At 48.7% G+C, this 72,089-nt stretch overlaps 2 pseudogenes; both read right to left on the bottom strand.

Moving 5' to 3' along the window:
• Positions 1 to 21,816: 21,816 nt before the first annotated feature.
• Positions 21,817 to 23,482, bottom strand: LOC127489169 (GPI transamidase component PIG-T pseudogene; annotated as a pseudogene).
• LOC103346700 (protein APCDD1 pseudogene) lies at positions 23,360 to 24,979 on the bottom strand (annotated as a pseudogene).
• Positions 24,980 to 72,089: the final 47,110 nt, after the last annotated feature.

A 72,089-nucleotide genomic window follows, 5' to 3' on the forward strand; every position in this document is an offset into this window, starting at 1 on the left:
TGCATCCGCATGGGAGACCAGGAGGAAGTGCTTGGCTCCTGGCTTCAGATCGGCACAGCACGCCGGCCGTGGCGGCCATTTGGGGGGTGAACCAACGGAAGGAAGACCTTTCTCTCTCTCTCTCACTATCTAACTCTCTCTGTCAAAAAAAGAGGCAATATTGGAGCCATTGCTGTGGTGCAGTAGATTAATCCTCTGCCTGCAGGGCCGGTATCCCATATGGACACCAGTTCTAGTCCCAGCTGCTCCTCTTCCAAGCCATCTCTTTTATATGGCCTGGAAAAGCAGTAGAAAATGGCCCAAATTCTTGGGCCCTTGCACCCACGAGGGAAACCTGGAAGAAACTCCTGGCTTTAGATCAGTGCAGCTCCAGCCATTGTGGCCATCTGGGGAGTGAACCAGTAGAAGGAAGACCTTTCTCTCTGTCAGTCCCTCTCACTGCCTGTAACTCAACCTCTTAAATAAGTAAATAAAATTAAAAAAAAAACAATGTTCATTCAAGCTCATACTCTTATTCCCTCAGAACAACAGATTCCAGAGGGTTAAATTATTCCAGAAACAGGTCAGATCAGAGTATATACTTTGGGTTGGCCAAAGAATAAGAATATGTGTTGGTATAAACTTGGGTATTCTCCTCTAGCCATGTCAAAGTATGTGGTGTCTAGGTTCCAGTATGTTGTAATCACTGCTACTCATATAGAAAGAATAGTAGGAGATTGCTATAATTCATACTGGTCATACAAAGAGTGGTGTTTGATATTGGGATAGCACAGGTGGTTACATTTAATAATTGTGATGATGCAGTTAATGGTTTCAGGAATTGATACGACACCTGCCAGCTGAAGTGAAAAGATGGTTCAGTCTATGGGAGCACCCGCATGTTCAGGATTACAGGCCAGGGGTGGGGAGCTGTCCCTCCTGCTCCCAACCCAGCTTCTGCTATAGGGGAATTGAGTAGGGAAAATGTGTTGTGTGTAATAATCAAAACCTCATGTTATTTATTCAATGAAGAATTATACTTTGGACTCTGATTATAATATCTACTAGAAAGAAAAGGTTGGTGACTGCATTCCCCAAGGGCTGAGAAGGAGGCTTTGTGTGCCTTCTCCAGGACAGTTCTTAGAAATAGCACAGAGGCTTTCATTTTCTCACTCAAAGTTTTAGCAAATTTTACAAACACACTCAGCGGGAAGAATATGCAGAGTGTCGGGATCTTGGCAGTCCTGCACTGGAGCAGGCCAGTGCTCTTGGGACCCAGCCGCAGCGTGAGCTACTGTAACCCTGCCTTCTTTCATTGAAGTTGTTCATTTCCCCTACAGTGTTGAGATAGCTACATACATCTTTCAAATAATGTTGTGAGTTTTAAGACACCTGCTTGGAAATTTGCACTACCAGTATGAACAGTGGTTTTTAACTTTTGACGTTACTGGAATTAGAGAAGGTGAGCTTTTTAAAAAGTAGTACAAGTCATTAGGATGACTCTCCTGCGTGCCTCCTTTCCATGAGGGACAATGACTGTGTGTCACTGATCCTCTTGGCTATAAGAATCAGGCTTCTTGTCCTCATAGGAGGGCAACTTTGAGGGTGGAGTGAATTCAGAAACCATGTGGTTTCCAGAGGCTCCTGAACTCACTCACTGCAGCAAAACCTGCAGACTCTTGAATCCTCCCAGTGTCTGCCTCCTTGATATTTCCTATCATACACAGTATGAAGTATCATAGGTCATTGATACTGCACACAGCCTCAGAGCCATCCATAGCTCAAACCCATTTAACAACAATACCTTCAAAATTATGTGATATAATTACTCTAAAAGGACAAAATCCAAAGTGGGGAGACTGGGCAAAATCCTGGTGGTTGCTGTTAGAGGTTTTTGGGCATGTGACACAGGATGAGGAGCACTGTGATTTCTTGGAGTGATTCAGAAAATTAGAGGGAAAAGTTTGCTAAAGATCTCATAACTAGATTGTCTTGATTGGCTTCAAGTTAGCCAGGGTCTGTCCCTTGTACTGTAGACTGATGTGGTCATGAACTTCATAATGAAGGAGTTCATATACTTGTGATTCTAGAGAGAAAGTGTGAAGGTCTGAGCTCATGAGTGTGCTGACTGCAAAATCATTAGAGAACCAGCCACAGAAGTTTTTCATCTGCTTTGGTTCTTTTGGTTACAGGAGGAAAATTCGTCTGGGAAGATTCAAGCTCCTTTAGTTTGTGATTTCCTTTTAGATCTGCAGATGATTATTAAATCTTAATGCCACCACAGGTAGCAGGCTATTCAGAAGACAGTGGGTTGTTGTTGTGCGCATTGGCTTTCTGTGGGTTTATAATTTCCATGACCATTCGAAGGGAAACTTATCTCATGGGTCTGGAGATAACTGTGTTGCAGTTATTCTGTTGGAATATGAGCAAGAGAAAAATAAGCAAACAAGTCAATAAATGCTTTGTGAAATATCAAGACTGAAAGGTTCCAATAAAGACAAGAGAGAAAGGATGGGAGTCTTAGACTGGCAGCATTTTGAGGAAGGGGTCTCTGAGGGATTGACACTGAACCAGACACCAGCATATTATATTTGGGGTGGGAGTAGGTTTGTGGTCATCAGGGTGGAAGTGAATCCCAATGTTAGTTCTCAGTATGGAGAAAACACCCCTTGGTTGTGTTAGTGATGTTCTCAGGGGTTGTGTCACTCATGAATTCCTGGATGTCTGGCGGAGCAGCTATGAAGGACTGGGCGACTGGGGGATGCATTCGTATTTGGGAGAGAAAGTGATGTCTTGGTTTTGTGCTGTAGGAGAATACCTCAAATATTTTGTAAAAGGAATAGATATTGGATGCAGTGGTTAAAATGCCAGTTGGGACTCCCTCACACGTCGCAATGCCTAGATTTGATTCCTGGATCTGCTCCAGATTGCAGCTTCATGTTAATAACACCCTGGGAGGCAGCAGGTAACTGATGGCTCAAGAAGTTGAGTTTCTGCCACTCAGATGAGAGAACTGGATTGAGTTCCTGATCCTGGCTTTAGCCTGGCCCAGCCCCAGCTATTGCAAGTTTTGGGGAATAAACCAGCACATGGGAGGGCTCTCTTTTTATGTCTGTTTCTGTGTCTCTGCCTGTGAAAAAAAACCCACAATAATTGAAAAAATACACATTGAATACATTTAATTGTAGGGCAGTAGCTGTTCTTATGATAGAAGAGTTAAGCCATTTTAAGGGGGAAATTGCTTTTGATCCTTGTAAGTCAAAACTCGAGGGGAATGTAACTTTTCGGTTTCATTATGAAGGGAAAGACATAGATTACAGTACTGGAGCCTTGGAAATTATTTACGTAGGAGATTTTCTTTCTAGCTAAAGGATGCTTAGTGAGTTGAAGTGATGAGAGCTTGCCTGCTGATGTGATGGAGAAGTTGGTTGTTATTGGTATCAGAAATTCTGAAAAATTTAAAGATAAATGGATAAATTACTTCTAAAACTCTAGAAGGGAGTTACCTAGGATAGATGTGACCTTTCAGATACAATAATGAGTGAAAATTGCAAGTTCATGGAAGACTATTTGAAGGCGGAGCCAAGATGGCGGAATAGTGGGGACGTGCACTGATAGTCCGGGAAAAGATAGGTTGATAAAAGAGGAATTACAGTAATCACAGGGAAAGGCTCGGGGGGAAAAATGCAGAGGAAACTCTTCTGGATCTAGTGGATGTGACGCAGACAATCAGCGGGGAGAGCAGGGACGCCCATGGCTCCGAGACCACACATCGGCACTGGAAGGGGAGGTAAGCTCAGTAACTGAGACATTGGCGGGGGAAACGGTGGTGGACAGAGCCCAGAGGGAACTGGGCTTGAGGCCCCACTGGGGAAAGTTCACCAGACTGACTACAGGAGAGAAGAGAAGGAAAAAAGAGGGGGGGGGACTGGTACGGACGAGTTTGTCTCTCTGCCGACCTTGCAGAGGCGAGCAAGAGACAAAGAGCAGGCGCCATTCTGGATATACGTAACAGGTGTGTGACCTCAGTGCTGTGAGTGACCTCAGGACTGTGAGCAACCTCAGAGCTATGCGTGACATCAGAGCTGTGCGCGACCTCAGGGCTGTGTACAAACTCAGAGCTCAATGTGACAGACCTGTGCCTGCCCTCAGTCAAACGGAAAAACCTGAGTCTGAGGGGGTGAAATATCAGGAGGTTAGGATTTAGTGAAAGGGTAGAGCTAATGAACTGAGGCGGGGGGTAGGGAAGGGTGATAGAACTCACGGAGGTCACGTGAGTGCTCTCCAGAGATGCTACAGTTTGGTAACCTAGGCAACCTGGTGGGAGACTGCAGGAGAAATTGAGCCCACACTGAGGGCAAAACAGATTCTTTGGGTGGTCTGTGGGGAAAAAGCAGACGAATGATATACACATAGAAGCCAGAGATCAGAAGCTAAATACCATCAATTCTGCTCAGCTGTGCGGTATTACTTCCCTCCAGAATAATAAACAAATAAATAAATAAAAGAGAATTACCACGCCTAACCTGAGTGTGTCACCTTTGGCACACCCTTAACCCTGAAGAACTAAGCAGAGCTCTCTGACCACACCCATCTCAAGCCTCCAAGGCTCCTCCAACAGCAGGCAGTCCACTTAACACAGACATAGTATAAAAAAAAAAACACCACAGTGAGGGAAGAAGAATTCACAATGCCAAGCAACAAACACAAAAACTGAGGGAAAGCATCAATGAAGACACTATGACACCTCCAAATGAACAAAACACCCCAAACCAAGATTATGAAGATGATGAGATAGAAGAAATGCAAGATACGAATCTCAAAAAATGTATGATAAGAACATTTAGAAGTTTTCAAAAGCAAATTCTTGAACTACAGAAATCCTTATAGGACAGGATAGAAAATCTCGTGAAAATGAAATCTTAAGGAGGAATCAAAATGAAATGCAGAAACTAGTAGAACAGGAAAGTGTGATAGTGAAGAGAAATCAAAATTAAATGAAGAACTCAATAGATCAAATGACAAACACATTAGAGAGTCTAAACAGTCAGTGAAACAGAAGAGAGAATATCGGACTTACAAGATAGAGCACAGGAAAGGATACAGTCAAACCAAAGAAAAGAAGAGGAAATCAGAAATCTAAAAAATATTGTTGGGAATCTATAGGATACTATTAAAAAACCCAACATTCGAGTTCTAGGAGTTCCTGAAGGCATGGAGAGAGAGAAAGGATTAGAAGGCCTTTTTAGTGAGATACTAGCAGAGAACTTCCTGGGTTTGGAGAAGGACAGAGACATCCTAGTACAGGAAGCTCATAGAACCCCTAGTAAACATGACCAAAAGAGATCCTCACCATGACACATTGTGATTAAACTCACCACAGTGAAGCATAAAGAAAAGATCCTAAAATGTGCAAGAGAGAAACGTCAGATTACTCTCAGAGGATCTCCAATCAGACTCACAGCTGACTTCTCATCAGAAACCCTACAAGCTAGGAGTGAATGGCGAGATATAGCTCAGGTACTAAGAGAACAACTGCCAGCCCAGAATATTATATCCTGCTAAGCTCTCATTTAGGAATGAAGGTGAAATAAAGATCTTTCATAGCAAACAGAAAGTGAAAGAGTTTGCCGCCACTCGTCCGGCCCTGCAAAAGAAGCTTAAAGATGTGTTACACTCAGAAACACAGAAACACGGCCATCAGTATGAAAGAAGGTAAAGGATAGGTAAAGGCATAGGATGATCAAAGCATATACTAGAAAATATCTTTGGGAAAATGGCAGGGCAAAGTCACCACTTATCAATAGTCACATTGAACATTAATGGACTTAACTCTCCAGTTAAAAGGTACAGATTGGCTGAATGGATTAGGGAACAAAACCCATCTATTTGCTGCCTACAAGAAGCACATCTTTCATTTTTCTTTTTCTCTTTTTCTTTTTTCTTTTTTTTTCCTGCTTGGGACACCTGCATTCCATATTAGAGTGCCTGGTTTGAGCCTTGACTATTCCATACATCTGATCCAGCCTTCTGCTAATGTGCCTGAGAGGCAGTAGGTGATGGCTTACGTGTTGAGTTTCTGCTACCCATGTGAGGAGACCCAGATGGAGTTCTTGGCTCCTGGCCTTTGGCGTGGTCTAGCCCTGGTTATTTTTTTTAACTTTTATTTAATGAATATAAATTTCCAAAGTACAGAATATGGATTACAATGGCTTCCCCCCATAACGTCCCTCCAACCCGCAACCCTCCCCTTATCCACTCCCTCTCCCCTTCCATTCACATCAAGATTCATTTTCGATTCTCTTTATATACAGAAGATCAGTTTAGCATACATTAAGTAAAGATTTCAACAGTTTGCTCCCACACAGAAACATAAAGTGTAAAATACTGTTTGAGTACTAGTTATAGCATTGAATCTCAATGTACAGCACACTAAGGACAAAGATCCTACATGAGGAGTAAGTGCACAGTGACTCCTGTTGGTGACTTAACAAATTGACACTCTTGTTTATGGCCTCAGTAATCACCCTAGGCTCTTGTCATGAGCTGCCAAGGCTATGGAAGCCCCCTGGGTTCACTGACTCTGATCATTTTTAGACAAGGCCATGTTCAAAGTGGAAGTTCTGTCCTCCCTTCAGAGAAAGGTACCTCCTTCTTTGACCCATTCTTTCCACTGGGATTTCACTCGTGGAGATCTTTCATTTAGGTTTTTTTTCCCCCAGAGTGTCTTGACTTTCCATGCCTGAAATACTTTTCATGGGCATTTCAGCCAGATCTGAATGCCTTAAGGGCTGATTCTGAGGCCAGAGTGCTGTTTAGGACATTTGCCATTCTATGGGTCTGCTGTGTATCTCACTTCCCATGTTGGATCATTCTCTCCCTTTTTGATTCTATCAGCTAGTATTTGCAGACATTATTGTTGTTTATGAAGAAACACATCTTTCTAACATAGATGCATGCAGACTGAAAGTGCCGGCAACACGGCTCACTAGGCTAATCCTCCAACTTGCGGCGCCGACACACCGGGTTCTAGTCCCAGTCGGGGCGCCGGATTCTGTCCCGGTTGCCCCTCTTCCATGCCAGCTCTCTGCTGTGGCCAGGGAGTGCAGAGGATGGCGGCCCAAGTGCTTGGGCCCTGCACCCCATGGGAGAACAGGAGAAGCACCTGGCTCCTGCCATCGGATCAGTGCAGTGGGCCGGCCACAGCATGCCAGCTGTGGTGGCCATTGGAGGGTGAACCAACGGCAAAGGGAGACCTTTCTCGCTGTCTCTCTCTCTCACTGTCCACTCTGCCTGTCAAAAAATAAATAAATAATAAATAAATAAATAAAGATGCATGCAGACTGAAAGTGAAAGGTTGGAAAAAGATATTCCATGCCAACAGAAACCAAAAAAAAGCAGGTATAGCCATATTAATATCAGACAAAATAAACTTTAACACAAAAACTGTTAAGAGAGACAAAGAGGGGCACTATATAATGATTAAGCATTCAATTCAACAGGAAGATGTAACTATTATAAATGTATATGCACCTAATTACAGGGCACCGGTCTATTTAAAAGATATGCTAAGGGACTTAAAGGGAGATTTAGATTACAATACAATAGTACTGGGGGACTTCAATACTCCACTCTCAGAAATAGACAGATCATCCGGACAGAAGATCAACAAGGAAACAGCAGATTTAATTGACACTATTGCCCAAATGGATCTAACAGATATCTACAGAACTTTCAACCCTACATCTACAGACTTCACATTCTTCTCAGCAGTGCATGGAACCTTCTCTAGGATTGACCACATACTAGGCCATAAAGCAAGTCTCAGCAAATTTAAAAGAATTACAATCATACCATGCAGCTTCTCAGACCACAGTGGAATGAAGCTGGAAATTAGCAACTTAGGAAACCCTAGAGAGTATGCAAACACATGGAGACTGAACAACATGCTCCTGAATGAACACTGGGTCATAGAAGAAATCAAAAGAGAAACCAAAAACTTTCTGGAAGCAAATGAGGATAACAACACAACATATCAAAACTTAAGGGATATGGAAAAAGCAGTATTGAGAGGCAAATTTATAGCAATAGGTGCCTATATCAAGAAATTGGAAAGGCACCAAATAAATGGGCTTTCAGCTCATCTCAAGGACCTAGAAAAACTGCAGCAAACCAGACCCAAATCTATTAGGAGAAGAGAAATAATTAAAATCAGAGAAGAAATCCACAGGATTGAATCAAAAAAAAAAAATTACAAAAAATCAGCCAAGTGAAGAGCTGGTTTTTTGAAAAAATAAACAAAATTGACACCCCATTGGCCCGACTAACTAAAAAAAGAAAAGACCCAAATCAATAAAATCAGAAATGAAAAGGAAATGTAACAACAGACACCACAGAAATTAAAAGAATCATCAGAAATTACTACAAAGCGTTGTATGCCAGCAAACAGGAAAATCTAACAGAAATGGATAGATTCCTGAACACATGCAATCTACCTAAATTGAACTGTGAGCCGGTGCCACGGCTCACTAGGCTAATCCTCCACCTTGCGGCACCGGCACACCGGGTTCTAGTCCCGGTCAGGGCACCAGATTCTGTCCTGGTTGCCCCTCTTCCAGCCCAGCTCTCTGCTGTGGCCCAGGAGTGCAGTGGAGGATGGCCCAAGTGCTTGGGCCCTGCACCCCATGGGAGACCAGGAGAAGCACCTGGCTCCTGCCATCGGATCAGCGCGGTGCGCCGGCTGCAGCGTGCCGGCCATGGCGGCCATTGGAGAGTGAACCAATGGCAAAAGGAAGACCTTTCTCTCTGTCTCTGTCTCTCACTGTCCACTCTGCCTGTCAAAAATAAAAAAATAAATAAATAAATAAATGAGAAATAAATTGAACTGTGAAGACATGGAAAACCTAAATAGACCCATAACTGAGACAGAAATTGAAACAGTAATAAAGGCCCTCCCAACAAAGAAAAGCCCAGGACTAGATGGATTCACTGCTGAATTCTACCAAACATTTAAAGAAGAACTAATTCCATTTCTTAAACTATTCAGAACAATTGAAAATGATGGAATCCTCCCAAATTCTTTCCATGAAGCCAGCATCACCTTAATCCCTAAGCCAGAGAAAGATGCAGCATTGAAAGAGAATTATAGACCAATATCCCTGATGAACATAGATGCAAAAATCCTCAATAAAATTCTTGCCAATAGAATACAACACATCTGAAAAATCATTCACCCAGACGAAGTGGGATTTATCCCTGGTATGCAGGGATGGTTCAATGTTCCCAAATCAATGTGATACACCACATTAACAAACTGCAGAAGAAAAACCATATGATTATCTCAATAGATGCCCAGAAAGCATTGGATAAAATTCAACACCCTTTTGTGGGGCTCCATGGGATGCGCAGCCATGGAGCCCCCACGTCATGCTCAGTCTGATAGCTGTTGCTGTGTCTTTATCACAAGGCGAATGTTGCTAGTTTTGGTTAGGGCAATGCTTTCCCACGGTCGGGACTTTCCAGAGGAGTTGAGAATGTTGTAAACAACAAGATGGCGCCGAGGACCGTGCGGTGAGCCTGCCTGCTGTGTGACACCTCATCTGATTGGCCCAAGGACGCGTGCACACTGCGTGAACAGAGGGCGGATTGGAGTGTTCCGTGCATGGACTTGAGCCCGCTTGCAATTGGCCGGATTTTGTATATAAGCTGTGTGCTGAGGAAGGAGGGGGCTTTTCTTTCCACTCTCCTCCCTTCATTCTTTCTCTGTCGCTGTTATTTTCTTATTAAAAGTCTACTGAAGACCGATAAGCTGCGAACAGTGTCGTTCCTTTGCGGGCAAGGGAGCAACACCTTTCATAATGAAAACTCTAAGCAAATTGGGTATAGAAGCAACATTCTTCAATACAAGCAAGGCAATTTATGAAAAACCCACGGCCAGCATCCTATTGAATGGGGAAAAGTTGGAAGCATTTCCACTGAGATCTGGCACCAGACAGGGATGCCCACTCTCACCACTGCTATTTAACATAGTTCTGGAAGTTTTAGCCAGAGCCATCAGGCAAGAAAAAGAAATTAAAGGGATACAAATTGAGAAGGAAGAAGTCAAACTATCCCTCTTTGCAGACGATATGATTCTTTATTTAGGGGATCCAAAGAACTCTACTAAGAGACTATTGGAACTCATAGAAGAGTTTGGAAAAGTGGCAGGATATAAAATCAATGCACAAAAATCAACAGCCTTTATATACACAAGTGATGCCACAGCTGAGAAAGAACTGCCGAGATCAATCCTATTCACAGTAGCTACAAAGGGCGGTGCCACGGCTCAATAGGCTAATCCTCCGCCTGTGGCGCGGGCACACCGGGTTCTAGTCCTGGTCGGGGCGCTGGATTCTGTCCCGGTTGCCCCTCTTCCATGCCAGCTCTCTGCTGTGGCCCGGGAGTGCAGTGGAGGATGGCCCAAGTGCTTGGGCCCTGCACCCGCATGGGAGACCAGGAGAAGCACCTGGCTCCTGCCTTCGGATCAGTGCAGTGCGCTGGCCGCAGCGGCCATTGGAGGGTGAACCAATGGTAAAAGGAAGACCTTTCTCTCTGTCTGTCTCTCTCTCTCACTGTCCACTCTGCCTGTCAAAATATTAAAAAAAAAAAAGAGAGAACGCATCTGGTACAGTGTTTAAGATGCCACGTGGGGTCGGGATGCCTGCATCCCATGTCAGAGTGCCTGGATTCAAGAGCCAGCTCCACAATAGCTACAAAAACAATCAAATACCTTGGAATAAACTTAACCAAGGACGTTAAAGATCTCTACGATGAGAATTACAAAATCTTAAAGAAAGAAATAGAAGAGGATACCAAAAAATGGAAAAACCTTCCATGCTCATGGACTGGAAGAATCAACATCATCAAAATGTCCATTCTCCCAAAAGCAATTTATAGATTCAATGCAATCCCAATCAAGATACCAAAGACATTCTTCTCAGATCTAGAAAAAATGATGCTGAAATTCATATGGAGACACAGGAAACCTCGAATAGCTAAAACAATCTTGTACAACAAAAACAAAGTTGGAGGCATCACAATACTAGGTTTCAGGACATACTACAGGGCAGTTGTAATCAAAACAGCATGGTACTGGTACAGAAACAGATGGATAGACCAATGGAACAGAATAGAAACACCAGAAATCAACCCAAACATCTACAGCCAACTTATATTTGATCAAGGATCTAAAACCATTTCCTGGAGCAAGGACAGTCTATTCAATAAATGGTGCTGGGAAAACTGGATTTCCATGTGCAGAAGCATGAGGCAAGACCCCTACCTTACACCTTACACAAAAATCCACTCAACATGGATTAAAGACCTAAATCTACGACCCGACACCATCAAGTTATTAGAGAACATTGGAGAAACCCTTCAAGATATTGGCACAGGCAAAGACTTCCTGGAAAAGACCTGGGAGGCGCAGGCAGTCAAAGCCAAAATTAACTATTGGGATTGCATCAAATTGAGAAGTTTCTGTACTGCAAAAGAGACAGTCAGGAGAGTGAAGAGACAACCGACAGAATGGGAAAAAATATTTGCAAACTATGCAACAGATAAAGGGTTAATAACCAGAATCTACAAAGAGATGAAGAAGCTCCACAACAACAAAACAAACAACCCATTTAAGAGACGGGCCAAGGACCTCAATAGACATTTTTCAAAAGAGGATATCCAAATGGCCAACAGGCACATGAAAAAATGTTCAAGATCACTAGCAATCAGGGAAATGCAAATCAAAACCACAGTGAGGTTTCACCTCACCCCGGTTAGAATGGCTCACATACAGAAATCTACCAACAACAGATGCTGGTGAGGATGTGGGGAAAAAGGGACACTAACCCACTGTTGGTGGGAAGGCAAACTGGTCAAGCCACTATGGAAGTCAGTCTGGATATTCCTCAGATACCTGAAGATAACCCTACCGTTCCACCCACCCATCCCACTCCTTGGAATTTACCCAAAGGAATTTAAATTGACAAACAAAAAAGCAGTCTGCACCCTAATGTTTATTGCAGCACAATTCACAATAGCCAAGACCTGGAACCAACCTAAATGCCCATCAACGGTAGACTGGATAAAGAAATTATGGGATATATATTCTATAGAATACTATACAGCAGTAAAAAACAATGAAATCTGGTCATTTGCAACAAAATGGAGGAATCTGGAACACATCATGCTGAGTGGAATAAGCAGTCCCAAAGGGACAAATATCATATGTTCTCCCTGATTGGTGACAACTGACTGAGCACCAAAAAGTAAACCTGATGAAGTGAAATGGACACTATAAGAAACGGTGACTCAATCAGCCATTACCCTGACTGTTGGTGAACAACTTAATATGTTATCCCTCTCAGTATTTTGTCTATTCTACTTAATACTATTGGTTTAGTTCTGTAATTAATACACAGTTATTCTTAAGTATTGAAACTTAACTGAAAAGTGATCCCTGTTAAATATAAGAGAGGGAATAAGAGAGGGAAGGGATGTATAATTTGGGACTTGCTCAAGCCGACTTGCCCCAAACGGTAGAGTTAGAAACATACCAGGGGATTCCAATTTCATCCCGTCAAGGTGGCATGTACCAATGCCATCTCACTAGTCCAAGTGATCAATTTCAGTTCACAATTGATCATAATGATAGGACTAAGAATCAGAGAGATCACATAATGAAGACTAGTGTCTGAAAATACTAACAGATAGAACAAAAAAGGGAGAGAATGATCCAACATGGGAAGTGGGATGCACAGCAGACTCATAGAATGGCAAATGTCCTAAACAGCACTCTGGCCTCAGAATCAGCCCTAACAGCATTCGGATCCCCTGAAAAGCCCATGAGAGTATTTCAGGTATGGAAAGCCAAGACACTCTGTCAAAAAAAAAATACACTAAATGAAAGATCTCCACGAGAGAGATCCCAGTGGAAAGAACGGGTCATCAAGGAAGGAGGTGCCTTTCTCTGAAGGGAGGAAAAAACTTCCACTTTGACTATGACCTTGTCTAAATAAGGTAAGAGTCAGTGAACTCAAAAGGCTTCCATAGCCTTGGAAGCTCATGACTGGAGCATAGGGAAATTACTGAGGCCATAAACAAGAGTGTCAATTTGTTAAGTCAACAACAGGAGTCACTGTGCCCTTACTCCACATGTAGGATCTCTGTCCTTAATGTGCTGTACATTGTGACTTAAGGCTATAACTAGTACTCAATCAGTATTTTTCACTTTGTGTTTGTATGTGGGTGCAAACTGTTGAAATCTTTACTTAATATATACTAAACAGATCTTCTGTATATAACGAGAATTGAAAATGAATCTTGATGTGAATGGAAGGGGGGAGGGAGCAGGAAAGGAGAGGGTTGCAGGTGGGAGGGAAGTTTTGGGGGAGGGAAGCCATTGTAATACATAAGCTGTTCTTTGGAAATTTATATTCATTAAATAAAAGTTTTAAAAAAGACCTTGTCTAAATAAGGTAAGAGTCAGTGAACTCAAAAGGCTTCCATAGCCTTGGAAATTCATGACTGGTGCATAGGGAGACTACTGATGCCATAGACAGGAGTGTCAATTGGTAAAGTCAACAACAGGAGTCACTGTGCACTTACTCCTCATGCAGGATCTCTGTCCTTAGCGTGCTGTACATTGAGACTTAATGCTATAACGATTACTCAAACAGTATATTTCACTCTGTGTTTCTATGGGGGTGCAAACTGTTGAAATCTTTATGTATACTAAACTGATCCTCTGTAAAAAAAAAAAAAGAAATTATCAACTCCCAACTTGAATCTCACTGGGATTAAACATGACAATAGGTCTGATCTGATTTCATCATCATTTAAAAAATCATCTATTATTTTTCACTTTATGTTTCTGGGAGCAAACTGTTGACATCCTTACTTAATGTATACTAAGCTGATCTTCTGTATATTAAGATAATCGAAAATTAATCTTGATGTGAATGGAAGGGGAGAGGGAGTGGGAAAGGGGAGGGTAGTGGGTGGGAGGGACGGTATGTGGGGGAAGCCATTGTAATCCATAAATCGTACTTTGGAAATTTATATTCATTAAATAAAAGTTAAAAAAAGATAAAGTTACAAAAATGCACAAAAAAAGACTATTTGAAAATATGGCATGACTTAGAGGTATTTTTTTTGACAGGCAGAGTGGACAGTGAGAGAGAGAGAGACAGAGAGAAAGGTCTTCCTTTGCTGTTGGTTCACCCTCCAGTGGCTGCCACGGCCAGTGCGCTGCAGCCAGCATACTATGCCTGTCCGATGGCAGGAGCCAGGTGCTTCTCCTGTTCTCCCATGGGGTGCAGGGCCCAAGCACTTGGGCCATCCTCCACTGCACTCCCGGGCCACAGCAGAGAGCTGGCTTGGAAGAGGGGCAACCGGGACAGAATCTGGTGCCCCGACCGGGACTAGAACCCGGTGTGCCGGTGCCGCAAGGCGGAGGATTAGCCTAGTGAGCCGTGGCGCTGGCTCTCTATCTGGGTCTCTTACATGGTGCAGAAACCCACATACTTAACCCATCATCACTGTCCCCCAGAGTGTGCCTTAGCAGGTAGCTGGAATCAAAAGCGAGAGCCGGAACCCAGCCCACCCTGGGCGCTGCAGTATGGGATGTGGCATCCCAGGTAGTGTTACCTGCCAGATGCCTGCCACTCCAATAGGAATCATAGACTGCGGTTTGGCTCATTTTATATTTGTGTTAGAACAAACACCTTGTTTTCTTGCAAAGCTCTTCAGAAGCAGCCAACCCTGTTTCAGTCTGGAGGTGCAGTAGGACATGATGGAGGTTGTTCAGCCTCACGGCTGAGTTTACCTTTCCCCATCTTTCAGTGAGTGTCCAACCCTCTGTCCTTCCAGGAAGGGAGCCACGTGTCCAGCCTGATGCCCAGTCCCCTAATTAAGCCTCTAGTTACTCCTCACAGAAACCACAACTAGGCTAAGTGAGGGAAGGCCAGTTTGTCACTGGAGCGTGGTATTTCCTGTTCTTGGAAGCATTATCTGAGGGTCAAGACTAGACCTCTGTGGAGAGGGAGTGAATTTTCCCCATCTCAGCCTGGAGGCTCCTCCTTTCTCAGATTCCTCCCAGAACTGGGGTCTTAACTGCAGAAGCAAGGAACCCTGCCCAGCTGTCCAAGCTGTAGCATGGCTGGGAAGATTAGTTCTGAGACCTCTGGCACAGGAGAATGGTTAATGGAGGTTAGGGAATGTGCATCAGCGTCCAGTACTGAGGGAGAAAGGGATCTGGCATTCCCGCCATCTCAGCCCCCACAATCACTCCACACAAAGAGGCAAGAACAAGGGTTTCTATCACAATTGAGTCAAACTCATAGTCTAAGGTCAGAGTCTGTCCTGGGCAGAATAGGTGTGAGGGGGAGTCCATGGACTTGACGTGAACTACAGCTCCCAGTTGTCAGGCTGGGCCACCCTCCCTCCTTCCTTCATCCAGCTTCTCAAATCTTTGTTTATACTTATGTAAAATGGAACACTTCAAGAATAGATCCTAGATATCACTTGGTATCTGGACCACACACAGTTACAGAACTAGTAGGGGGCTTGGCACTGTGGTGTAGCAGGTAAAGCCACCACCTGCCATGCCAGCATCCCATATGGGCACCAGTTCAAGTCCTGGCTGCTCCACTTCTGATCCAGCTCTCTGCTATGGCCTGGGAAAGCAGTAAAAGATGGCCCAAGTCCTTGGGGCCCTGCACCCACATGGGAGACCCAGAAGAAGCTCCTGGCTCCTGGCTCCTGGCTTTGGATCAGCACAGCTCTGGCCGTTGCAGCCATTGGGGGAGTGACCCAGAGGATGGAAGACCCCCCCATCTCTCCCTCTCCTTCTCTGTGCAACTCTTTGAAATAGATATTTTTAAAAAATGTTACTTTGGCAGCTTTATTAATGATGTGTGTATTATTGAATGCATAACATGAAATCATTTTCCACAATTGGACTTATAGTTTCTTTTATTTATTGATGTTAAAGAATGCCAGCGAGGCTGGCACCGTGGCTCACTAGGCTAATCCTCCACCTTGCAGCACCGGCACACTGGGTTCTAGTCCCGGTTGGGGTGCCAGATTCTGTCCCGGTTACCCCTCTTCCAGGCCAGCTCTCTGCTGTGGCCAGGGAGTGCAGTGGAGGATGGCTCAAGTGCTTGGGCCCTGCACCCCATGGGAGACCAGGAGAAGCACCTGACTCCTGCCATTGGATCAGCGTGGTGCGCTGGCTGCAGCAGCCATTGGAGGGTGAACCAACGGCAAAGGAAGACCTTTCTCTCTGTCTCTCTCTCACTGTCCACTCTGCCTGTCAAAAAAACTAAAAATAAAAAAAAAAGAATGCCAGCACTATCACTTTGAAAGATTTCCCATATTAAGTGATTTTTGAATTCTCTCTAGTCTGAATTTTTTCACTGGTGCATTCTTAAAGTTTCTGTCTCACATGAATCCTCTGAGGTTGAGCAAGCTGTGCATTTACAGTGAAGGCCTTTCCACATTCCAAAGTGTTTTCTCCACTGTGCGTCTTACAGTATTGAATCAGATAAGCACTTTGGGCACAGCTTTTGCCACACTCATTACACTGTGGGGTTTCTCTTCAGTGTGAGTTCTCTGATGGTATGTACTTCTGTGGCAAGATGTGGCATTTTTTGCATTTGTATGGATACAGTTTCTTTCCAGGATGAATTTGCTGGTACTGGGTTATGTGGTGTGTTCCATCACAAAGCTTTTCCACATTGGTCACATTCTGCAGTATAGATCCTTCCTCTTCTGTTGAATAAAGGATTGTCTGTGGGTATCGGTTTCCCTACATTCCACAGCTGCATAGGGCTTTCCTCCAGTGCGTGGTCTCAGGTGGTAAGAAGATGAATGCTGGGGTAAAGACTTCTGCACATTCTTCACACTCAGATGGTTTTCTCCAGTGTGAATCCTCTAGTTCCAAACATCTGACACTGACTGAAGTCTGGCCTAGCTCCACCACCACTATTTTGGCGTTGAGTGAAAACTAAACTGCAGCTAAGCTATTGTCCACACTTCTCACAACTGGCATGGGGTTTCAATCACATACATTTTCTGATAATTCTCTAGGCTACATGAAAAGCTCTTGTCATCATTGTCTTCTTTATGTACTATTCTCTCCAAAGGAAATTTGTTTTGAGTCACGAAATTTGACTGCAACCCTTATGTTCACAAATATTCTCTCAAGTCAAACTTTTCTTCCAGGTAACTGCCCATTGTGCTAAAATAGCTTTCTACACGGCTAAGAGCTTTGGGACTTTTTCGTGGAGTAGAAGATTCCACTCCTTTTACCTCTGTTATTCTTTGAGAACACTCTTTAGACATCACTCACGTCAAATTTGACAAGATTCTGACTTGCAGATCTGGTCTTCCGGTCTGAACAAAATAAAAAAATGGAGGTTATCTGATCAGATCAGTTAGAGAGATGAGATGTGTGAGGCAGCCCAAGTCACATGCAATATGCTACTATTGCTAAATTCTTTTGTTTATAAAAATTCTTTTTGAAAGAATTAGAGATCAGACATCTGCTGGTTCACTCCCTAAATGGCCATGGGGACTGTGCCAAGCTGAAGCCAGGATCCAGGAGCTTCTTCCAGGACTTCCATGTGGGTGCAGGGCATCAGGCACTTGGGTCATTCTCCACTGCTTTCCTAGGCACATTGGCAGGGAGCTCCATTGGAAGTGGAATAGCTGGAACTCGAACTGACGCCCATTTGGGAGGCCTGTGTCACAGGCAGAGGCCTAACCTGCTATGCCACAATGCCAGTCCCACTTCTATTACTTTTACAGTGGCAGGATTTCAACGGATTTTAAAAAATTGAACTAAAACTACCTCAACTAAAAATTGAGGTAATTTAGGCTTCCATGCAGTTGTAAGAAATATAACCCATGTTCCCCTTTTCTACTTTATTCCATTTGTAGCATCTTACAAAATGAAAGAACAATGTCAAAACCAGGATATTATCATGGAGAGAGTCAAGATATGGAATTTCCCATCTCCAGAAGATTCTTCAAATTCAGGTTTTACAGGGACACCCATCTCCCTTCTACCTCCACTTCCTACGTAAGTGTTGGAAACCCTCAGCCTGTTCTCCATCTCCATTCTTTGCCACTTAAGGACTGATATCTCAGCAGACATTACCGAGTATATAATCTGAGATCGGCTTTCTTCACTCTGTAGTTTAAACTCCTCCCCCCCCCCACTTATCATCAATCCATCCCTTTTATTCCTGAGTAGTATAAGGGTGCTTTGAAAAGTTCCTGGAAAATGGAATTAAAAGGTAAGTTTATTTTGGTGCAAAAGTTTTTGAAATCCATGCATTCTGATACTCCATACTATAAGTGTCCACACAGTTTATTTAACTGTTCAACTGCTGACACATATCTAGACTGCTCAGGGTTTTCACTATAAAAAAAGCAGCTACATATATCAATGTGCTGGATTAGAATAAATTAACAGGGGCCGGCACTGTGGCATGGCGGGTAGAGCTGCCAACTGTGATGATGGCATCCCATATGGACCGGTTAGGGTCCTGATTACTCCACTTCCAATCCAACTCCCTGCTGGTGTGCCTGGGAAAGCAGTGGAGAATGGCTCAAGTCCTTGGAAACCCTGTGCCCACATGGGAGACTTAAAGGAGGCTCCTGGCTTCAGCCTGGCCCAGCCCTGACTGTTGTAGCTATTTTGGGAGTGAACAAGCAGAAGGAAGATCTCTCTCTCTCCCTCCTTCTGTCTTTCTCTGTAACTCTTTCAAATAAATCTTAAAAATGAAACAGGTTTGCTGGCGCTGCGGCTCACTAGGCTAATCCTCTGCCTTGCGGCGCTAGCACACCAGGTTCTAGTCCCGGTCAGGGCACCAGATTCTGTCCCGGTTGCCCCTCTTCCAGGCCAGCTCTCTGCTGTGGCCTGGGAGTGCAGTGGAGGATGGCCCAAGTACTTGGGCCCTGCACCCCATGGGAGACCAGGATAAGTACCTGGCTCCTGCCCTCAGATCAGCGTAGTGCGCCAGCCGCAGTGCGCCGGCCGCGGCGGCCATTGGAGGGTGAACCAACAGCAAAGGAAGACCTCTCTCTCGGTCTCTCTCACTGTCCACTCTGCCTGTCAAAAAAATAAAATAAAATAAATAAAACAGGTTTGTTGAGATATAATTCCCACCCCTCACAATTTATCCATTTAAAGTGCACAACTCTTTTTAGTATATTCATGGAGTTGTAAAAAAAAACCATAAACAATTTAGTACAGTTTTTTGATTCATTTTGTATTTAATCCCTAAGTTATAAGAGAAACAGGCAATTTTGTAGAAATCAGAAGACACCAGTATCCTTGTGATCCCATCTCAGATGTTTCTGTCGTCATCTGGACTCACTCTACAATAGAAAGGGTGCACTTTTGAACTCCCAGAATAATTTTGAAAACCCAGAATAATTGTGTGGGTGCATAGTTACACATATTGCTTCACTGAATCATGCCATGTGTATGACCACACACCCCTCATTTCCCACGTGATGATCATTGTCGTGAATCCCTTGTGATTTTAATATCCCTCTTTTCAAGCATTATATGCGTATGTATATAATGTCTATGAGAAAAGTGATATGGCAAAATGTTAAAACTTGTTGCATCTTAAAACTGAAAAAAAATTCATAGAAAAGGCCGGCGCCGTGGCTCAATAGGCTAATCCTCAGCCTTGCGGCGCCGGCACACCGGGTTCTAGTCCTGGTCGGGGCGCCGGATTCTGTCCTGGTTGCCCCTCTTCCAGGCCAGCTCTCTGCTTATGCCAGGGAGTGCAGTGGAGGATGGCCCAGGTGCTTGGGCCCTGCACCCCATGGGAGACCAGGAAAAGCACCTGGATCCTGGCTCCTGCCATCGGATCAGCGCGGTGCACCGGCTGCAGCGGCGGCCATTGGAGGGTGAACCAACGGCAAAGGAAGACCTTTCTCTCTCTGTCTCTCTCTCTGTCCACTCTGCCTGTCAAAAAAAAAAAATTCATAGAAAAGAAAGGAAAGCAGCAGGTAAGCAGTGGGCCTGTCTGTTTTGGATGTGTCGGCAGCAAATAGGCAGGCTTTGGTCCAGGAAGCCTTTGTCATAGAAGGGGGGATGGTGCCATTCACATCCCATTCTGCCTGCTTATGCTCTTGAAGCTTTCACAGTGACCATCTTCAGTGGCCTGCTCACTATCAGGACGCTTAGGTCAGGTGGTTCAGAGGAGACCTCCTGGGGCTCTGGCTGCTAGTTCACTCCCCAAGTGGTGACTACAGTCAGGACTGGGCCTGGACAAAGCCAGGAGCTTCTTCCCAATCTCTCACATGGGTACAGGGGCCCAAGTTCTTGGGCTATCTTCTGCTGCTTTCCCAGGTACCTTGGCAGGGAACTGGAAGTGGAGCAGCCGGGACACAAACCAGCATCCATATGGGATGCCGGCATCACAGGCAGAGGCTTAACTTGCTATGCTACAACACCAGCCCCGTTCTGAACCATTTTTAAACTTGATTTTTATTGACTTAAATGGGTGAGGGCGAGGGCGAGGGCGAAGGAGAGAGAGAGAGGGAGGGGGAGGGGGAGGGAGGAAAGGGAGATGAAGAACAAGGGTGAGCAAGTGAGCAAATGAATGAATGAATGAATGAATATCTTCCATTTGCTGGATCATTCCTCAAAGGCCCACAGTAGCCAGAGATGGCACAGGCTGAAGCCAGGAGCCCAGAAGTATATCTGTTTACCATGTGGGTGACAGGAATCAACTACAGGAGTCAACTACCCTGCCTCCTAGGGTGCGCATCAGCAGGAAGCCAGAATTGTGAGGGGAGCCGAGTTCCTGATAAGAGATGTAGGCATCCTTGGCTGGCACCATGGCTCAGTAGGCTAATCCTCTGCCTGCGGCGCCAGTACTCTGGACTCTAGTCCCAGTTGGGGCACTGGTTCTGTCCTGGCTGCTCCTCTTCCAGTACAGCTCTCTGTTGTGGTCCAGGAAGGCAGTGGAGGATGGCCCAAGTGCTTGGGCCCTGCACCTGCATGGGAGACCAGGAGAAAGCACCTGGCTCCTGGCTTTGGAACGGCGCAGCGCACCAGCCGTAACAGCCATTTGGGGGGTGAACCAACATAAGGAAGACCTTTCTCTTTCACTGTTTAACTCTGCCAGTCAAAAAAAAAAAAAGATATGTAGGCATCCTAAGCAGCCTGCCTCCATATGCATATAAAAAGTCATCAGCGGGGCTGGTGCCATGGCTCACTTGGTTAATCCTCCACCTGCAGTGATGGCATCCCATATTGGCACCAGGTTCTAGTCCCAGTTGCTCCACTTCCAGTCCAGCTCTCTGTTGTCACCCAGGAGGGCAGTGGAGGATGGCCCAAGTGCTTGAGCTCCTGCACCCACATGGGAGACCAGGAGGAGGCAACTGGCTCCTGGCTTCGGATCGGCACAGTGCTGGCTGTAGCGGCCACTTGGGGGGTGAACCAACGGAAGGAAGACCCTTCTCTCTGTCTCTCTCTCACTGTCTGTAACTCTACCTGTCAAATAAATTTTTAAAAAAGTCATCAGAAAGTTCATGAAAAAATGCAGTTTTATGAAACAAAAACTACATGCACGTATTTAAAAATATTTTGCACCAAAGTAAACCTTTAAATAATCATTTATTTAAAATGCAGAAAGCTACACATAGACAGAACTCTTCCATCACTGGGTACTTCTCTAAATGCCCACAAAGGCCAGGGCTGGACCAAGCCAAAGTTGGCAGCCACTCACCTGTTCCCCAGCCTCCCGATCCTGGAGACAGACACAGAGGGAAGTCAAGTCAAGCAAGAACTTGTTTATTGCATGCATAACAAAGCCTTTTGAAGCACAAAACTGCAGAGTCATTGGGGCAGGGCATAAGGACCAACCAATCACTTAAAAGGTCAGTTTACAGGCCGTTTTTTTATAGGACTAGCCATATGTCTATACACTCATCATCAGTTGTCGTCACTTCCCCTGATGTTGTGTAGCCAATTAGCTTTGGTGGTAAACAACTTTGGGTTCCGCCCACCTTACTTCCTTTGGGTGCCATCTTTGAATTGCCTCATGTGTCTAATTTCCCCGCAGGTCCCTCCTTTTTTGTTTCAGCCGATCGCCCACCTCGTTTGAGGTTCGAGCATATGGACACCTCCATTAGGAAGTACGTCCTGGCTACACAGAGGTTTTATTATTATTATTATTATTAATTTTGTCATACTGACCTGTACTTCCTGGAGCCCCTCTTTTGTTTTATTAAAAATGAAGCTCCTACGCCAACCCCTGTGGCACCCAAACCTATGAGTGTGGTTACTGCCACAGCGGTCATAACCTCTCATTGCTGACGCCGGTGTAGGCACACCGCCACTTCTTCATTTGGGTGATACAGTACGTGGGGGATGAGGATCATTAGCATGCAGGAATCATTGCTGTGTACCAATACCCCTGTCAAAATACAAAGTGTGAGTCCTGTAGCCCTGCATGGCCAAAACATCCCTCCCTTCTGGGGTGCCACCCATTGGCCTAAGGTCTCATTAACAATTTGACATCCGTTCCAGATATTTTCCTGAGACCCTTCTGACTAATCCAGTGACCCATCCCTGTAGTCTCACACCCCCATTGAGATGGGGGCTGGTCCCCCCTTTTTGTTTTAAAAGTTTTTCATTTAGGCCAGCCTCTTGGCCAGGCTGCCGGTGCTAGGCTCCTCAATGTGGAAGGTTCTGGTGAGGAGGTTGTAGAAGGAGCCGTAGCACACAGCCACCACAGTGCATGTGAGGCATATCACATTGTAGGGCATGCTGAAGTCCGGCGTTGGCAGGCTCACCAGCAGTGGCTCCATGTACAGTGTCGCACAAAGCAGCTGGGGCCATTGAAGACCGGGAATAGGGTACTGAAGAGGGGGCTCTCTTCCCAGTCCACTGGTGTGGCTGCCACCAAACTGGGCACAATGGCACTGAGGATGGGTGGGCTGACAGAGAAGCCGTGGTTGGGGTCTGGAGTGTACTCGGTCCACGTGAGCAAGGCTCACTCAAACTGGATGGAGATCGTGGTGACTGAGCTGGCGGGCAGCTGAATGAGCATCTCCAGGAGGTGGGGCTGCAGGCAGTCCTGGGCAGGCTGGTAGTGGATGTAACTTGGTTTGTTCTCCTTGCCCTTGGATGTGATGGTGAGCGTGTGCACGTAGAGCCGCAGGTACCAGGGCACAGTGTCCAGCAGCAGCACGGGGAAGGCGCGGTATGGGTGGGTGTTGTACAGCAGGGTGCTCAGCTGCCCCTTCTGCAGCCCGTAGCCACTCACATAGTGCTGGGCGTGCAGGAAGGGCACCGGTGGGGCCTTGCTCTCTGGGGTCTCTTCCACTTGAGCTGGAGGCTGAGAGAGCTGTTGATCAGGGCTGTGTCGAGCAGGTAGACTGCATAGGTCTTTCAGCTGTCCCGGATGACATCCTGGTACGTGGTAGTGGGTAATGGTGTGCATCAGCGGTGTGATCAGGGCCTCAGCCTGCAGGTGGAAGTGGTCCAGTGTGGCCCATGCTAGGGTGGTGGCGCACAGTGGCAAAGGGAGATTTGGCTCCATGGAGGAGCAAACAAGGCCAACAGCGGGGTAGGTGTGGTGCTAAGGGTGAGGCCCTGAGATGACAGGGGCAGCCAGTTTCCAAAGGTGGGGTCCCAAGCTCAGCTCCTACAGGGGAAGCCCTCCAAGGGGAAACGGGGTCTGGGCTGACTTTTAAGAGGCAGCGGGCTAAGAAAAAGACCACCTGGGAGTCTGAAAGAGAAAGGGGAGGAAGATGATGCGACGGGCTGTGCAGGCATGGTCGTGGTTCTTAGCATTCTGCAGCAGAGGCTGGTAACTGGATGGCCAGTAGAACATTCACTGGGCGGTATCGGTGTGGATATGGCCAAGAAAGAGCTCCTCCACCAGGTGGTCCAGGTTGTGGCGCAGGTACTGCTTCTCCACCCAGACCAGCTGCAGCTCATGCATGTGAAGTTCACGGCTTTGGTGTACTCTCAGCCATTCTCCTCCCACCACAGGTTGTAAGCCACGTCCTGCACCCAGGGGTCCCCGTGGCCAGGAAGCCCGGGCACGTGTGGTTCATGCACTGGCTGAGCTGCTCAGTGACTGCCTCCAAGTGGCAGATGACCTGCATGGTGTGCAGGTGGCAGTCAGCTTCGCTGCCACCACGGATGATCCAGGAGGCCTGGCGGAGGTGGATCTTGCCTCAGATGATGAGGGTGTAGGTGGGGTTTGTTGCTGCCATAATAAAACTGGTAGACCTGAAAGGTGTTGTTGTTGTAGAATCTGTAAGACTGGGTGATGAACTCTGGACCCGATCTGACTTCAGGTCTGACTTCACCTGGCCCATGGAGACCCAGTGGCCCTCAGTGGTGGGTGGCATCTGCACGGTGATGTGCACGCCATTGTGCAGATGTTTCAGCATGTGATGGCACTGGGATTCCTTGAAAGCCCTCCAGGCGCTCTTGTCCAAGGACCTAGGATGGGTCCTGCTGTCTAGATGAGGGAGAGCAGAACCCTCTCCCAGCCTGTGCAGCAGGAGGGCCGGGAACAGGTATCTGAACAGGAGGCGACACGGCCAGGACATCTCCAGTGCTCCTCGGGGCGCGCCCGCTCGCCACGCTCCAAACTGGTGCTTGTGCAGCCCCGCAACTCGGCGCGCACCACCCTCCGCCTCCAGCTGGGTCCAGGAGTGCTCAGGCATGGGGCGTGTGCCGACACCACTCCTCGGCTGTAGCCTGCAGGCAGCCAGAATAGACCCTGGCCTCAGGCGGCTGCAGAGCACCCCATACCCGGTGGGCACAGTGCAGTGGTGCGAGGCGCACACTTGCTCGGCACTGTCAGGCCAGGGTCCATGGCCGGCCCGCGTCCACATCATGGCCTCTTGGCGAGCCACCCCGGCCTCTCCTCGCCCGGCCCTGCGTCCCCTGCTTTGTTCGGCAGTGGAGAGAGGGGCCCAGAGCTGCAGCCCTCCCCTTCCCCCACCTGCGGCCCCCGCCCAAGCTGCCAGCCCCAGCACTTACTGCCATCATCCTCTGGGTCCGCGCTGCCGCTCAACCCAGCAGGTGGCAGCTGTCGGCCCCATGCCGAGGCCACTGCTGGCCCGGGGCCACCCCTACCACTGCCACTCCAGCTCCTGTGGTCCCCACTGGGCTCCATGCGTGGTGATCCTCCCGCACAGTGTCGTGTGGGGACTCTGCCTGGCCCCAGCCGCCTGGCCCCAGGGTCAGCAGCACCAACAGAGAAAGTGGCATAGCCGCTGCCATGCCAGTGGCTGCTCCCACATAGGTCCTCTCATTTCTCCTCCCTCCTCCTGAGCAATCGCAAGGGTCCAGATCACGTAGCTCCCTCCGTGGCTCTACATAGGGGGAGGCCACCTCTGCCCCCGGGAGGTATGGGGGGGGGTTCCAGTCCCTCTGGGGCAGATGGGTTAGGTGGAGTGACTTTTACTTTCGTTTTTGCTTCCTGATTACTCTTAGCCCATTCTCTTTCCCTGCCATCTTCCTCTGAGTCTTTGGGCTCTCCCAAGTCCTGTAAGGCCTTTAAGGTCTTGTCCTCTTTGGATGAAACTGCATTACCCATACTGAGGGTTTCACTTACCCTGAGAGACTGCTTAGCCTCAGCCGAAAAGTTACGGTTTGAGCCCCACGTTGGGTGCCAGATGCAGGGTCTTAGTTCACCCGAACAAGGATGGACTGGGTCTGAGGAAAGGTAAGTGCGCCGCTTGCCCGTTCCACAGCCTTCTGATCCCGGAGACAATCAGATGAAGAGGGGCGTCAAGTCAAGCAAGAACTCGTTTATTGCACGCATAACAAAGGCTTTTAAAGCACAAAACTGCAGAGTCATTGGGGCAGGGCATAAGGACCAACCAATCACTTAAAAGGTCAGTTTATGGGGCAGTTTTTTATAGGACTAGCCATATGTCTATACACTCATCATCAGTTGTCATCACTTCCCCTGATGTTGTGTGGCCAATTAGCTTTGGGTTCCACCCACTTTACTTCCTTTGGGCACCATCTTTGAATTGCCTCGTGTGCCTAATTACCCGCACATAGACAGAACTCTTCCATCCACTGGTTCCCTCTCTAGATGCCCACAAAGGCCAGGGCTGGACCAAAGCTGGCAGCCAGGAACTCAATGCAGGCCTCCCATATGGGTGGTAGGCACCCAACTACTTGAGCCATTTAACCTGCTGACTCTCAGGTGTGCATTAGCAAGAATGCTGGAATTAGAAGCAGAGCTGAGACTCAAAACCAAGTGCTCTGATACGTGAGGCAGTGATTCCAAGAGACATCCTAACTGCTATGCCAAACACCTGTCCCTAAATTTATCTTTTTTTAAAAAAGATTTATTTACTTGAAATAGTTAGGCAGAGAGAGAGAAAAGTCTCCCATCTGTTTGTTCACTCCCCATTTGGCCACAATGGCCTGTACTATGCCGATCTGAAGCCAGGAGCCAGGAGCTTCCTCTGGGTCTCCCATGTTGGTGCAGGGTCTCAAGGACTTGGGCCATCTTCCACTGCTTTCCCAGGCCAGAGCAGAGAGCTGGATCAGAAGTGTAGCAGCCGGGACTTGAATTGGTGGCCATATGGGATGGTGGCACTGCAGGTGGATGCTTTACCCGCTACGCCACAGCACTGGCCCCCACATTGATATCTGAGGTTGATAACACACCCTGTTATCAAACAGTTTTGTCATCTACCTGTTCCTCAGCCCCTACCTTCAACTCCTGACTTGCAGCCCAACCTGCTCTTTTGCACTTCTTAAGACCTCCAGACCACCCCATGGAGGATACTGCTACCCTCCTCATCCACTGGTAGATAATTAAACTTGCTCTTTCTTTCATCCTCCAGCTTTGTCCTCGTTAATCTGTCACTGTTGATGAGGACTTAGGTTTCAGTAACACTTCCACTAATGAGAGTCCATGCTCCACATGTTTAGACTTCTCTCAGCCAGACAGGACAGACCTGATGTCAAAGCTCACACACGAGGAAGAACAGGGAAAGAACACTCAAGGCTGCCTGGTGCCCAGGCTTTAATTCTAGGATGCCACTTATTCCTATTTTTCAAAAATTGAACTCTTCCTGGTACATCACTTCCCTTTTGTTCAGGAAAAGGGATGATAAGAGACCACCTGCTGGTGAAACAAGCAAACCTAAATTTCCATTATTTAAAACAAAAAGGACAAATAGATTTCCAGGATGTGGGCCAATGTAGGAAACATGGGGCTTGGCACTCACAGCTTCAAAACAAGAGAAAAGCTTAACAAACTGAAAATTAACTTTCCTTGGATACATGAGAGATGAGGTCACAGACAAAACATTCCTCCGAAAACGGATGTGACTGGCAGATCAAAGAATCACAGCTTTACCCGGGCAGAGGCCCCTGCTGGAGGTAGAACGTGGGTGGGAAATCACAAATGGTAATAGGTGAATCCTGGGGGTCAATGTGGACTAGCTTAAGTGTTGAAAACTCCTGGGGCTGGCATTGTGTGTAGTGGGTAAAGCTGCTGCCTGCGATACCAGCATCCCATATGGGCACCGCTTTAAGTCCCAGTTGTTCCACTTCTTCTCCAGCTCTCTGCTAGTGTGCCTGGGAAGGCAGCAGAGGATGGCCCAAGTCTTTGGGCTCCTGTGCACACCCACATGGGAGACCCAGAAGAAGCTCCTGGCTCCTGGCTTCAGATTGGCCTAGTTCCAGCCGTTGTGGCCATTTGGGGAGTGAACCAGTGGATGGAAGACCTCTCTCTCTGTCTCTCTCTCTAACTCTGCCTTTAAAATCAATAAATTGCATGTGCAAAGGAAGTAAAATCACCCCTAGATGAGGTATTTGCAGTCCCAGGTTCATTGACATGTTAGTCACCATTGCCCAGCCAGAACAATTAGAGAAGAAAAAGAAACTAAAGGACCCCAGCTGGAAAGGAAGATGTGAAATTATGTTTGCATTAGGTGTGATCATATATGCATAAATTTTTAAAATGAATGATCTACTTGCCTATTTGAAAAAGAGAAAGAGGGAGGGAGAGACAGAGAGAATCTTCCATCTGCTGGTTCACTCCCCAAATGTCTACAACAGCCAGATCTAGGCCAGGCCAAAGCCAGGGGCCAGGAACTCCATCTAGGTCTCCCACATGGGTGCAGGGGCCCAAGCACTTGGACCATCTTCCACTGCTTTCCCAAGACCCTTATTAGCAGGAAGCTGGATTAGAAGTGGAGCAGCTGGGATTCCAACCAGTGCTCTTAACCCACTTTATCCACTGCACCACAACACCTGCTACACAAAAACTGAAGCCTCAACAAAAGTACTAGATAGGCTCAGGGCCAGCGCTGTGGTGCAGTGGGTTAAAGCCCTGGCCTGCAGTGCTGGCATCCTATATGGGCACCGGTTCAAGACCCAGCAGTCGAAGATGGCCCAAGCGTTTGATCCCCACACCCACTTGGGTGACCTGGAGGAAGTTCCTGGCTTCAGATCTGCCCAGCTCCAGCCATTGTGGCCATTTGGGGAGTGAACCAGCGGATGGAAGACGTCTCTGTCTCTGTCTCTTTTTCTCTTTTTGTAACTCTGCCCTTCAAATAAACAAATAAATCTGAAAAAAGCTATCATATTTCTACACACAACAATGAACTGTCCAAAAAGTAAATTAAGAGAATCTCACTCAAAATAGTGTCATCGAAAATAAAATTTTTTAAGATTTAATTATTTATTTTAAAGTCAGAGTTAGAGAAAGAGAAGGAGAGACAGAGACAGAGAGACAGAGAGGGGGGGGGTCTTCCACCCACTGGTTCACTTCCCAGATGGCCCCAATGGCCAGAGATGCGCCGATCTGTAACCAGGAGCCAGGAGCTTCCTCCAGGTCTCCCACATGGGTGCAAGGGCCCCAGGACATGGGCCATCTCCCACTGCTCTCCCAGGCCACAGCAGAGAGCTGGATCGGAAGTGGCAGCCGGGACTTGAACCGGCGCCCATATGGGATGCTGGCACTGCAGGCAGTGGCTTTACCCACTATGGCATAGTGCCAGCCTCGAATAAAATTCTTAAGAATAAGCTTAACCACAGAGATGAAGAGTTGCACATGGATAACAATTCAGAAACAAAGAAGATCTAAGTAGACAGAAAATAACCCCAAGATCAGGGATTGAAAGGCTATTAAGGAGACACTATTACCTGTCTCCTAACTCCCAGCACTTGTGAAGGTGGCATCATTTGGAAATAGTCTTTGTGCATATAAGTAAGACCAGGTCATAGTTGATTGTGATGGCCCATAATATAGGACTGGTGTCTTTTAATAAATTGATTTATTTAAGGAATTTATTTGAAGGAGAGAGAATAGAGGGAAAGGGGGAGAGAGAGAGAGTAGAAGGAAAGAGGGAGAGGGAGGGAGAATAGAGGGAGAGGGAGGGAGAATACAGGCAGAGGGAGCTCTCCCCACCATGGTTCCCCCCTCAGATGCCCACAGTGCTGAGGCTGGACCAGGCTGAAGTCAGGAACCAGGAGCTCCATCCAGGTCTTCCACAGGGGCAGCAGGGACGGAAGCACTCGAGCCATCGCCTGCTCCCTTCCTAGACGTGCGTATGCAGAAAGCTGGGTTGGAGGCAGAGGGGAAACTCGAACCCGTGCACTCTGAGGGGATGTGGGTGACCCGAGGTGGGGACTCGGCCCCTGCACCCCACGCCCACCCATCCAAGCGCGAGTTCAGAACACACGATTTCATCATCATTTAAAAAATCATCTATTTTTCACTTTATGTTTCTGTGTGGGAGCAAACTGTTGAAATATTTACTTAATGTATGCTAAACTGATCTTCTGTATATAAAGAGAATTGAAAATGAATCTTGATGTGAATGGAAGGGGAGAGGGAGTGGGAGAGAGGAGGGTTGCAGGTGGGAGGGACGTTATGGGGGGAAGCCATTGTAATCCATAAGTTGTACTTTGGAAATTTATATTCATTAAATAAAAGTTAAAAAAAGAACACACGTGTCCCCTCAGCTTTGGGGAGCACACCTGCATTTTCCAGGGTCGGCCCTGTGTCTCGGATTCAGTCTCTGGCTTTGAACTTGGACCTCTTCCTTGGAGTTTCTCCTCAAGCCCTGAGCCAGAGACTTTACCTCCTGGGAGGGCAGGCGACACCTGCACAGCAGGTGCGTGGAGGGCAACGTTCTTTTTCCACTACGATGCCAGAAAAAGCCCCTCTGCTGTTTCCGGTGAGCGCGAGAGCCCGCACTGCTGAGGGTTTCCTCTGTCTGCTTCCCTCTCAGAGAAGCCGCATTAGTCTTCTGCCCATGGCTGCTTTGGAGCCAAGAGTCCTTCACGTCCTGGCCATCACCACTGCCTGCAGGGGTCTTCCTGCCTCTCACTCCCACCATGGATTCCCAAGGCCATGCTCCTCATTGGAAATCATGGAAAAGGAGTTTTATTAACCATGTATTTATTTATTTGAAAGGCATAGAGAGAAATAGAGATAGAGACAGAGATACAGAGACAGAGAGAGAGGTCTTCCATCTGCTGGTTCACTCCCCAAATGGCTGCAATGGCCGGAGTTGCACCAGTCTGAAGCCAGGAGCCAGGAGCTTCTTCCAGGGGCCCAAGTACTTGGGCCATCTTCTACTGCTTTCCCAGGCCATAGCAGAGAGCTGCATTGGAAGACGAGCAGCTGGGACTTGAACCGGCGCCCGTATGGGATGCTGGCACTGCAGGGAGAGGCTTAGCCCATTATAGCACGGTGCTGGCTTCTGGCCTCTCAGATTCCTTTTCATGACATCGTCTTTCAAGATTGGCTCAGACCCTTCCCCAAGCCCTGTTTCCTGTGCACAATCCACCCCCCCCACTCCTCACCTTGTTTCTGCCTACTTAAGCTGATGACAACTGATCAAACACCGATTCCCTTGGTGGCCTTCCAACTTCCGCCCAACTGCTTACTTGGAGGAAGGACTTGGTGGTCCTTGGCAGCCACTGACACAGGGTTCCACCATTCTTTCAACCCTCACCTCTTGGGCAAGACCCCGAGAGGGAGCAATGATTGGCTTTCTCTGGTGTGCCAACAGCACATTTTCCTACCTCGATCTAGCCCATCCACCACACCTCTACATCTGTCTAGCAAGACTACACACACACACACCCTTTTGATTGATAGGCAAGTTTGAAACAGGTTAATGCAGAGAACTTTCTGAACTGTAAAGGGGGGAACAGGTGTCAGGAGAGGGGTTCCCAGATTGCCAGGGTCCACCCACTAGCAAAGACCCCCTCCAGGTGCCCACAGGGCCTGAACAGGCTGAAGAAGGGCATGGGGGTACTGAGAGTTCCCGCTGTTACCTGGAGGGGGCAGGCAGGGGGTTCCTGGCTCCCGGGCCCAGGTTAGGAAGATGGAGATGAGGCCCACCTGGAAGCCCCTCCTGGTGCCCCCTGTCTGCACACTTGTTCCTGGGATTGTGTGCACCTGCTGCTGCCCTGCCTGCCATGGCCCCGACACCCTGCCTCCCTCTTCCCCCGTAGACACTGGGGCTTTTGTTGTGTGTTGACTGTGTCTGGACCCTGGGAAAAACCGATCTGGAGAAAAACAGATCAAAGGTTCTAGATTTTTCTATCTTTTGGTTACTTTGGTTAAAGGTGGTGCATTTTTATAAATGATTGAGACTATATTAGATATAATTACAGACAATAGCTTTAAAAATTCAACACATCTTTTGCATTGTGGCCATTTTTTTAGATTTATTTATTTACTTGAAAGGCAGAGGTCTCCAGAGAGGCAGAGGCAGAGAGAGAGAGAGAGAGAGAGAGAGAGAGACTGACTTCCATTCACTGGTTCACTCCCCAATTTGCTGCAATGGCCACAGCTGAGCTGATCTGAAGCCAGGAGCCTGGAGCGTCTTCTGGGTCTCCCATGTGGGTGCAGGGGCCTGAGGACTTGGCCCATTTCCTTCTTCCCTCCCTCCCTCCCTCCCTTCCTCTCTCTCTCTCTCTCTCTCTCTCTCTCTCTCTCTCTCTCTTTAGATTTGACTAACTTGGTTTTTAATGATTTACAAAGGCTTTAGGTAGAATTAGTTCTCTTTGAATACAGTAACTTTTAAAAATTACCTCAACTCAAAGCTTAACATTCCCAAAGTTTAAAATAACCTAGTGTGCAATCCAAATTAAAATAAGCTGACCCTTCTCTGCAAACCGGCAGAGGGGTCAGTGTATCCAGAGAAATGCACCATCCATCATGTGTTAGTGTTAGGATAAACACTAACACCAAACAGGTCAATTTTGTATAAGCACTGCGCAAACAGTGCATTTACTTAGCAGTTGGCTGACAACCTTAATTAGCTGGCAGATAGCTGGGAGCAAGGCAGTAAGGACAGATAGACAGAGGTAACAGAGACACAGGAGAGAGCCAGCGAGCGAGCCAAAACCCGGAGTGACAAACAGAACATCAACTAAGAGGCTGCGAGGCCCCACTCAGAGCTTATTTTATAAAATCCAAATAAAGTCATATTTTATCTACTTCTAAAGGAAAGAGTTGAGAAATTTCCTTCAAAGATGGTTAGAAATTTTTTTAAAATATAGGTGGCTTTGGAATGAAATCTTCAGTTATCTAAGAAAACATCTAAAGTGATTTCACCTGTAGTGAAACGTTGGGCCATTTTCCACTACTTTCCCAGGCCATAGCAGAGAGCTGGATCAGAAGTGGAGCAGCTGGGACTTGAACCGGTGCCCATATGGGATGCCGGCACTGCAGGCAGCAGCTTTACCCACTACACCACAGTGCTGGACCCACCTGATTGCATTTAACAATGAAAGTCAGGTGTTTAGTTGTATCGTGTGTATCTAGTCATGTCTTTGGGCTGTCTAAATGACTATAGGGAGGGACAAAGTAAGACTGACTTGAAGGTTTTTAGAGGAACGGTCTGTGTTGTGGTGCAGTGGGTTAAGCCACCGCTTGCAACACCAGCCCCCTATGTCGGAGTGCCGGCTGGAGTCCCAGCTGCTCCACTGCCAACCCAGCTCCCTGCTAACGCACCTGGGAAAGCCAAGGGTAGATGGCTCAAGTAGTTGGGCGCTGTTACCCATGTGGGAGACCTGGATGGAATCCTGGCTCCTGGCTTCTCTAAATCTGTTTTAATAAACCTTAAAAAAATTCAGAGAAGAGACTTGGAGGGGTTGGTGTTCTATGGCCAGAGGGCATTGACAGCAGCCAGAGCAGGGGATGAGGGAAACAAGTGCCTCTCTCTGAAATGTGAATTAAGGAAGAAAAGGGTCTGTGTGTGTGTGTGTGGTTGGGTGGATTTCTGGGGAAAACCTTCCAGAAAAACCACAAAAAGCAAGCACACAAGACAGAATTGTAAAAAGGTGCAGTCATTGGAGGGATTCTGGGAACCGAGTCTGGTGGGAAAACAGACTGACTGCTTTGTTGGCCAAGGCGACATCGACAAACTGGAGATGACACTGTGGATTGAGCCCTGATGTGCAACGTGGGAGACAATTTAAAAAAAAAACAAACAAAAAGGTAGTGCAGGGAGCTACTGGGGGCATTACGTCAGCCCCACACCAGCTCACAGCCGATTGGCCTGGGGGCGGGCACCTACTCAGCGTGACCAATGAGAGGCCTCGGCGGCTCCTTCATAAGCACAGGGAGGTGGTGGTGACAATAGGTGCAGCAGCTTTCCCACCATTCTCTGCTTGGTGCCGGCATGGCTCAGGGCTCGAGGTGTCATGCTGCAGGGCTGTAGGTAGGTTCTGCTTCTCACCTTTGAGTCCAGGTCTACTTCATCTCAGTCCTTTGTTCTTGCTTGGTTTGCCTGCTTTAAGACTTATTTGAAAGGCAGCATTACAGAGAGGCAGAGAGCTCTTCCATCATGCTGGTTCACTCCCCAAATGGCCCCAATGACTGGGGCTGGGGCTGGGGCTGGGCCAGGCCAGAGCCAGGAACTTCTTCCAGGTCTCCCACATGGGTGCAGAGGCCCAAGCACTTGGGCCATCTTCTACTGCTTTCCCAGGTGCATTAGCAGGGAGCTGGACTGGAAGTGGAGCAGCTGGGACTCAAACCGGCACCTTTGTGGGATGCCAGTACTGCAGGCGGCAGCTTTACCTGCTGTGCCACAGAGCTGGCCCTGCTTTAGGTTGTTTTTAAACGCTGCTGAGATAAATGTATTCTGACTGGTACTCCAAAGCATGGCCTAAACTGTAACTAGCTTGATAGTCTAAAGCTGGAGATGTTAAAACCCAATTCCTGAAGATTCTGCGTGTGTTTTTCGCCCTTTGCTTCTTCTGTCCACTGTGTGTCTATGCTGTCTCCAGGTTGAAGCTCTGTTCCTCCTGCAGGTACTGCTCATACACCATTAAGGCTGTGATGGAGCACAGGAGTATACTTGGTTCTCCTCACCACTTATTTCCATGTTATTTGAAAGGCAGACAGACACAGTGAGCTCCTATCCCTGGTTGACTCCCCAAATGCCTGCAACAGCTGAAGCTGGGCCAGGAGCCCCTGACTCCACCTGGGTCTCTGACGTGGGTGGCAGGGACCCAGGGACTTGAGCCATCGCCTGCTGCTTCCCAGGTGCAGGTCCGCAGGACGCTGGAATTGGGAGCGGAGCTGGGACTGAAGCCCAGGTGCTCCCATATGGGATTTGGGGGGTCTATGGAGGCTGCACCAAATACCCACCCCTCTACCACTACTGACTAATAGGCTGTTGCTGGTATGTGCTGGCAGATTCCTTGACCAAACTCCCAACTGGGCTTCCCTGAGCCCTCTTCAACCAGGCCTCCAGCCGACTTGAACAAATGTGAAGGGTTCCTAACAACTGTAGGCTGCAGCCTTCATCTGCCTGCTGAGAAGGCTCAAGATGGCCAAGCAGGTTCACGGCTACAGCCAACACCTGGAGGAAGGGCCCCCACCTCCCAGCTTCTGGGAGGGCAGGAGCTGACATCAGTAAGCACCTTAGCTAACACGGATGGGTTTCACGTGGTCCGAAAGTCCCCTTGCTGCTGTTCCTAAGACTACACTTGCTTGGCTGAACTCGGCCATGTTTACCGTCTTCCCCATGCTCTGCTTGAGTGCCTGGATTCCAGAACTAAGTTCCAGATCAAGTGAGGACACAGTGACTCCCTCTCTGAATTGTCCATTGATACACTTTGCTCGTTAGGGGAAAATCCCACTTCTGGGGTATCTCTCTCATGGTTAACATAATTCTTAATTGTGTTAGTACGTCAACTACAGCCACTGAAAAGGTCTCTTCCTAGCCTGTGGCTCCTCGCCCCCTCCTTTTTTTTTAAAGATTTTTTTATTTACATGAAAGAGTTACACAGAAAGGAGAGGCAGAGAGAGGGCTTCCATCTGCTGGTTCACTCCCCAACTGGCTGCAGTGGCCGGAGCTGCGCCGATCCAAAGCCAGGAGCTTCGTCTAGGTCTCCCATGCAGGTGCAGGGGCCCAAGGACTTGGGCCATCTTCTGCTTTCCCAGGCCATAGCACAGGGTGGGATCAGAAGTGGAGCAGCCGGGACTCGAACTGGTGCCCATGTGGGATGGCAGCACGGCAGGCGGCAGCTTTACCTGCTACACCACAGTGCCAGCCCCTTGTACACTGTTAATGCTAATGAAGATGCTCAGAACCATCTCGGTCAACTAAGCCAGGAGCAAGGGTGTCTTGTGACCAAAAACTGGAGCAGCCAAGAGCTACCGCTTACAGGGCTTGTTTTCAGGGAACTTCTACCTACTCATGAAGTTCTGGGATGGATGACGTCTATTCAAAGGGTGGTGGTTGCATATGCCCACGGAGTTATTGAGGTAACACGAGTTTCTCGTTCAGTTGAGGGTGGAGAATGAACAGTGAGGGGTTCGGGCTTCCTGTGTTAGGTGAATTAGATGAGGCTGCTGCTCGGGCATGGGGTCCTTCAGCCTCAGCTGGGTCCGGCTACTATGGCGCATTCACCGCTAGATGGTCTCGAGCCAACTCATGTCCACATACAAGGACATCAGGTTGGTTTTAACCAGCATCGAAACAGGATTGGGCCACTTATTTTTACAGATGTATTTGAAAGGCTGAGTTAGGGAGAGGTCTGCCATCTGCTGGGTCACTCCCCAAATGTCCGTGAAGGCTGGGCTGTGCCAAGTCAGATCCAGGAGCCTGGAGCTGCTTCTGGGTCTCCCACGTGGGTGGCAGGGGCCCAGGCTTTTGGGCCATCTTCAGCTGTCCTGGGCACTTTAGCAGGGAGCTGGTTCAGAAGTGGAGCAGCTGGGTCTCCAATGGGCGCCTGCCTATATGGCATGCAGGCATCACAGGTGGCAGCTTAACCTTCAGTGCCACGATGTCGGCCCCGGGTCATTTTCTTTAAGTAGTGGGCTGTGCTGTTCGTTCCACTTCTTGGCTGCTGATCCCATGAGGGTGGAAGCTCGCATCCCGATCCTGGGCTCCCAGCTCGGAGCTGACCCCCCCTCCCGTCCCGCTCACTCACCCTTGGCCCCTGTTATCTCCAGTCAGCGGTGACTGGTGCACCCTTGCTCCTTGCTTTGTGTTTGGTTGGTGGTCCAGCAAGATGAGATCCTGTCCCGGGGTCTATCTCACTACCTCTCAACAGCCTGTGCTGTGGCAGAAGCAGATGGGCAGTAGGGGGCTGTGTTTTCCTTTTTTATTTTAAAAGCCATGAGTAGTACCGTGGGATAGGATGGTAATGAAAGTAGTCCATCTGCCACCCCCATTCCCACTCCAAGTGGTAGTGGCTTCTTGGCACAAGTTGTTGGTCTTATACTAACTTCTGTTACTACCTGGTCTCCACATGATGCACACTGTTAAGTCCATGTTTTCCCCCCTAGGTTTGTCAATTTCCTGCTTTTTCCTGTCCTGAAACAGGATTATCCATTTATTTAAGAGATTTTTTATCTATTTGAAATGCAGAGTTGGGAAGACAAGTCTTCCATCTGCATTCCCCAAATGGCTGCAACAGCCAGGGCTGGTCAGAGTTGGAGCCCGAATCCTGGAACTCTGTCCAGGTCCCTGTGGAGGTGGCAGGAGCCCTAGCACTTGAGCCTCTGTTGCTCTCCTGGGCACAGGAGCAGGGAGCTGGATGGGAAGTGGAGCAGCCAGGACTCAAGCCGGTACCCATATGGGACACTAGTGTCGCAGGCAGCAGCTTAACCCACTATGCCAGTCCCTGGGATTATCCATTTTACCTCTTCATTGACACACCATTCCTCTTACCCTCATATCAGTCCTTTAAGTTGACTAACAGCCACAGTATTTTTCTGACTGTTTACCATTTGCCTGTCTAAACATCCATCAACATAGAAGGAAGATATTTTGGTCTCCATCCCTGCCTCCTGGCCAGAACCCCTGGAGCCCTTGTGGTTTCCTAAGTGATGAGGGCATAGGAGCACCTGTTAAATTTTCATTACCCATCCACCCCCCCCCCCCATTGCTGAGGTCATTCAGGCACAAGTAAGGTGAATAGAACCCTTTATTGGCAATAAGCCCCTTTAACCACACCTCAGTCTAGCCTGGTGTGGCCACTGGGAAAGCTGTTGCCAGAGCAACCAGCTACAGGACTAGAGTTCCACTCCCTGACCTCCCGGGGAGCAGGGCGAGGCTGGAAGTGGAGTTTAGTTGCCTGTGGCCAGTGATTCACTCAACTGTGCACATGGAACGTGACCTGAGGGCACTGGGTCTGGAGCACTCCAAGGTGGGGAACGAGCTGGCGGCAGCTTAGCCCACTGCACCGCAAGGCGGCCCCAGCCACGAGGGTGTGCACCTTAGCTCCTTAGCTCCGTGCATTTAAGGACAGGCAGTGGGAAGGCGGTGCCTAAGCAGTTGCAGATAGCGCTGTAGAGTGTAGCCTTTGTGCCTGGCTGTTCGCTGTGAGAAATCTCCCAAATCGATGCACTTAGGCTCCTGGTCTGTCACCTGGCAGACTCCTGGGCTGAGGGCCATTGTGCTTAGAGGCTTGGATTCCTGGCTGGGAAAGGAAGCTGGGCCTGCCCATCAGTCCGCTTTCCTGGGGCCATGCCTGGGCCACCTGCCTGGTTTGATTCTTGGTGGCTTCCCTGTCCCCTTACAAGCTGAGCTCTGAGCTGCGGTCTACACAGAAGTTAAGCCCTCAGTGCACCTTCTCTCTGGCTCCTGAACCTGTGCATGTGCTGATGGGAATTCCCGGGGGGGGGGGGTTGGCAGGGGACACAAGCTCTCTCCACTTAGACCTGTTAAGGAACAGCAGATATGCTGAGATGCCTGTCTTCCTGCCAGCCCCCGAGTGTCCAGGACTGGAAGAAGCCCCTGTGGCTTCTCTTGGGCAGAAAGGGAGCTGTGGGTCTCTGCTCGAGGCATGAGCAGGGGTGGGTGGTGAGGATGCTGCTGTCAGCGGGGAGGCCTGGGCTGCCCTTGCGTGACATGGGAAGAGGCTGAGCGGTGTGGGATTGCTTGAGGGTTCCCTGTCATGTTCTCGGGTTGGTGGAGATGCACAGACCAGTCCCCCTCTCGGTGTCTTGTATCTTGCAGTGCGGAGCCTGTGAGTGCTGAGGACTCGGCTGTGTCCTGTCCCTGGAGAGCTCCCTCTTCCTGACCCTGCCCTCGATGAGGGCCGCTCGAAGATGGACAGTGATGGCACAGGCCTGGCCCTCTCCTTGCCTCCAGCTGGCATCATCGAGTAGCCATGGCTCGGGAGTTGTGGTCCCACTGCTCACCCAGGTAAGGCTGGAGCAGGGGGAGGTGCGGGCAGAGGCACAGTCAGTGTGCTCACCCAGGTGAGGCTGGAGCAGGGGGAGGTGCGGGCAGAGGCACAGTCAGTGTGCTCACCCAGGTGAGGCTGGAGCAGGGGGAGGTGCGGGCAGAGGCACAGTCAGTGTGCTCACCCAGGTGAGGCTGGAGCAGGGGGAGGTGCGGGCAGAGGCACAGTCAGTGTGCTCACCCAGGTGAGGCTGGAGCAGGGGGAGGTGCGGGCAGAGGCACAGTCAGTGTGCTCACCCAGGTGAGGCTGGAGCAGGGGGAGGTGCGGGCAGAGGCACAGTCAGTGTGCTCACCCAGGTGAGGCTGGAGCAGGGGGAGGTGCGGGCAGAGGCACAGTCAGTGTGCTCACCCAGGTGAGGCTGGAGCAGGGGGAGGTGCGGGCAGAGGCACAGTCAGTGTGCTCACCCAGGTGAGGCTGGAGCAGGGGGAGGTGCGGGCAGAGGCACAGTCAGTGGGAGTCACCCCGGGGTGGGAGCCTCCGTGGACGTGCACCTGTTGGGTGTAGGTCAGGTCTGCCTGAGGTGGGCAGGAGTGGGGACGGCCCTCTGACAAAGGGCTGCGTGCGAGAAGGGACGAGAGGCCTGCAGGGAAGCATTGTGTGGACAAACCCCAGTGCCTGGGGTGGCAGGTGGGGTGGGACAGCTGGTGGCCTGTGGAGGGACGGGGACCAAAGGCCTGTTGCATCCCAGGGCTGCGGCTGCTTGAAGGAGCCTGTATCTTTGCTCATCTTCACAGAAGGCCAAAGCTGAGGGTGCTGGGCTTTACCTAGGAGGGAGATGTGCTGGGAGATCTCTCATCCCTTTTGTGTCTTGCACACGCATATGCACATGCACATGCACATGCACTAGCCAAGGCAGGGCCGGCCTCGGTCGTGGCCAAGGCCAGGCTAGTAAAGAATCCAAGGGCGGAGCCTCCATGGGTCCCAGAGCTGGGGGACTCTTGCCTTGCTCTCATCTTCAAGGGCAGAGGGGCATGGTCTCCTGCTCTGACAGGAAGTCGCCACTTCCTGTCCTGTCTCCTCCATGCCCGGGGAGGGTCTCCATGCCTCCAGGGCAGGAAGCTGCTCGCTCATGGAGTGCCATGCCCCCTGTGGTGAAGATCCTGGGGAAAGGGGAGCCGATGTTGGCAGCCACAGGCTGCAGGGTCAGCCAGACGCGACCTGGCTCCTTCCCCCTCCCCCACCCCAGCAGGAGCAGACCTGCTCACACCACGGTGCATCTCCAGGAACTCCTGTGGCCTTCTTCTCCTGGTTCGATAAGCTGGACTACCTCCGTAAGCTTTGCTGTCTCTTGGGCCAGCCACACAGCTGCCAGGTGAGCACGTGGGAGGGTTGTTTGAATATGAAATGGCCTGTGTAGTAGACTCCCAGGGGTCCCTTCGTAGGATCCCAAGCTGGGTGGCTGAAAACATGGTAATGTATTCCCTTGTGAGTGAAGGCTGGACGTCGGAAGTCAAGGTGTGGACATGGCCGTGCTCCCCCCAAAAGCTCCGGGGGAGGAGTTGTTGCTTGATGTTCTACTTCCTGCTGCTTGCTGGTGATCCTTTGTGCTCCTTGGCACGTCAGGGCAGTCTGCCTCTGCACATGGCTTCTTCCCCTGTGTGTCTGTGTCTCTAAGGGACTGCAGTCAACAGACTAGGGGCCCACCCTCTAGTCTAACCTCACCTTGACCTGATCACATCTGCCAAGACCCTATTTCCATTCAAAGACTCCTGTTGGACATGCACTTGGGGGTGGGTGGTGACACTGTTCAATCCAGGACAGCAGGGAACCCTTGAATCCCCCATGAGCAGGGCTCTGGAGTTGGAAGCTGGAGCTGGGAATCAAACTAGCACCACATTTGTGCAGTGCTGCTGTCTTCATGGCTAGGCTAGGCACCCCTCTCACAAATGGTGAGCTTGTGGAAACTCCAGTAGGCCTTCTGCTCAACTAGGAAGCTAGCGGTTGGGGGAAAAGGGGTGCAAAAGAGGGGGTGGAACATCTTCCCAAACTCGTCACCTAGGAACAGATCAGCCCTAGCGTGCAGAGATCTTTCCAAAGCTTGACCTCCATAGCTTCCGTGGTGGAAGTGAGGCTCACGTGGGTAGCAGTGGCCCAGTAATGTGTATGTAGCATCCATGGTAGGTATGGGAGAGCGCCTGACTCTGAAGTCCTCTCGAAGTGAGGAGATGGTCTCCTATGGTTGTCTTAGGGTGTGGGGGGGCAATGGAGCTGTACCAAGCTAAGAGCTCTGGCCTCAGCTCCCTGGGAATAACTACTTGTGTTGCCTTAGTGACATGCAGAGACCACTGGAGACCTTAAGATGTGGACTTCTGGGCACCGATATTACCCATCTGTCCTACAGACTTCACACTGCCCACCTGCAGAACGTGGGCGTGGGCAGCAACAGCCTGCTCCACGTGATGCCTGCGCCCTGGAGACTGCTGGGTGGGGGTGGTCTTGAGCTCCTGCTGCCACCTGAGTTCCTGCTGCCAGCCCTGTGCTGCTGCCCCCACCCCGGGGTGGTCATCTCCCACGACCTCCTAAACTGCCCCTCCTACAGATAAGACGGTGTGTGGAATGCTCGAGCTGAAGAATGTTGAAGTATCCTATCCTTGTTGAATGCTCTGGATATGTGGATGACCACCCTGGATTAACGCTGCTTTAGAAGCCAAACCATGGCTAAGCTAAGCTGGACAGCATTGGATCAGATGGGGGAGGGGAGACCCACAAACTGCGTAGCACTGAGGGCTGAAAGCCGTGCAGAGCTCCACCGTGCAATAGTGCGCGCACAGCCAGCCAGCAGAAGTGCCGTGGTTCAGTGTCCTTACTTGCACGTGTCTGGGTAGCTTCTAGTCGCTGGCCGAGACTCCGGCTCCTTGTTGCAGGAGGTGTTCTGGCACGATGGGAGAGGCAGGGCCCAGCTGATCTGACTTGTGAAGAATATTTTAACTTTCAACATAAAGGATGATCTCATGCTCGTCTCTATCTTACAACATCAACTGTACTCGGGTCTCAGGGATTTGAGGCTTCAACTTGAACTTAGATGTTCCTCTGCTGTGTCCTAGACTGTTCTAGATGCCTGGTATAAGGACAAATGAGACACTTAAAAAAATCCTTCCTTAAACTTATTTTATTTGAAAGGGTTAGAGAGGTAGAGCAAGAGAGAAGGCTTCCATCCACTGGTTCGCTCCCCACATGACTGCAACAGCCAGAGCTGAGCTGATCCAAAGCCAGGAGCTTCTTCTGGGTCTCCCAGGCAGGTGCAGGGGCCCAGGGACTTAGGCCATCCTTTGCTTTCCCAGGCCATTAGCAGAGAGCTGGATTGGAAATGGAGCAGCCGGGACTTGAACCAGTGCCCAGATGGGATGCTAGTGCTGCAGGCCAGGGCTTCAACCCACTGTACCACAGCACCGCCCCAAATGAGACTTTTTGTGAAGGATCTCTAGATACAGGTGTCCCTTTTGTCTGGTTTTCCATTTTGTTTTTTCTGCAGTTTTCAATATTTGTTTTTTTGGGGGGGTGGGTGGGCATGTAAAAATGGTTGAGTTAATCTTGATAAACTTCAGTTCCTCACTTGTAAAACTGAGGTCTTTTAAGACTTATGTATTTGAAAGAGTGGTAGAGACAGAAAGAGAGGTCTTCCATCTGCTGGCTTACTCCCCAGATGGCAGCAATAGCCAGAGCTGTGCTGATCCAGGAGCCAGGAGTCTCCTCCAGGTCTCTCACATGGGTGCAGGGGCCCAAGGACTTCGGCCATCTTCTGCATTCCCAGGCCATAGCAGAGAGCTGGATTGGAAGAGGAGCAGCCAAGACTAGAACTGGTGCCCATGTGGGATGCTGGTTCTTCAGGCCAGGGTGTTAACCCACTGCGCCACAGCACCGGCCCCTCTTTTTTGTGTGAAAGCTGTCAGCATAGTGCATTCACTTATGCAGAAGGTGTTTGAGGCTCTGCCCTTCCCTGGGCTGAGTGCTGGGGGCAGGGGTGGAAAAGACACGCGTGGTTCTCATGTTTCTAGGAACTTGTACTGAGATGGGTGACTCGGGCGATCGGCAAGTTACATCAAGAAGCAGGACAACTTCAGACAAGAGGCACGGGGACAGGATGCAGTGGAAGGTCACTGGGGTGCAGGGGGGGGTAGCATCATATGTGTGGGTGGCCCGGGAACGGTGCCTGAACACTGAGGCCGGGAGTCACAGGACATGGAACAGGAGCCTAAGCAGAGGAAATGCAGGTACGGAAGCCTGAACGGGCTGATGAGGCTGGAGGTTAAAACAGGAATAGGTTAAGCAATCGGCTGAGGGAGCCACAGTGAATGGATCACTTAGTGAACATGGGTATGTTTGTGACCATGTTATCAAAAGGAACCACTTCCACTGGTGCCGTGGTACGAGGGTATCCCCCAAACTTAGTGTGTCGATCACCAATGTGAAGCATTTTAAGAGGGGCTGCCTTGGGGGCCGGCACTGTGTTGGAGGCTTCAGCTGTTGTCTATAGAGCCAACATCATATATGGATGCCAGTTTGAGTCCTGGTTGCTCCACTTCTAATCCAGCTCCCTGCCAATGTGCCTGGGGAAAGCAGTGAAAGGTGGCCCAAGCGTGTGGGCCCCTGCACCCATGTGGGAGGCCTGGAGGAAGCTCCTGGCTTCAGTCTTGCCCAGCTCTGACTATAGTGGCCATTTGGGGAGTGAACCAGTGGATGAAGGACCTCTGTTTCTTCCCTCTCCATGTAACTCTGATTTTCAAGGTTTTTTTTTTTTTTCCAAAGAGGGGCTGCCTTTAGGAGAGGATCAAATCATGAAGAACCTTCATGAACGGGACTGATGACCTTATAAAAGGACCACAGGGTCCCAGCTGGGCCCTTCTGCCATGTGGGGATGTGTTGGTTTCCTCTGGGGCACACGGCGAGGTGCCATCTTGGAAGCAGACTCTTCAAAGAGGCAGTATCTCCTGGTGCCTAGATTGGGCTCCCCAGCCCCCAGAACTCAGATTTCTGTTCATGGATCATCCTTCTAAAGGCTTTTGTTACAGCAGCAGGTGTAGATGAAGTTGGCTGATGCTATGGTACGAATTCCACTGTGTCTTGGGCTCTCCAAGTCGATGGCTTAGTGAAGCCCTACCCAACAGGTGAGGACATGGAGAAATAGTAGAACCCAGGAAGCCACAGAGGCAGAGCAAGTTTGGTCCATTTATGTGTGCTTTCTGGTTTATCTTACTTAAAATACTATCCTCTATTGGGGCTGGTGCTGTGGCATAGCAGGTAAAGCTGTCGTAGTGCCGGCATCCCATGTGGATGCTGGTTCAAGTTCTGGCTGCTCCACTTCTGAGCCAGCTCTCTGCTGTGGCCTGGGAAAGCAGTGGAAGATGCCCCAAGTCCTTGGGCCCCTGTACCCATGTGGGAGACCCGGAAAGAAGCTCCTGCCCTTGGATCAGCGCAGCTCCAGCTGTTATAGCCATCTAGGGAGTGAACCAGTGGATAAAAGACCTCTCTGCTTCTGCTTCTCTGTGACTCTGCCTTTCAAATAAATCTTAAATATGATCATCTGGGTTCATTCATGTCACAAATGACAGGATTTCCCCCCCCCCCTTTCTTAAAAGGCTGATTATTGCACTTTGTGTCTAAACCACATTTTCTGTTTCCATTTGCCCACTGATGGACATCTGGGTTGTTTGCACGTCTTGCTCACTGAACAAAACTGCTGTGCATAGGGCAGGGTGCGCATCTCTTCACGACGCCATCCGCAATGCCCTCGCGTGTCAACCCAGAGTTTTGACTGCTGTATTTCATTTAGTTAAATCTGTTTGTAGTTATTTTGTCATCTTTATTGATATCTTTTTTAAGATTTACTTGAAAGAGTTACACAGAGGAATGGTAGAGAGAGGTCTTCAATCCACTGGTTCACTCCCCAGTTGGCCGCAATGGCCAGAGCTGTACCAATCTGGAGCCAGGAGCCTCTTCCGGGTCTCCCGCATGGGTGCAGGGGCCCAAGGACTTCGGCCATCTTATTCTGTCCCAGGCCATAGCAGAGAGCTGGATCAGAAGAGGAGCAGCCAGGACTAGAACTAGCGCCCAAATGGGATGCTGGTTCTTCAGGCCAGGACGTTAAACCACTGCGCCACAGCACCAGCCCCTTGATATCTTTGTGATTTGATTTTTTTGTAGTGATATACTTGATTAGCCTTATCTTTTTTGTATCTAGTATAGGTTTCCATTTATGATTATCACAAGACTTGGATAGAGCAACATATTTTGAGCCAATTATAATCTCATAGAAAATAAAAACTTACCCCACACCACATACTTTGCTATTAGTATCAGAATTCATTTTATATTGTTTCTATTAACCAGTTTTTCTGGTAATTTTTTAAAGTTATTTTAGCTGCCAACTACAGGGTTGGCATCCCATATGGGTGCTGGTTTGAGTCCCAGCTGTTCCACTTCTGATCCAGCTCGCTGCTAATGGTTTGGGAAGGCAGTGGAAGATGGCCCAGGTGCTCGGTCCCCTGCAGCCATGTGGGAGACCTGGAGGAAGCTCCTGGCTCCTGACTTGAGATTGGCCCAGCTCTGGCTGTTGTGGCCAATTGGGGAGTGAAGCAGCAGATGTCTCTCCATCTCCCTCTCTCTGTAGCTCTGCCTCTCAAATTTTTAGAAACATATAATTTAAAAATCATTAATATGAGAATGGGATCTACTTAAGGCACTTCAGAGGAAAGCTGAACATTTCAAAATTTTCACAAAACAGCATTTTAAGTCACATATTTTAGTGAGTCTGTCCTCCATGGATTTCAGCCAGAATGTCCCCTTTAGCTGCTCACAGCTTCTTTAAGGGAACAAAAGACGAAAGGCTTTGTCAGTCCATCAGTGCTTGTGTCACATGATCTGGAGCTGTAGCGATCAGAAGGCAGCAGCAGCCCCCGTCCGTCTGTACAGGTTATTTTTAGGTACATGAAAGGTAGAAGAGAGGGAGAGGGAGAAAGTACCTTCCATCTGCTAGTTCACTCCTCAGATGTGCACAACAGCCAGGGCTGGGCCAGGCTGAAGCCAGGAATTCAGCCTGGGTCTCCCCCGTGAGTGGTGGTGGTGGTGGGGCCCAAACACTGAAGCTGTCATATGCCGCCTGCCTTGAGGCTTCAGCCTGCGGCTGGATCAGAAGTGAAGCAGGCAGGACTTGAGCTGGTCACCCAAGTGACAGCTTAACTCACCGCATCACAAGTCCCGTGCCTCTCCTTCAGTGTTTTAAGATTTTGAGAGGTAAAGTTAGAGATGGAGAGAGAGGTCTTCCATCTTCTGGTTCACTCCCCCAGATGGCTGCAATGGCTGGAGCTGCGCTGATCTGAAGCCAGGAGCTTTATCCAGGTCTCCCACATGGGTGCAGGAACCCAAGCACTTGGGCCATCTTCTACTGCTTTCCCAGGTCATAGCAGAGAGCTGGATCAGAAGAGGAAGGGTATGGGATGCCGGCGCCGCAGGTGGAGGGCTATCCTACTGCACCACAGCACCAGCCCCATCTCCTTCAGGTTTCAAGGATGGTTTCTTCCAGCAGCTTGAATGTTTCCTCTCACCGCTGGCCTCCAAGGCTTTTGCTGGGAATCTGCCAATCTTGTGGCATCCCTGCTCGTGTGGTGACTGCAGGGGACAAAGGTGCTCTGGAGAAATCTGAAAGTGGGTTTGGGGCCGGCACTGTGGTGCATCGGGTAAAGCCGACGCCTGCAGTGCCGGCATCCCATGTGGGCATCAGTTTGAGTCCTGGCTGCTCCACTTTTTTAAAAATTTATTTGACAGGTAGAGTTGTAGACAGAGGTCTTCTTCTGTTGCTTCACTCCCCAAATGGCCATCATGGCCAGCGCTGCGCTGATCTGAAGCCAGGAGCCAGGTGCTTCTTTGTCTCCCATGTGGGTGCAGGGGCCCAAGCACTTGGGCCATCCCCCACTGCCCTCCTGGGCCACAGCACAGAGCTGGACTGGAAGAGGAACGACTGGGACTAGAACCCGGTGCCCATATGGGATGCCAGCGCTGCAGGCAGAGGATTAACCAAGTGAGCCACAATGCCAGCCCACTGTTCCACTTCTGATCCAGCTCTCTTCTATGGCCTGGGAAAGCAGTAGAAGATGGCCCAAGTCCTTGGGCCCCTGCACCCACATGGGAGACCTGGAAGAAGCTCCTCACTCCTAGCTTTGTATTGGTGCAGCTCTGACTGTTTCAGCCAACTGGGGAGTGAACCAGTGGATGGAAGACCTTGCTCTCTCTGCCTCTCCTTCTCTCCCTGTGTAATTCTGACTTTCAAATAAATAAATCATTTTTATAAAAAATGGATTTATTTTGGTTTATAGTTTGAGAGATGGCAGCAGCACAAAGAAGGTCAACAGAGAAAGGAAAAGAATATTCCAGATGTCTGCAATGATTGGCATATCGCTGGCACTGAGGTGGCAGCTGTGGGTCAGGGGCAGGGGAACATCTATTCAAGTGAGGGAGCACTGGCTGCACGGGGCCTGCTGACACCACAGTGGGGCAAGCAGGAAGCAGCTACTGGGACAATACATACACAGGGCCAGGTGCACCTGTCCCCGCCACTGGTCCCCAGGGCCAGCGGTGTCCCCCAGGAGGGCAGGAGGCTGCTTTCAGGGACCCTGTGGGGACACCTGGGGCTGGCTCACAGGGCTCACATCCAGCCACAGGGCCAGGCTTCCGTCTCTCCCTGATGAATTTCTTCGGCTGTCCATGTCCCTGGTGAGCTGGACACCACTGTAAGAAGTGCCTCTCCTAGGACGTAGCGGATTTCTCTCTCTGCACCTGTATGTTGCTAAGGTCCCCTCACTTTGGGTTTATGAATGCACTTGTAAAATCCCTTTTGTTGGGGGGATGGCATTTGGGGCAGCAGTTATGCTGTCTGCCTTCCGTATGTGGGAGCATGGTGTTCAAATCCTGGCTCCTTTATTTCCAATCCAGCTTCCGTTTAATGTGCACCCCGGGAGATAGCAGGTGATGGCTCAAGTGGTTGGGTTCCTGCCATCTACATGAGAGACTGGGATTTCATTGTGGAATCCTGGCTTTGGTCTGGCTCAGCCCCAGCTATTGGTGGGGTGGGGTGGGGTGGGGTGGCAGGATTTGGGTGTGAACCAGTAAATGGAAGCTCCCTCCCTCTCTCTGCCTTTCAAATAAAATACAGATATTTAAAGGCAAACTTCAACATTCCATTCATTTCTATTTCTTTGGCTTTGTTATTAGCATGGTCTGAAAACCCATCGCATATGGTGGAGGTGGGCAGCTGAGTATTTTTTCCCTTAAGGGACACAGGACAAATAGTTAAGAATGTGGGGACCGTGCCCCTTGCCCTGGGTGGGGGAGGCCTGTACGTTGTGAGGCTACAGAAACTGAACGATGAAGGAAACTCCTACTCTGTTAGGTGAACGCTACGCTAGGAGCAGCTGGGCAGGCCGCGGAGGGCACTGCCCCTGAGCCTGGGCTTTCTGGGGGATGCCATACTCCAGAAGAGCCTGCAGGGGGCAGACGAGAGCCGGGCAGTCCAGGCGCTGAAAAGGCACGCACTGCAGGAATGTTCTGTGACCAAAGGGACCTGTAGCTTGGAGGAAGAGCGGGGAGAGTGGTCCAGGGGGCCTGGGAGCCATGCTAAGGTCTTGGGCTTTTCCGTCCAATAGCAGAAAGGTCAACACGAAGTTTTATTTGTCGTGTGCTTGTGTTTGCTTTTAATGCTCACATTCTGACTTAAACACGGAGATCTTGCTCTGGTTGAAGGCACCAGCTGTCTGGGACTGCTGGGGTGCAGGAGGGGCGGGGTTTAGGCCAGGGCCATGCATACCGCGTGTGGCCTGTGCATGTGTGTGTGTCATGGTGGCTCCTGAGATGGGCACCTGGGAGACCTCGGCTCACCCTCTGCAGGTGATCTCACACACAAGGGTGCCACAGATGTCTCTGGGGCTTGTGCTTTTAGCTCTTTGCAGGCCAGACCCAGGTTTAGGCCACAGTCAACTGCTGTCAGAGGGATTAGGGTGGCACTGAGGGTCGTGGTCTCTTCTTCCCTGGGGGCGGGGGGTCCTGGCAGGGCCCAGGGGAAGTTGGATGAGGCTGCTTGGGTCACTGTGGGTCTCCTGGAGTTCCATTCCCACCCCACCCCCCAGGCCCATTCAGGCTCTGCAGGGGGTGGGGCTGGGAGGGTCAGCCTTGACTTCTGCCTGAGAAAGTCATCCTAGAATCGGCCAGAACTGAAGGAGCACAGAGGCCCTCCACCCCCAGCATCGCCCTTCCACACACACACAGCTGAGCAAGGTGGCCCCTCGCTCCCCAGGGCCTTGCTGCATGAGCGTGAAGCCGGGCCAGCCAGCGCTGCCAATCACGTGTCCTCTCGGGCAGCACGGACACAGCTCCCCCGTCTCTGTGACGCTGCGATGCCAGACCCCGGTCAGGCCTTTCACGTTAGGAGGCCCCACGCTGTAGGCATCAGAAACTTCGGTTTCCAACAGAAATTTTCCATTGGGGGAAAGCAACCCTCATCTGGGGTCACAGTTCACCAAAAGCAATGAGGTACGTTTGGATCAACAACATGCACTTTGCGGTACCAGGTAAATTACCTTCGAGTTCTGCAACCTCTGTTATTATTGATTTCTTTATCTGAGAAGCAGATGGAGCGAGAGAGGGAGAGAGCTCTCACCTGCTGGTTCATGCCTGCAACAGCACCCAGAGCTCAATCCAGGTCTCCTAAATGGACAACAGAACCCCAACTACTTGAGCCATCACCCCTGGCCCAGGGGTCTGCATTAGCAGGAAGCTTGGGCCTGTGAGGTGGAGCTGATGGGCAGGGGCTGTTGTGACAGGGGAACAGGGCAGGAGGTGCGGGTGCCAGAGGGACCTGGAAGGCTCTGGTGAGGTGGCAGGGACCCTGCACAGAGGCTCAGGACCCATCTTCCTCTGTGTGGGTCTGGATATAGCCCTTGGCACAGCTTGCGCCAGGGGGGCGAGGGGCCTGGGCTGCCAGAGCTGTGGCTGCACCAGCCTGGGGAGGACTGGTCTGGCCCTGGAGGTTCTCCAGGACCCAGCCAGACTCAGTTCTGTTTTCAACCAAGGGAGGATGTGGCTTATGGTGGTCACGTCTGCCCGAGATGCCATGGCAGGCAAGCACAGGGGCATCAGAGCAGCCAGCAGTGCTGTTTAGGGCCGGCCCCTTCTTCTCCCCAAGACTGGGGGTTGTCCTGGCCTTGAGAGGTGTGGGGAGGCAGGGATCATGGCTCCCATGCTGTGGGCAGTGGTATCACACCCACATGGGGGTGCAAGTGTGGGAAGCAGCTTCAGCACAGACCTCTGGGGGCAACCCTGCCCCAGGCTCCAAGGCTAAGGTCAGAGTCAGGAGTGGGCCAGCACTGCACTGGGGGGGGGCTGGGCTGGGTCACGAGCCTCCTGGAAGCTCTCCCCGCACCCCATAGGATGTCTCAGGGCACCCACACACTGTTACTGGTCAGTACCTTGCCCATCTCGCTGATGACCGCAAATCCTCCAGGATGCAATGCCTGGCCCTCAGTCAGGGTTTGTGGGACACAGGGATCCAAGCACAGTCCCATCAGCCCATGGGTTCTGACTTTCCTTGTGGTCCTCAGGATCCACATGTGGTTAACAGGGATTTGTCTGTTACAGCATCCAGTGGTCATGGCTGGACATGAGCCAGGGGATATCTGGGATGGCTGCCCCACTAGGGGCATGTGGGATGCACAGAATTCATTCTGGGTGTGGGGGCTGGGGAGAGCTTCAAAGGGACAGATGAGCCTTTGGGACAGCATTGCCCTGAGTGGACGGGGACAGACAGAACCTCAAGTGGTGGGGGTCTCAAGGATGCACTCCAGATCAGTCAATGGTAAAATACAAGGGCACTTCAGAAAGTCCTTGGGCCAGTGCCACGGCTCACTAGGCTAATCCTCCGCCTTGCGGCGCCGGCACACCGGGTTCTAATCCCGGTCGGGGCACCGGATTCTGTCCCGGTTGCCCCTCTTCCAGGCCAGCTCTCTGCTGTGGCCCGGGAGTGCAGTGGAGGATGGCCCAAGTGCTAGGGCCCTGCACCCCACGGGAGACCAGGAGAAGCACCTGGCTCCTGCCATCGGATCAGCATGGTGCACCAACCGCAGCGCACCAGCCACGGCAGCCACTGGAGGGTGAACCAACGGCAAAGGAAGACCTTTCTCATGAGACTGTCTCTGTCTACTCTGCCTGTCCAAAAAAAAAAAAAAAGCCCTTGGAAAGTGAAACTCAAAGGTAAGTTTATTTTGGTGCGAAAAACAACAACAAAACCACCCTGAAACACATTCACCCAAGGGAGCCTCACAAAATTCATGAAAAAGGCTTCATAGGAAAAACTGCTTGGGCTTCAGTGATTTTGTGTGTGTTTGTGTGTATGCCACAATAAACTTATCTTTTAATTGCATTTTCCCGTGAACTTTTTGCTCATACAAGAGTGGATCTGCAATCAGTTTGGACTCTTAAGGGTAACTGAGCTAGCCTGTCCCAGGACAGTGTTTTTTTTTTTTTTGCCATTTCCTTTTTTTTATTTAATAAATGTGAATTTACAAAGTGCAACTTTTGTATTATTGTGGCTTCTCCCCCCCAACCTCCCTCCCTCCCTCCCTCGGCCCTCCCCTCTCACACTCCCTCTTCCCATCCCGCCCTTCATTGAGTTTCATTTTCAATTACCTTCATATACAGAACATCAACTTAGTATATACTAAGCAAAGATTTCAACAGGCTGCACTCACACAACCATACAAGGTATAGGGTATTGTTCGACTAGTAGTGTTGTCTTTAAGTTTCATAGTAAAACACATTAAGGACAGAGATCCTACATGGGGAGCATGTACCCAGTGACTCCCGTTGTTGATTTAACAGTTGGCACTCTTATTTATGACATCAGCAATCACCCAAGACTCTTGCTATGAGCTGTCTAGGCTATGGAAATCCCTTGAGTTCACCAACTCTGAACTTGTTTAGTGAAGGCCATATCACAGTGGAGGTTCCCTCCTCCCTTCAGAGAAAGGTGCCAGGACAGTGTTCTACAAAAGATTTTCCTCTGGAATATTCCCAGTTAGGAGGCAGGCGTTTAGCTCAGTGGGGCAGACACCTGCCTCCCCCATTGGAAAACCTGGATGCAACACCTGGCTCTGGCTGGCTCCTGATTTCAGCTTCCTGCCAGTGAAGATGGCTAAAGACATTGGGTGCTGGGGTCATTGTTATGGCACAGGTGGTTAAGCATCCACCTACCTGTGACACTGGCATCCCATGTGAGCCCTGGATCGAGTCCCAGCTGCTCCACTTCCTATCCAACTTCCTGCTAGTGCACCTGGAAAAGCAGCAGAAGATGGTCCAAGTGCTTGGGCCCCTGCCACCCTGTTGGAGACCTGTGCAGATGGAGTTCCTAGTTCTTGGCTTTGACCTAGTCCAGTCCTGGCTGTTGCAGCCATTTGGGGAGTGAACAGCAGGTGGAAAAAAATCTCACTTTATTTCTCTTTCTCTGTTACTCTGCTTTTCAAATAAATAAAAAAATTCTAAAGAAAATTGGGGCAGGGCTGGTGCTGTGGAACTGTGGTAAAGCCGATGCCTGCTGTGCCGCATCCCATATGGGCACCGGTTTGAGAGCTGGCTGCTCCACTTCCAATCCAACTCACTGCTATGGCCTGGGAAAGCAGTAGATGTTCCAAGTCCTTGGGCCCCTGCACCCGCTTGGGAGACCTGGAAGAAGCTCTTGGCTCCTGGCTTCAGATCAGCACAGCTCTGGCCATTGTGGCCATCTGGATTGTGAACCAGCAGATGAAAGACACTCTCACTCTTTCTCTCTCTCTCTCTCTCTCTCTCTCTCTCTCTCTCCTCTCTCTGTGTAGCTGTGACTTTCAAGTCAAATAAATCTTACATATTAAAAAAAAGAAAATTGGGTGCCTTCCACCCACATGGGAGACATGGATTAAGTTTCCTGCTTTGGCCCTGGCCCAGCCCCAGCTGTTCTGGGCATGCAGGGACTGAACCAGTAGACAGGAGAGGAGTGTCCCATCAAAATCAAGAGCCAACCAACCAACACAAAACTAACAGCCAGTAATAAACCCACATCCCAGCCCCTCTATGTATTTAGACAACTGGAGCCACATCCAGCGAAGCAGCCCTTGCTACCAGGGACCTACTTTTCTGGTTGCAACCAGCCTGAGCTGACTTCACAACCTTCTCTGAGCTGCAATGCAAATGTGAAGAGTGGCACTTGAGGTGTCACTGGAGATCCATTCATTTGCTGGTGGCTAATGGTTTCACCTAAGCTACACCAGCCACACACCAGCTGGTTAAAATCATCATGGGTGGCTCCTGTCTGTGATATACATGCAGCACTTTCAATGGACAAACCGTGCATGCTTCCATTTGTACAAGGGGCTTGAGCCACCAGCTTCATAACGTGACAGAGGGGGGAATGGTGGCCAGGGAACGGGGAGCTGGTGTTGAGTGGGTCCAGAGTTTTAGCTTCACAGGAGGAAAAGTTCTGGAGGTTGGTGGGGGTAGTGGTTGCCCAGTGATGTCAGGGGACTTAATGCCATTGAAGTGCAGGCTTAGAAAATGGTCAGGATGGGGCTGGTGCTATGGTGTTGTGGGCTAAGCCTCTGCCTGCAGCACTGGCACCCCATATGGGTGCCGGTTCAAGTCCCAGCTGCTCCACTTTCAATTCTGCTTTCTGCTATGGCCTGGAAAAGCAGAAGATGGCCCAAGTGTTGGGACCCTGCACCCACGTGGGAGACCTGGGAGAAGCTCCTGGTTTTGGATCAGCTCAGTTCTGGCTGTTGTGGCCATTGGCAGAGTGAACCAGCAGGTAGAAAACCTTAGTTAGTTTCTCTCTCTCTCTCTCTCTCTCTCTGCCTCTAAAATAAATAAATATTAAAAAATGGTCAGTGGGGGCCAGGGCTGTGGTGTAGTGGGTAAAGCCACCACCTGCAGTGCCGGCATCCCATATGGGCACAGGTTCAAGTCCTGTCTGCTCCATTTCCAATTCAGGTCTCTGCTGTGGCCTGGGAAGGCAGTAGAAGATTGCCCAGGTCCTTGGACCCCTTCATCCATGTGGGAGACCTGGAAGAAGCTCCAGGCTCTTGGCTTTGGATTGGCCCAGTTCCAGCCATCAGAGTCACTTGGGGTGTAAACCAGCAGATGGAAGATGTCTCTCTCTCTCTGCCTCTCCTTCTCTCTGTGTAACTCTGAATTAACTCTTGAATTTATTGTAAATAAATAAATAAATCTTTAACAAAATGGTCAGGATGGAAATTTTGTCACCTATGCTTGATCACAATTGAGAAAGAAACTTAGGAAAACTTGCTGACAAAAAGCCCACTTTTACATCCATTGTATTGCACCACCAACCATGGTCCTGGGGAGTGAGCAGAACTGGCAGCACTTCCAATCTCACCTCCAGGGGAAGACAGGGAGCTTGGAGATTTCCAGTGGCCTGCGAGGTCACTCCTGGCCCCCTCCTCACTGCCTGCCACCCACCCGATACCAAAGTACAGGGTCCCAGGGCCCAGGGGCTCAGCCTAGGAAGAGGGTGAAGGGGCCTGGCCTGTGCTCCCAGTGGTGACTCCCCTACTGGCCCCTGGATGAAATCCATGATAATGAGTTTGCGAGAGCTACTGCACAGCACGGAGACTTCAATGAGGCCCAAGGTTTCTGGGGCATGATGGATATGTGACTTCCTTGATGTAATCACTCCACAATGTCTGAATGTATCAGAACATGGCACTGTATACTGTAAATACATATTACTTGAGTTTGGATCCTACTTTAATACAGCTGGGGAAGGGCAGGCAGAATTGATAAGAATGTGTGTGCATGTGTGCGTGTGTGCATGTGTGTGTGAGAGAGAAGGAGGGAGGGAGGGAGAAGCCTGTGGGGTGCTGTGTGTGGTGCATTGAACACCGTTCTGTTCTTTAGATCATGAGTCTGGACTACAACAGTGGCCATGTCTTGGGGAGTGAACCAATGAACGGAAGGAAGGTGTTTCTGTGCCTTTGAGAAATTGATTTTGTATTATTTTTAAATAGGTTGTAACTTGTTAAGTGTTATATCACTTAATAAACAATTTCATGAATAGATACTAAAAATGTCAAAAATCTGCTATAATATGGATAAAACTTGAAGACACTATGCTAAAAGAAATGAGCCACACACAAAAAGACAAATACTGTATGACTGCACTTACTTGAGTTCCCTGAGTAGACAAGTTATGGAGGCAGAAAATAAAGTAGAGGTACCAGGGCTAGAGGAAGAGGAATGGGAAGTTATTGTTTAATAGATGCAGACGTCCTGTTTGGGAAGATGGAAAAATTCTGGAGGCAGATGGTGGTAACAGTTGCGCAACAGTGTGAATGTACCTAATGCCACTGACCTGCACTTTTAAAAAATGGGCAAAAGAGTACATTTTATGCTCTGTATATTTTACTATAATTAAAAAGTAGAAATAGCATTATATAATAGGAGAGAGATGGAGAGATAAATATGTATTGCCCTTTAAAAATACATTTCTATAGTGCTTAATTTTATTATGTTATATTCTTATAAGTTTAAAGATTTTTCTTAACAGCCCCAGAAAAGCCTTCCATTTTCATTACAAAACCAACCACCTCTCACTGGCCCATTGTCTAATCTGGAACACAACTAATCTGATGTCCCCAATAACTCAATGCTATATTCCTATGTGAAACAGCAAAGGTAATGCCCCAGGCTTCTTGTGGTTTTGGGATAACAGAAGGCAAGTTTGTTGTTTTTTAATGTTTCTGTGCCTGTTTTAACTTAGTGAGGAATGCTCAGATGCAACCGTCTCAGACACAGAAACCATTTCATTCTGGAGGTGAGGTGACTCAGTCTAAGGTGACCCCAGGATCCCCCCAAAGTGAGTGCCCTATAACCAGAGGAAGACAAAGACCTGAGTGGGGCAGGTGGCCAAGTTTGAATGAGAGCATTCACCGCTTTCCAGGTGGAGATGGGCAGTAGGCAATTTAGGAGGAGCTGAGGAGGGGCCTGCAGCTGGGAGAGACTAGATCTCACCACACAGGCAGAGTGGGGGTCCACAGCACGGCAAGATGGCAGAGGAGGACCCAGGGTGGTGGTCTGGGACCCAGGGGGCAGGGGCTTGAGAGAACGGGAAGCCAGGGAGGAGAAGAGTGGGTAGTCTCAGATACCAAGGGGAAGAGAAGCACTAGAAAAGGGGCAGACCCTGTGTCGCATCCTGGAGAGAACTGGAGAGGAACCTCAGACTTGACCCTGACAAGGACTTTCTTGACCTTGACCTGAGATATTTCAGAAAGAAACAGAGATGAGAGCCGGGGGCCATTGCCCTGTCTCCAGGGTGAGAAGACAGTGCCTGGTGCAGGCAGCATGGATGTACAGATGACAGGTGGATGGAAGGACAGATGACTAAACATGTAGACGTTTAAGCAGATGCATGGACAAGTGGATGAAGGGTGGCTGCGTGAATACACAGATGCTGGACAAATGGATGGACGTCCTGGGCACAGAGCAATCAACAGCTGCAAAGTATGGTCTGAGGAGGCTTCATGGATGAGGTGGGGTGGATCTGCATCTCCATGAGCAGACACCAAAGCAGGGGTGTCTCCATAAATGCTTTGAGTCAGACATGGCCCTGTGTCCTTAGGTCTAGGGATATGAGAAAACTTACAGACCCTAAAATAAGGCCACATCCCTTGGTCAACTGAGAGGGATACATCACTGTGATTTTCTGAGCTCCTGCTGTGTACAGCTGCACAGTCAACACAGTTTGCAGGAAGGACACACTGGGGTCACTCCAAGGCTGCCTTGGACAGGGTGCCAGAACTCGGGGGAGGGGGGCTGGCCAGCCACCTGCACTGTGCCGAGAATGCAGCCCTGCCTGCTGAGCCTGTGCCTGTAATGCCCCACAGGTTGCTGCTCCAGCCCGGCCCCCAAGAGGCAGGCCCCAGGTGCTGGCCCCACGGGTTTTGGTCTGAGTCTCAGTCATGGTGGTATATCTTTGGCAGTGGGACCCAGCTCTCAGTCACAGGTAAGTGGCTCTCCAAGCCTCTCCCTGCCATCCCACCTCCTGCTGTCTGTGCAAAGTCTGTTTTCTCTCCCTGGGGGCTTTGCCCTTCTGCCCATTCCAGCTTTAGGGTCCTTGCCTTTCACCATGGGTTCTGGGAGAGGTAGGTGGTCTCAGGACAGCTCACAGAAAGGATCCCAGCAGCAGGAGCCTTCCTATCCCAACACTCGGACATGGCCAGGTCTGGGGACCTGGGCGAGGGGTTGCTCAGGGACAGGGGCTCCTTCCCTCTTCTAAGGCAGGTCCCTGAGAAGGGGCAGAGACTGGTTCTGATCAGAGGTTCTAGCAGGCATTAGAGACAGCCCCTGACTCTCCAGGGTCTGGGTTGAGGGCCTGAGGTCCATCTAGGCTGGGAGAAGCACCCAGGAGGCCCAGGGGCATGGCCGGGGCTGTGACCCCAGCACCCAGAGGCACAGGATCCCTCTGAGGGAGGGCCAGCAGAGGGTGGAAAGGGCTCTGACTCTTGCTAGGCTGTGCTATCTGAGCCTCTGCTGGGCCATGAGGACACAGGGACACTGAGGGACAGGACAGACTGGGTGAGGTGACCAGAGCCCAGGGCTAGTCACAAAGGAGCAGATCTGGAGCCCCTGGGGTCCATGTCTCCCCTGACCATGGCCTGGCCTCCTGCCTTCCCTGAAGGGCACAGTAGACCCAGTGGCCCAGGAAGGGGGAGCAGAGGGCAGCTCAGAGAAGCTCTGGCTGCCGGGTGGAATGAGAGGCTGCTGGGGCAGCCATGGGGGTCACTCTGCCCTGGTTTGGGGAGCATTCCCAGGAGCCAAAGCAAAAGTGAGTCACTGGGGGGGGAGGGGGGCCTCACTGGGACAGAGCCTGAGGGGGCAGGAGGCTTCAGGACCCTCCCTCACATGCTGAGCACAGGCTGGGGCCGTCCCCACACAGCCCTGACTGTGCTGCTGGGAGGGTGGGACCTTTGTTCAGAGGAGTCTCCAGGCACTGAAAGAATGAAGTGGAGGCCTTGGCTGGGGCTGGGGTTCAGCAGGTCAGGGCCAGATTCCAATCTCAGCCTCTGGGGACCGGAGAGGAGCAAGGCTGCCCAGTTATGAAGGGAAGCTGAGGCTGCAGAGGGGATGAGCAGGGTCTACTCAACTGGGAGAGACTTGGAAGGGCTTTGGGAGGGGGCAGGACTGTTTGTTCCCTAGGCAGCTGATGGGCAGGAGGGGAAGAGAAAGGAGCATGGTCCCTGGCGGGGGTTGGGGGAGGATGGGGACAGATGGTTGCATTGTGAGAGAGCTCCCCAACACCCAGACCCATCTCTGCTATGTCACATCCCTCTGTCCCTGCAGGTCAGCCTGTGGTCGCCCCCTTGGTCACTCTGTTTCTGCCCTCCTCAGAGGAGCTCAAGGCCACCCTGGTGTGTCTGATCAGTGACTTCTACCCAGGCACAGTGACGGTGGCCTGGAAGGCAGATGGAGTCACCATCACCCAGGGTGTGGACACCACCCAGCCCTCCAAACAGAGCAACAAGTACATGGCCAGAACATCCTCAGCCTGTCACATGGACAGTGGACATCGCATAGCCGCTTCACTTGCTAGGTCACCCATGAGGGGAAAACCACGGAGAAGAGCGTGGCCCCTGCACACTGTCCTTAGGGACCAACTCTCATCCACCTATGGGGTCTGGAAGCTGCAGGACCCCAGGAAAGGGCTTCTCCTTCTACCCCTTCCCTGATATCCTGGCCCTCCCCACCCCTGCATCCAATAAACTCTCAATAAACATCTTCATTGTCAATCAGACATCCTGCTTGGTCTCATTTTTTTAGTCTCTTATTTAATCTGCAACCTCCCTGGAGTTCTCTGGTTGGGGGAGTTTCCCACACCCAGTGAGGAGGCAGCCCAAGGGGCGAGACTCGGGGTCTTCTGAGGACGTCACACAGGAAACACCCCAGGAAGGAGAAGTTTGGTCACTGACATCAGGGCCTCTGACCTCTCCTTTCTCCCCTTCCTCCTCCCAGGAGAGGGCCCCCCACTCCTTGCCTCTCTCTTGGGTGGAGACGTCCTTGACTGACCTCTGCATCCTCCTACCCCATGCCTTCTTTCCTCAGCCTGAACCTCCTCTGCCCCTGGCCCCTGCCCCCTGGAAAGTACCCACCTCCTCTTCCCTACTCAGCTCCTGCCTGCCTGCCTCCATTCCCATCACCCCTGGTGATCTGGACAGCTCACAGGGCACACAATGCTTCAGAGCTACTGGATTCATGGGCTTTGAAATTCAGTGGCTGCCTTGAGTCCTCATTCCATGGCAGCTTCAGAGGCAAAGGGGAACAGAGAAACCCAGGAAAGAAACTGTCTCACAAAGGGACTGCCAGGAGGCAGGCACCTGAGGGGTCTGGCCAGGCAACAGGAACTCCACAGGAGACTCAGCCACCAGCTAGGGAAGGAGCTGGAGGAACCTTCAGAGAACTGGGTCAGGATCTCCCCCACAGCCAACCTGAGACTGATGGGGAAGAGAAACCCGAGAGACCCCCCAGGCTCAAGAACGTGTCACGTGGTCCCAGTGGCACATCAGAGCCTCTGTGGGATCAGGCTGAGCGGGACCCACGGCCATGCTTGAGCCTTTCCTGCCATAACCACTCTCAACCGCCACAGCTTCCTCCTGAGAGCACTGCTCATACTGCAAGGGTCTGTTGTGGAAAATTTCCTGCTGGGGCCCTCAGAAAGCCCTGGGCTTTTCCAGAAACTTCTGGGGGATATGGGTGGAGTTGTCATTTATTCAGGCAGGGAAACAACCCAGAAGTGGGAGCAGGAGGTACCACATGTTTCTCTTAGAAAAAAAGTATTTATTGGAGGGATACAGACAGAGACACAGCTAGACAGAACTCCCATCTCTTGGTTTCTCTCCTCAATGTCCACAGTGACAGGGACTGGACTGATGCTGAGACCTGGGAGCAGGTCTCCCATGTGGGAGGCAGCAAACAATTACTCAGCCATCACCACTGCCTCCTAGGGTCTGCATCAGCAGGAAGCTGGGGTCAGCAGCTGGAGCTGGGAATGGAACCCAGGTATTCCAATGTGGACACCAGGCTACATGGCCCCTCCCTACAACACACCTGTGCTGAGCACCTTCTGCTTCCAGGAACTGTCTAGAGTGTCAGGACTTCTTTTATGCATGCAGCGTGAAGGAGTGAGCATCTTCCATGAGGACTGCAGGTTGGAAAAGCATTAGTACATTTTTGTGTGTATAGTCATGTACAAATGGCAATAACCATAGAAATCTTATCTTGTATGCTTATAATTACTTATTGAAAATGACAAATTTGCCAGTGCCACAGCTCATTAGGCTAATCCTCCACCTGCAGCGACAGCACCCCAGGTTCTAGTCCCGGTTGGGGCACCGGTTTCTGTCCCTGTTGCTCCTCTTCCAGTCCAGCTCTCTGTGTGACCCAGGAGTGCAGTGGAAGATGGCCCAAGTCCTTGGGCCCTGCACCCTCAAGGGAGACCAGGAGGAAGCACCTGGCTCCTGGCTTCGGATTTGCAAAACGCCAGCAGCAGTGTGCCGGCCATAGGGGCCACATGGGGGGTGAACCAAAGGAAAAAGGAAGACCTTTCTCTCTGTCTCTATCTCTCTATCTCTCTCTCTCATTGTCTAACTCTGCCTGTCCAAAAAAAAAAAAAAGAAAATGACAAATTTAATGAGACATTTATTAATTTCTTAATTCTTAAATAATTTGAAATTTCTGTCTTGGAAATCACCTGAACATACAGTTTGATATTTGAATGTAGTACTCCTGCAATTATCGACTATCATCATTCTCTGTCCAGGAACAGTCTGACTTTTTTTTATTTTTGTGGGACAAAAAGGTAACACGACATCCACTATCTAGACAACATACTCAATGAAAATATATGCTCAGGAGCAGATATTTAGGATGCTCATTTCCTATGTATCTGAAACTATTTCTGGTGAACACCAAATCTCCATGTCTATCCCCAGCTCAGAGCAAGACCCCTCTTCTGTTTCTATGAGATTGGCAGCTGGAACACCACCTGTGTGTCTAAGTAGAATCACAGAGGACTGGCCCTACTTTGACTGCCTTATTTCACTGAGAACAACCCAGCATCCTGATTCTGGACGAATCGCAAGAAGAATTGAAACTGGGATGGAAACATCTATATGCTGCCATGTTTACTGCAGCACTATCCCTACCAACTGAGACATGGAAACAAGTTCGGCATCCACTGACGGATGAAGGAATAAACAAATGGTGGTGCATGGACACAGTGGATCATCCTCCTCCTTTCAGAGGAGGAAATCTTGTCCTGCAGGAAATGTAAATATGTATGAAAGTAGCTGGAACACTTGGATGGGACAAGATGGAGAACTCCATATAACCTATCACTCACACAGATGAAAGTGAAATCTGAGCAGAGGGCACATTCTTCAGCACTCTTAGAAGGCCACAATGAGAGGCAGATTGGATTAAGTGCAAACCTCAACAACAGCCTGATGGGGGTCAAGGTGGGTTTCTCACTTCACTTTCTCTCAGCCTCCTCCAATGCAGGTGAAGTCTGGGTACCACTAAATGGAAAACCAAGGGTGAATCCCTGTCTCTCTCCAGAAATGTGAGAAGGAAAATTTGGGGTATCAAGGAGAGGATTATACCAATTTGCTTTGTTCATCTCACTTCACTGACAAAGCTGTCCTAATGTCTCTGCAGTGGTTAAGGGATAACCTTGAAAATTACTATATTTCGATTCTCAGGGTGGAGCCAAGATGGCGGAATAGTGAGGGCACACACCGATAGTCTGGGAAAATTTAGTTTAATAAAAGTGGAGTTACGGTAGCCTCAGAAAAAGGATCAGGAAAAAAATTGCAGAGGAAACTCTTCTGGAGCTATTTGCTGTGACTCAAAGGACCTACTGGGAGAGCAAGGTCGCCCACCACGTGGAAGCCGAACCGCGGGAGCCGCAGAGTCTGAGCACCAGTGCAGGAAGGGGAGTCTGTGTGACAAAGACACCAGCGGGGAGAGGAGGGACGCCCAGGGCTCCGAGTCCACACATCGGCACTGGAAGGGCAAGTGAGCTCAGTAACTGGAGACATTGGCAGGGAAACGGCAGACAGAATTTTTGAGGGACGCGGGTTTTGAAGCGGGAAAGTCCAACAGACTGACGACAGGAGAGAAGGAAAAATAAATAAATAAATAAATAAATAAATAAATAAATAGTTGGAGGCATACTGGTACAGACAAGTTCCACTCTCCGCCAACCTTGCAAAGGCAAGCAAGAGACAAAGAGCAGGGATATACATAATAAAAGGGGAGAGTTAAGGCTACAATTCAGTAGCCTACGCAACCCAGTGGGAGTACGCAGGAGAAACTGAGCCTGCACAGACTCTTTGGATAGAAGCCAGCGGAAGCTAAATACCATCCATTCTGCTCAGTCTTGCAGTATTACTTACCTCCTGAACAAAAAATAAAATAAAATAAAATAAATGAATAAATAAATAAAGAGAGATTTACCACGCATAACCTGAGGGTGTCACCTTTGCACACCTGTAACCCTGAAGAACCAAGCAGAGCTCTCAGGCCACACCCATCTCAAGCCTCCAAGGCTCCTCCAACAGCAGGCAGTCCACTTAACACGGACATAGTATAATAATAATAATAAAAAAAACCTCACAGTGAGGGAAACAGAATTAACCATGCCAAGCAATAAACACAGAAATCGAGGGAACAAGATCAACGATGACATTATGATGCCTCCAAATAAACAAAACACCCCAAACCAAGATTATGAAGATGATGAGATAGAAGAAATGCAAGATACGGATTTCATAAAATTTATGATAAGAACAATTAGAAGTTTTCAAAAGCAAATCCTTGAACTACAGAAATCCTTATTGGACAGGATTGAAAATCTCTCTCGTGAAAATGAAATTTTAAGGAAGAATCAAAATGAAACACAGAAACTAGTAGAACAGGAAAGTGTGATAGTGAAGAGAAATCAAAATGAAATGAAGAGCTCAACAGATCAAATGACAAACACATTAGAGAGCCTTAAAAACAGAATGGGTGAAGCAGAAGAGAGAATATCAGACTTAGAAGACAGAGAACAGGAAAGGATACAGTCAAACCAAAGAAAAGAAGAGGAAATCAGAAATCTAAAAAATATTGTTGGGAATCTACAGGATACTATTAAAAAAAACCAACATTCGGGTTCTAGGAGTTCCTGAAGGCATGGAGAGAGAGAAAGGATTAGAAGGCCTTTTTAGTGAGATACTAGCAGAGAACTTTCCGGGATTGGAGAAGGACAGAGACATCCTAGTACAGGAAGCTCATAGAACCCCCAGTAAACATGACCAAAAGGGATCCTCACCACAACACGTTGTAATTAAACTCACCACAGTGAAACATAAAGCAAAGATCCTAAAATGTGCAAGAGAGAAAAGTCAGATTACTCTCAGAGGATCTCCAATCAGACTCACAGCAGACTTCTCATCAGAAACACTACAGGCTAGGAGGGAATGAGACATAGCACAGGTGCTAAGAGAGAAAAATTGCCAGCCCAGTATATTATATCCTGCCAAGCTCTCATTTGTGAATGAAGGTGAAATAAAGACCTTTCATAGCAAACAGAAATTGAAAGACTTTGTGGCCACTCGTCCGGCCCTGCAAAAGATACTTAAAGATGTGCTACACTCAGAAACACAGAAACACGGCCATCAATATGAAAGAAGGGAAAGGAAGAACACCTACCAGTAAAAGAGCATGGGAAGCTCAAAGCATATACTCGAAAATATCTCCGGGAAAATGGCAGGGCAAAGTCAAACGTGAATGGCCTGAACTGTCCAGTTAAAAGACATAGACTGGCTGACTGGCTTAAAGAACAACACCCAACTATTTGTTGCCTACAAGAAACACATCTCTCTAACAAAGATGCAGGCAGACTGAAAGTGAAAGGTTGGAAAAAGATATTCCATGCCAACAGAAACCAAAAAAAAGCAGGTGTAGCCATATTAATATCAGACAAAATAAACTTTAATACAAAAACTGTTAAGAGAGACAAAGAGGGGCACTATATAAGGATTAAGGGTTCAATTCAACAGGAAGATGTAACTATTATAAATGTATATGCACCTAATTACAGGGCACCGGTCTATTTAAAAGATATGTTAAGGGACTTAAAGGGAGACTTAGATTCCAATACAATAGTACTGGGGGACTTGAATACTCCACTCTCAGAAATAGATAGATCATCCAGACAGAAGATCAACAAGGAAACAGCAGATTTAATCGACACTATTGCCCAAATGGATCTAACAGATATCTACAGAACATTTTACCCTACATTAAAGACTTCACATTCTTCTCAACAGCGCATGGAACCTTCTCTAGGATTGATCACATACTAGGCCATAAAGCAAGTCTCAGCAAATTTAAAAGAATTAGAATCATACCATGCAGCTTCTCAGACCACAGTGGAATGAAGCTGGAAATTAGCAACTCAGGAAACCCCAGAAAGTATGCAAACACATGGAGACTGAACAACATGCTCCTGAATGAACACTGGGTCATTCAAGAAATCAAAAGAGAAATCAGAAACTTTCTGGAAGTAAATGAGGATAACAACACAACATATCAAAACTTATGGGATACAGCAAAAGCAGTATTGAGAGGCAAGTTTATAGCAATAGGTGCCTATATCAAGAAATTGGAAAGGCACCAAATGAATGAGCTTTCAGCGCATCTCAAGGACCTAGAAAATTTGCAGCAAACCAGACCCAAACCTAGTAGGAGAAGAGAAATAATTAAAATCAGAGAAGAAATTAACAGGATTGAATCCAAAAAAACATTACAAAAAATCATCCAAACGAAGAGCTGGTTTTCGGAAAAAATAAACAAAATGGATACCCCATTGGCCCAACTAACTAAAAAAAGAAGAGAAAAGACCCAAATCAATAAAATCAGAGATGAAAAAGGAAACATAACAACAGACACCACAGAAATAAAAAGAATCATCAGAAATTACTACAAGGATTTGTATGCCACCAAATAAGAAAATCTATCAGAAATGGATAGATTCCTGGACACATGCAATCTACCTAAATTGAACCAAGAAGACATCGAAAACCCAAACAGACCCATAACTGAAAGAGAAATTGAAACAGTAATAAGGGACCTCCCAACAAAGAAAAGCCCAGGACCGGATGGATTCACTGCTGAATTCTACCAGACATTTAAAAAAGAACTGATTCCATTTCTTCTCAAACTATTCAGAACAATCGAAAAAGAGGGAATCCTCCCAAATTCTTTCTATGAAGCCAGCATCACCTTAATCCCTAAGCCAGAGAAAGATGCAGCACTGAAAGAAAATTATAGACCAATATCCCTGATGAACATAGACGCAAAAATCCTCAATAAAATTCTCACCAATAGAATACAACACATCAGGAAAATCATCCACCCAGACCAAGTGGGATTTATCCCTGGTATGCAGGGATGGTTCAACATTCGCAAATCAATCAATGTGATTCACCACATTAACAGACTGCAGAAGAAAAACCATATGATTATCTCAATAGATGCAGAGAAAGCATTTGATAAAATTCAACACCCTTTCATGATGAAAACTCTAAGCAAATTGGGAATAGAAGGAACATTCCTCAATATAATCAAAGCAATTTGTGAAAAGCCCACAGCCAGCATCCTATTGAATGGGGAAAAGTTGGAAGCATTTCCACTGAGATCTGGCACCAGACAGGGATGCCCACTCTCACCACTTCTATTGAACATAGTTCTGGAAGTTTTAGCCAGAGCCATCAGGCAAGAAAAAGAAATTAAAGGAATACAAATTGAGAAGGAAGAAGTCAAGCAATCCCTCTTTGCAGACGATATGATTCTTTACTTAGAGGATCCAAAGAACTCTACTAAGAGACTATGGGAACTCATAGAGGAGTTTGGCAAAGTGGCAGGATATAAAATCAATGCACAAAAATCAACAGCCTTTGTATACACAAGCAATGCCATGGCAGAGAAAGAACTGCTAAGATCAATCCCATTCACAATAGCTACAAAAACAATCAAATACTTGGAATAAACTTAACCAAGGACGTTAAAGATCTCTACGATGAGAATTACAAAACCTTAAAGAAAGAAATAGAAGAGGATACCAAGAAATGGAAAAATCTTCCATGCTCATGGATTGGAAGAATCAACATCATCAAAATGTCCATTCTCCCAAAAGCAATTTATAGATTCAATGCAATCCCAATCAAGATACCAAAGACATTCTTCTCAGATCTAGAAAAAATGATGCTGAAATTCATATGGAGGCACAAGAGACCTCGAATAGCTAAAGCAATCTTGTACAACAAAAACAAAGCCGGAGGCATCACAATACCAGATTTCAGGACATACTACAGGGCAGTTGTAATCAAAACAGCATGGTACTGGTATAGAAACAGATGGATAGACCAATGGAACAGAATTGAAACACCAGAAATCAACCCAAACATCTACAGCCAACTTATATTTGATCAAGGATCTAAAACCATTTCCTGGAGCAAGGACAGTCTATTCAATAAATGGTGCTGGGAAAACTGGATTTCCACGTGCAGAAGCATGAAGCAAGACCCCTATTACACCTTACACAAAAATCCACTCAACGTGGATTAAAGACCTAAATCTACGACCTGACACCATCAAATTATTAGAGAACATTGGAGAAACCCTTCAAGATATTGGAACAGGCAAAGAATTTCTGGAAAAGACCTGGGAGGCACAGGCAGTCAAAGCCAAAATCAGCTCTTGGGATTGCATCAAATTGAGAAGTTTCTGGACTGCAAAAGAAACAGTCAGGAAAGTGAAGAGGTAACCGACAGCATGGGAAAAAATATTTGCAAACTATGCAACAGATAAAAGGTTAATAACCAGAATCTACAAAGAGATCAAGAAACTCCACAAAAACAAAACAAACAACCCACTTAAGAGATGGGCCAAGGACCTCAATAGACATTTTTCAAAAGAAGAAATCCAGGCCGGCGCCGCGGCTCACTAGGCTAATCCTCTGCCTTGCGGCGCCGGCACACCGGGTTCTAGTTCCAGTCGGGGTGCCGGATTCTGTCCCGGTTGCCCCTCTTCCAGGCCAGCTCTCTGCTGTGGCCAGGGAGTGCAGTGGAGGATGGCCCAGGTCCTTGGGCCCTGCACCCCATGGGAGACCAGGAAAAGCACCTGGCTCCTGGCTCCTGCCACTGGGTCAGCGCAGTGCGCCAGCTCCAGCGCGCCGGCCACGGCAGCCATTGGAGGGTGAACCAACGGCAAAGGAAGACCTTTCTCTCTGTCTCTCTCTCTCTCACTGTCCACTCTGCCTGTCAAAAAAAAAAAGAGGAAATCCAAATGGCCAACAGACACATGAAAAAATGTTCAAGGTCACTAGCAATCAGGGAAATGCAAATCAAAACCACAGTGAGGTTTCACCTCACCCCGGTTAGAATGGCTCACATTCAGAAATCTACCAACAACAGATGCTGGCGAGGATGTGGGGAAAAAGGGACACTAACCCACTGTTGGTGGGAATGCAAACTGGTCAAGCCACTATGGAAGTCAGTCTGGAGATTCCTCAGAAACCTGAAGATAACCCTACCGTTCGACCCAGCCATCCCACTCCTTGGAATTTACCCAAAGGAATTTAAATTGACAAACAAAAAAGCAGTCTGCACCCTAATGTTTATTGCAGCTCAATTCACAATAGCCAAGACCTGGAACCAACCTAAATGCCCATCAACGGTAGACTGGATAAAGAAATTATGGGATATATACTCTTTAGAATACTATACCGGAATACGAAACAATGAAATCCAGTCATTTTCAACAAAGTGGAGGAAACTGGAACACATCATGCTGAGTGAAGTAAGCCAGTCCCAAAGGGACAACTACCATATGTTCTCCCTGATCGGTGACAACTGACTGAACACCAAAAAGGAAACCTGTTGAAGTGAAATGGACACTATGAGAAATGGTGACTTGATCAGCATAGCCCTGACTGTTAATGAACAACTTAATACATTATCCCTCTTAGTAGTTTTTTTGTCTGTTCTACTTAATATGACTGGTTTCATTCTGTAATTAATACACAGTTATTCTTAAGTGTTGAAATTTAACTGAAATGTGATCCCTGTTAAACATGAGTGGGAATAAGAGAGGGAAGAGATGTACAATTTAGGACATGCTCAAGCTGACTTGCCCCAAATGGTAGAGTTAGAAACATACCAGGGGACTCCAATTCAATCCCATCAAGGTGGCATGGACCAATGCCATCTCACTATTCCAAGTGATCAATTTCAGTTCACAATTGATCATAATGAAAGGACTAAGAGTCAAAGGGAGCACATAAACAAGTCTAGTACCTGCTAATACTAACCGATAGAATAAATAAAGGGGAGAGTGATCCAACATGGGAAGCGAGATACTCAGCAGACTCATAGAATGGCGGATGTCCTAAATAGCACTCTGGCCTCAGAATCATCCCTAAAGGCATTCTGATCTGGCTGAAAAGCCCATGAGAGCATTTCAGGCATGGAAAGCCAAGACACTCTGGCAAAAAACAAAAACAAAAACAAAAACGAAAAAAAACCAAACCTAAATGAAAGATCTCTGTGAGTGAGATCCCAGTGGAAAGAACAGGTCTTCAAAGAAGGAGGTACCTTTCTCTGAAGGGAGGAGAGAACCTCCACTTTGACTATGACCTTGTCTAAACAAGATAAGAGTCAGAGAACTCAAGGGGCTTCCATAGCCTTGGAAACTCATGACTGGAGCATGGGGAGATTACTGAAGCCATAAACAAGAGTGTCAATTTGTAAAGTCAACAACAGGAGTCACTGTGCACTTACTCCTCATGTAGGATGTCTGTCCTTAGCGTGCTGTACAGTGAGACTTAATAACGAGTACTCAAACAGTATATTTCACTTTGTGTTTCTATGGGGGTGCAAACTGTTGGAAGCTTTACTTAATGTATACTAAACTGATCTTCTGTAAAAAAAAAAAGAAGAAGAAATTATCAATCCTCATCTTGACTCTCACTGGGATTAAACATGACAATAGGTCTGATCTGATTTCATCATCATTAAAAAAAATCATCTATTATTTTTCACTTTATGTTTCTGTGTGGGAGCAAGCTGTTGAAATCTTTAGTGAATGTATGCTAAACTGGTCTTCTTAGATAAAGAGAATCAAAAATGAATCTTGATATGAATGGAAGGGGAGAGGGAGTGGGTGAGGGGAGGGTTGCGGGTGGGAGGGACGTTATGGGGGGGGAAGTCATTGTAATCCATAAGCTGTACTTTGGAAATTTGTATTCATTAAATAAAAGTTAAAAAAAAAGAAAATTAGTATATTTCAGCTAAAAAGAACCAGAAAGAATAGTGTTCTCCAAGTAATAAGAGGAAAATCTCTGGTTTCTTTTTCTCATACTATTTCACATTACAGGTATTCTTGTCAGTGGATCTGGACCACAGCATGAGCGTAAACACCACTGAGAAGAACATGCAAGAGTAGCACTTGCAAAATTCAGGAGAACTGTGCACATCAGAGAGCTGCAGGGGAGAAATAGTCTGCAGATGAATCAGCACAAGATGTGAGATCCCTCTGACTGCACATACACAGGCCACACACCAGAGGAGGAAAGTTGCGGAGCTGAGCCCCCACAGAACCAAGCAATTGACTTCCAGGTGACCTCTGAAGGGGACAAGGTCTGAGTGGACACAGCTCCATGAAAATGAGTTGAAAACTGCACAAAGGGGCACCACTGTAGGACATGAGCCAAAACACCAAGATCAGTTAGATGTGCGCTATGTGGTTTGCTTCACAGAGCAACAGAGAAGGAAAATGAGCATCCTCCTGAGAGTTTTTAGTCTCCCACACTGCCCAGAATACCACGGAGCAGTACACAACCAAACATAGAGATGACTAGGACAGTCTGATCAGCTCTCAAAGAAAAAGACCACCGATTGGCTCTGAACCTGTCCTCATAGAGGAATGACTAGGGACAGCATCTCCTCTAACCATTTCCAAAGAAGGAAAGGCAAATGCTCTTGAAATTAATGGCAAGAAAGTGTTCTGAGCAGAGGAAGAATTACATGAAAAACACAAGCTGGCAATGTCAGGCCTGAACGTACAACATTCATATCAAAATGCAATGGATGGAATCAGGACCAGAGTGTAGAAAAAGAGGAAGGATCAGATTACATGCCAATCAACAGAAAGGTACAAGTTGAAGAACAAAGAGAAGGGAAGAAGGTGGAGGCTAAGTGAATGGAGCCTCAGAGATGTGTGAACCAGAGCAAGAGTCCTAATGTTTGGGAGCCTGAAATGGGGGGGGGGGAAATGGGGGAGCAGTGAACAACAAAATCTATAAAGAATCCAATGGCCAGGAAGATCATCCTTTTAGGAATACAATCCAAGTAGCTCAGAAGCATTACAGAGACATGTGAACAATCCACAAAAAGGGGGGGGGTCTTGAAATTAGAGCCAATGGCATGCTCCCAACAAGGGAATACCCACATGAGAGGGTTTGACTTCTCATCAGAAAACACAAAGTCCACAGGATACTAGAACCCTGTCCTCCAAGTGCAGAAAGAAAAGACCTCCCCAGGCATCTCCAGGGAACCAAGACACCCTGAAGGATCTCAGCCCCCTATGCAGAAAAAGGAGGGGTGATGGACAAGAAGGAATACTAAGAGCAGTCATCAGAAGACCACTTGCCATCAAAATAGCACCAAGTGGATGGAATTCTTCAGGCTAAAGTGAAATCCTGCCCACAGGAAGTCTGGTACATCAGGAGTAATGAAGAGCAGGAGAAACGTTAAGGATTTAAATCACTGCTGGCTGTGTTTTCACCCTTAAATTCTCTAAACAGCATCCATAGAACCCACAACAGAAAGCACAGACTCAGAGGGTGAGGCTCCATTTGTACAAAGGTCATACCAAGGGGAACAGTCACAACAGAGCAGAAGGTCAAAGAATCGTGCAGCTGTAAGGTTTCATTACTCTGCTGAACAGGAAGAAAAGGGACCCTAATCAGATGAGAAAAGCAACAGGACCCACAGTGCTATGCCCAGAACAACTGAAACACAAAGACACGCTCTAGGAAAGCTGGATGTGGGCCGGCATCATGGTGCAATGTGCGATCCCACACCCTGAGGCACTTGCAGCTCCCTGCTAATGTGCCTGAGAAAGCAGCAGAGGACTGCCCAAGTCCCTGTGACCCTGTACATGTGAGAGACATGGAGGAAGCTCCTGGCTTTCTCCTGACCTGCCCTGACTGTGGTGGGAACATGAGAGAGAACTAGCAGATGAAGGATCATTCTCTCTCTAATTCTGTCATCCATAAATAAAAAAATTTTTTTTTTACGTAAGAGGATGAAGTTGGGTCACCTCAGGATCTAGATCTGGGAATGGAGCAGCAACAAATTGATAAACAGGTCTTTGTGGAAATCCAACTTGGCATTTCCCCAGATAACTTGCATGAATGGAATCTCAGTTATATGGTCAGCATGTCTCTCCCAGCCTACCTGGCCCAAAACTATGCTGCCAGCACCTCAGGCTCTGAGGGGCACATGCATTTCTGCTCTGAGGGCTCTCTCCTCAGTGTTTCCAGGACAAGGGAAGGAGGACCCACACTGGGTGACACCAATGCGGCCATAGCCTACAGGACCTGCTTGTCAAGAGACTGCTCCAAGCACTCACCCACCTGAGGGTTAGGGATTGGGCAATGGGTCCTGCCCAGTGCCCTGAGGGCTCTAGGCCCTGGAAAAGCACTGAGGGGGCCACTGCACTACCAACACCTCACGATGCTCAATACAGACACCCTCTGCCCTCAGTAGGAGCCTGGAGGGACACAAGAGTCCAGAGGGGATCGGCAGCCTTTGCTGGGGCACTTGCATCTGTGTCATCTGCACAGAGAGCAACTCCTGAGTTGGAAAACTCCTTGGCAAACTCCATCCCTAGCCTGTGCCCTTGACACACCCATTTCCAGGCCCTGCTCTCTCTATAATGCGCACCCCTAGCAGCAGATTTTGTGCCAAGTGCCCATTCTATGATGACTAATCTATAGATGTGGCCTTTTGGCCTTAGCCCTTCGGAGCGATAGCAGCCAAAAGTGCTTTGGGAAGTCTAATATTAGACTCTCCAGCTTATTGTCAAAAACTTTGGGCAGCAAATTTTGCCACCTCTCCAGCCCCAGCAATTGGGCCTGAACACTGACCTAAGGGGCCCCTAGGTCCAGGTGGGGGTCACAATCCCGCATCTGGCCCTGGACCAGTTGGTCCACGGGCAATATACCATAGGTCTTACAGACCAAAAA

This window comes from Oryctolagus cuniculus, chromosome 21 (genome assembly GCF_964237555.1).
Source record: "Oryctolagus cuniculus chromosome 21, mOryCun1.1, whole genome shotgun sequence".
Classification (NCBI taxonomy): Eukaryota; Metazoa; Chordata; class Mammalia; order Lagomorpha; family Leporidae; genus Oryctolagus; species Oryctolagus cuniculus.